The sequence below is a fragment of the Triticum aestivum genome, chromosome 2B, assembly GCF_018294505.1.
Source record: "Triticum aestivum cultivar Chinese Spring chromosome 2B, IWGSC CS RefSeq v2.1, whole genome shotgun sequence".
Lineage (NCBI taxonomy): Eukaryota > Viridiplantae > Streptophyta > Magnoliopsida > Poales > Poaceae > Triticum > Triticum aestivum.
The window spans coordinates 730,718,445-730,789,897 of NC_057798.1; the positions used below are offsets into that span (position 1 = coordinate 730,718,445).

Sequence of the window (71,453 nt, forward strand, 5' to 3'; positions counted from 1 at the left end):
TTGCGTAGATTCTTTGCATGAGTAGAACACAAAGTAGTTGTGGGCATTGATCTTGTTCAATATGCTTACCATTACTAGTCCAATCTTGATTCGGCGGCATTGTGGGATGAAGCGGCCCGGACCGACCTTACACATACTCTTACGTGAGACAGGTTCCACCGACTAACATGCACTTGTTGCATAAGGTGGCTAGCGGGTGCCAGTCTCTCCCACTTTAGTCGGATCGGATTCGATGAAAAGGGTCCTTATGAAGGGTAAATAGCAGTTGACATATCACGTTGTGGTTTTTGCGTAGGTAAGAAACATTCTTGCTAGAAACCCATAGCAGGAACGTAAAACATGCAAACAACAATTAGAGGACGTCTAACTTGTTTTTGCAGGGTATGCTATGTGATGTGATATGGCCAAGAAGAATGTAATGAATGATATGTGATGTATGAGATTGATCATGTTCTTGTAATAGGAATCACGACTTGCATGTCGATGAGTATGACAACCGGCAGGAGCCATAGGAGTTGTCTTTATTTATTGTATGACCTGCGTGTCATTGAACAACGCCATGTAATTACTTTACTTTATGCTAACCGGTAGCCATAGTAGTAGAAGTAATAAGTTGGCGAGACAACTTCATGGAGACACGATGATGGAGATCATGATGATGGAGATCATGGTGTCATGCCAGTGACGATGATGATCATGGAGCCCCGAAGATGGAGATCAAAAGGAGCAAAATGATATTGGCCATATCATGTCACTTTTTGATTGCATGTGATGTTTATCATGTTTATGCATCTTATTTGCTTAGAACGACGGTAGTAAATAAGATGATCCCTCATTAAAATTTCAAGAAAGTGTTCCCCCTAACTGTGCACCATTGCGAAAGTTCGTCGTTTCGAAGCACCACGTGATGATCGGGTGTGATAGATTCTTACGTTCACATACAACGGGTGTAAGCCAGATTTACACATGCAAAACACTTAGGTTAACTTGACGAGCCTAGCATGTACAGACATGGCCTCGGAACACAAGAGACCAAAAGGTCGAGCATGAGTCGTATGGTGGATACGATCAACATGAAGATGTTCACCGATGATGACTAGTCCGTCTCACGTGATGATCGGACACGACCTAGTTGACTCGGATCATGTAATCACTTGGATGACTAGAGGGATGTCTATCTGAGTGGGAGTTCATAAGATGAACTTAATTATCCTGAACATAGTCAAAAGATTTTTGCAAATTATGTCATAGCTCGCGCTTTAGTTCTACTGTTTTAGATATGTTCCTAGAGAAAATATAGTTGAAAGTTGATAGTAGCAATTGTGCGGACAGTAGAAGGCTTATGTCCTTAATGCACCGCTCGGTGTGCTAGACCTCGAACGTGGTCTGTGGATGTTGCGAGCATCTAACATACACGTTTTGATGACTACATGATAGTTTGGTAATGTTAAATGGTTTAGAGTTGAGGCACCAAAGACATTTCTTGAAATGTCGCGGAACATATGAGATGTTTCGAGGGCTGAAATTGGGATTTCAGGCTCATGCCCACGTCAAGAGGTATGAGACCTCCGACGAGTTTTCTAGCCTACAAACTAAGGGAGAAGATCTCAATCGTTGAGCTTGTACTCAGATTGTCTGGGTACAACAATCACTTGAATCGAGTGGGAGTTAATCTTCCAGATGTGATAGTGATGTTTCTCCAAAGTCATTGCCACCAAGCTACTAGAGCTTCGTGATGAACTATAAAAAATCAGGGATAGATATGATGATCCTTGAAGTATTCGCGATGTTTGACACCGCGAAAGTAGAAGTCAAGTAGGAGCATCAATTGTTGATGGTTAGTAAAACCACTAGTTTCAAGAAGGGCAAGGGCAAGAAGGGATACTTCATGAAACGGCAAAACAGTTGCTGCTCTAGTGAAAACCCAAAGTTGAACCCAAACCTGAGACTAAGTGCTTCTGTAATAAGGGGAACAACCACTGGAGTAGAATTACCCTAGATACTTGGTAGATAAGAAGGCTGGCAAGGTCGATAGAAGTATATTGGATATACATTATGTTAATGTGTACTTTACTAGTACTCCTAGTAGCACCAGGGTATTAGATACCGGTTCGGTTGCTAAGTGTTAGTAACTCAAAATAAAAGCTATGAAATAAACGGAGACTAGCTAAAGGTGAGCTGACGATATGTGTTGGAAGTGTTTCCAAGGTTGATGTGATCAAGCATCGCATGCTCCCTCTACCATCGACATTGGTGCTAAACCTGAATAGTGTTATTTGGTGTTTGCGTTGAGCATAGACATGATTGGATTATGTCTATCGCAATGCGGTTATTCATTTAAGGAGAATAATGGTTACTCTATTTATTTGAATAATACCTTCAATGGTCTTACACCTAAAAGAATGGTTTATTGAATCTCGATCGTAGTGATACACATTTTCATGCCAAAAGATATAAGATAGTAATGATAGTACCACTTACTTGTGGCACTGCCATGTAAGTCATATTGGTATAAAACGCATGAAGAAGCTCCATATTGAAGGATCTTTGGACTCACTCATTTTTGAAAAGTTTGAGACATGCGAACCATGTGTATTGGTGTATACGCATGAAGAAACTCCATGCAGATGGATCGTTTGGACTCACTTGATTTTGAATCACTTGAGATATGCAAATCGTACCACATGGGCAAGATGACTGAAAAGCCTCGTTTTCAGTAAGATGGAACAAGATAGCAACTTGTTGGAAGTAACACATTTTGATGTGTGCAGTCCAATGAGTGCTGAGGCATGCAGTGAATATCGTTATGTTCTTACTTCACGGATGATTTGAGTAGATACTGAGTATATTTACTTGATGAAACACAAGTCTGAATTATTGAATGGTTCAAGTAATTTAGAGTGAAGTTGAAGATCATCGTGACAAGAGGATAAAATGTCTATGATATGATCATAGAGGTGAGTATCTGAGTTACGAGCTTTGGCACGCAATTAAGACATTGTGGAAATTGTTTCACAATTAATACCGCCTGGAACACCATAGTGTGATGGTGTGTCCGAACATCATAGTTGCACCCTATTGGATATGGTGCGTACCATGATGTCTCTTATCGAATTATCACTATCGTTCATGGGTTAGGCATTAGAGACAACCGCACTCACTTTAATAGGGCACCACGTAATTCTGTTGAGACGACACCGTTTGAACTATGGTTTGGAGAAACCTAAGTTGTCGTTTCTTAAAAGTTTGGGGCTGCGACGCTTATGTGAAAACGTTTCAGGTTGATGAGCTCGAACCCAAAGCGGATGAAAATGCATCTTCATAGGACACCCAAAACAGTTGGGTATACCTCCTATCTCAGATCCGGAAGCAAAACTAATTGTTTCTAGAAACGGGTCCTTTCTCGAGGAAAAGTTTCTCTCGAAAGAATTGAGTGGGAGGATGGTGGAAACTTGATGAGGTTATTTGAACCATTACTTCAACTGGTGTGTAGCAGGGCACAGGAAGTTGTTCCTGTGACACCTACACCAATTGAAGTAGAAGCTTATGATAGTGATCATGAAACTTCGGATCAAGTCACTACCAAACCTCGTAGGTCGACGAGGATGCGTACTGCTTTAGAGTAGTACGTAATCCTATCTTGGAGGTCATGTTGCTAGACAACAATGAACCTACAAACTATGGAGAAGCAATGGTGGGCCCGGATTCCGACGCATGGCTCGAGGCCATAAAATCCGAGAGAGCCATAAAATCCGAGAGAGCATCCATGACTTTGGAAGAAATACTTGATGGTCGTAAGGCCGTTGGGTACAGATGGATTTTAAAAGGAAGACAGACAATGATGGTAAGTATTGCCATTAAGAAAGCTCGACTTGTCGTTAAGATGTTTTCCGACAAGTTCAAGGAGTTGACTACGATGAGACTTTCTCACTCGTAGCGATGCTAATAGTCTGTTGGAATTATATTAGCAATTACTGCATGATTTATGAAATCTTGCAGATAAGATGTCAAAACATTGTTTCCTCGACAATATCCTTGAGGAAAGGTTGTATGTGATACAACCAGAAGGTTTTTGACAATCCTGAAAGACGCTAACAAGTATGCTGGCTCCAGCGATCCTTCTAAGGACTGGAGTAAGCATCTCAGAGTTGGAATGTACGCTTTGATGAGATGATCAAAGATTTTGGGTTTATACAAAGTTTATGAGAAACTTGTATTTCCAAAGAAGTGAGTGGGAGCACTATAGAATTTCTGATGAGTATATGTTGACATATTGTTGATCAGAAATGATGTAGAATTTCTGGAAAGTATATAGGGTTATTTGAAAGGTGTTTTTCAATAGAAAACCTGGAATAAGCTGCTTGAACAATAAGAATCAAGATCTATAAGATAGATCAAAATGTTTAATAATACTTTCAAATGAGCACATACCTTGACATGATCTTGAAGGTGTTCAAGATGGATCAGTTAAAGAAGGAGTTCTTGCCTGAGTTGTAAGGTATGAAGTTAAGAGTTAAAGCTCGACCATGGCAGAAGAGAGAGAAAGGACAAAGGTCATCCCCTATGCTTCAGACATAGGCTCTATAGTATGATATGCTGTGTACCGCACCGAAAGTGTGCCTTGCCATGAGTCAGTCAAGGGGTACAAGAATGATCCAGGAATGGATCAGTGGACAGCGGTCAAATTTGTCCTTGGAGTAAATAAAGGACATGTTTCTTGATTATGGAGCTGATAAAGAGTTTGGCGTAAAGGGTTACGTCGATGCAAGCTTTAACACCTATCCGAATGACTCTGAGTAGCAAACCGGATACGTATAGTAGAGCAACCATTTGGAATAGCTCCAATTGGAGCGTGGAAGCAGCATTTACAATATGACATAGAGAATTGCGAAGTACTACGGATCTGAATGTTGCAGGCCCGTTGACTAAAACCTCTCTCACAAGCAAAACATGATCAAACCCTAGAACTCATTGAGTCGTAATCACATGATGATGTGAACTAGTTTAGTGACACTAGTAAACTCTTTGGATGTTGGTCACATGGCGATGTGACCTGTGAGTGTTAATCACATGGCGATGTGAACTAGATTATTGACTCTAGTGCAAGTGGGAGACTGTTGGAAATATGCCCTAGAGGCAATAATAAATTAGTTATTACTATTATATTTCCTTGTTCATGTTAATCGTTTATTATCCATGCTATAATTGTATTGATAGGAAACTCAGATGCATGTGTGGGTACATAGACAACACCATGTCCCTAGTAAGCCTCTAATTGACTAGCTCGTTGATCAATAGATGGTTACGGTTTCCTGACCATGGACATTGGATGTCGTTGATAATGGGATCACATCATTAGGAGAATGATGTGATGGACAAGACCCAATCCTAAGCCTAGCACAAAGATCGTGTAGTTCGTATGCTAAAGCTTTTCTAATGTCAAGTATCATTTCCTTAGACCATGAGATTGTGCAACTCCCGGATACCGTAGGAATGCTTTGGGTGTACCAAATGTCAGAACGTAACTGGGTGGCTATAAAGGTGCACTATAGGTATCTCCGAAAGTGTCTGTTGGGTTGGCACGAATCGAGACTAAGATTTGTCACTCTGGTTGACGGAGAGGTATCTCTGGGCCCACTCGGTAGGACATCATCATAATGTGCACAATGTGACCAAGGGGTTGATCACAGGATGATGTGTGTTACGGAACGAGTAAAGAGACTTGCCGGTAACGAGATTGAACAAGGTATCGGCATACCGATGATCGAATCTCGGGCAAGTACAATACCGCTAGACAAAGGGAATTTTATACGGGATTGATTGAGTCCTTGACATCGTGGTTCATCCGATGAGATCATCGTGGAACATGTGGGAGCCAACATGGGTATCCATATCCTGCTGTTGGTTATTGACCAGAGAATGTCTCAGTCATGTCTGCATGGTTCCCGAACCCGTAGGGTCTACACACTTAAGGTTCGATGACGCTAGGGTTATAAAGGAAGTTTGTATGTGGTTACCGAATGTTGTTCGGAGTCCCGGATGAGATCCCAGACGTCATGAGGAGTTCCGGAATGGTCCGGAGGTAAATATTTATATATGGGAAGTCCTGTTTTGGTCACCGGAAAAGTTTCGGGTTTTATCAGTAACGTACTGGGACCACTGGGAGGGTCCCGGGGGTCTACCAAGTGGGGCCACCATCCCCGGAGGGCTGCATGGGCCAAGTGTGGGAGGGCACCAGCCCTAGGTGGGCTGGTGCGCCCCCCCCCCCCACAAGGTCCCAAGGCGCCTAGGGTTTGGGGAGGGGGCGCACCCACCTAACTTGGGGGGCAAGTTTCCCCTCCCCCCTGGCCGCCACCCTAGATGGGATTGGGGCTGCCGCACCCCTTGGGGTGGAAACCCTAGAGGGGGCGCACCCCCTTCCCTCTCCCCTATATATAGTTGAGGTCTTGAGGGCTGCCAACACATGAGTTTTGACCTCTCCCTAGCGCAGCCCTACCTCTCTCCCTCCTCTCCCGCGGTGCTAGGCGAAGCCCTGCAGGATTGCCACACTCCTCCACCACCACCACGCCGTTGTGCTGCTGCTGGACGGAGTCTTCCTCAACCTCTCCCTCTCTCCTTGCTGGATCAAGGCGTGGGAGACATCACCGGGTTGTACGTGTGTTGAACGCGGAGGTGCCATCCGTTCGGCACTAGGATCTCCGGTTATTTGGATCACGACGAGTACGACTCCTTCAACCCCGTTCTCTTGAACGCTTCCGCTTAGCGATCTACAAGGGTATGTAGATGCACTCTCCTTCCCCTCGTTGCTGGTTTCTCCATAGATAGATCTTGGTGACACGTAGGAAAATTTTTGAATTTCTGCTACGTTCCCCAACAGCTTGGGCCATGGTAAAGACGTGGTATACCAAGCTTGATCCAAATCATATGGCCCGGGTCGGACCTATAGGGTTAGATGGGAAAGAAATTCCTGTTAGTCTGGTATATGACCAGGTAGGATTAGCCACAAAATATTCCCAACAGGATTGTAGACTAGACAGCTTGTTGGATTGCATAGAACAAGAAGTTTTTGAGTCGAAGTGACTATGTACTTCAATGGACATATTTTGTCCCTAGCCAGATTGTAAATCATTTGTCATGGTGGAACTTTTCGCTTCAACCTCCGGACCCAACAGTCCGGAGTGTTTTCGAATACCCGCTCAGTTATATAAACCGGGGTACGCATGGAAACCAGGCGTAGGTGTCATAATTGCTTGAACAGACAAGTACCCAACTAGCTATGTTATATTACATGGATAGTAAGAAACATCTTCTAGAGAGAATAGTTCCGTTAAGGGTTCCTTTCCCTGGGTACGCATGCATTAGTGTGCATGTCCAAACTGCGAAGCGCGTCATATGAAACATCTGGGGGTTTGTAGTGTGATAGGTAAAAGACATCTTTAGTTCACCAACCGAATATTCCCTTAAGAAAGCTAGCTTTCGGCTTCACCCAGTCTGAGCTACACGTCTGAAGTACTCGGCAGTAACAATCATAGAGTTGCTCCCCTTATGCCCTAGCCAAACTAACGGGAACGTAGGGCATAAACATAGGAGCCAAGCAACCCAGCTTGGCCAAAACTTAAGTCATATCGATGCATATAATGGTGAAGAAAAGGTACATATGGAAAAGAGACACATATGCAATGGGGTGATGCCCGGAAGATAATTATATTTAAGCTTTTATATAAGAAGCCCCCAGGTATAATGAGCGCACATTAGTCCGTCACAAGTGTGTAGTCGAGTCACACTAAAGCTTTAGAGCTATAAAAGGGAAGGGAGAGGATATAACTAAAAATTAAAAAAAAAAGGAACAGAGGGAAGTAGACGAACAAAGAGTTCGGTGTTAGGCGTAGAATCTTCAGAGTCTGGCCCCATTCCATGGGTCTGGCTCGAGTCGATTATCTGATGCATCACACAGGCGGTACGCTCCTCTGGTGAGAACTTTATCAATGATGAAGGGACCCTCCCACTTGGGCTTGAGCTTGTCCTTTTTCTTCTCCGGTAGGCGTAGAACAAGTTCACCAATATTATAAGTTTTGGCCCATACTTCTGTGCTTTGATACCTGCGAGCCTGTTGTTGATAAAGTGCGGAACATGCTTTTTCAACATCGCACTCCTCCTCCAGGGCATGTAAGTTGTCCCGCCGATCGAGCTTGGCCTCTCTCTCTCTTCGTACATGCGCACTCGAGGTGAGTCATGAATAATATCACAGGACAATACCGCCTCTGCGTCGTACAGCATGAAAAAGGGTGTGTATCTGGTAGTGCGATTTGGCGTGGTACGCAGCCCCCCATAGTACGGAGTCAAGCTCCTCGACCCAGTGCGTGTCTGACTCTTTTAGAGATCACACTAGTCTGGGTTTGATGCTGCTCATGATAAGACCGTTCGCTTGTTCGACTTGACCATTTGTTTGAGGATGATAGACGAAGGTGTAATCGAGCTTCATGTCCATGTTGCCGCACCAAGTTTTCACCTCATCGGCTGTGAAATTAGAGCCATTATCGGTGATGATGCTGTGGGGGACGCCAATAACGGTGCACAACCCCCGATATAGAGTATATCACTGGTCTAGATTCGGCCGTTTTAACTGGTTTGGCCTCTATCCATTTGGTGAATTTATCTACCATGACCAACAAGTATTTTTTTTCTTATGGCTTCCTCCTTTAAGGGGTCCGACTGTATCGAGCCCCCAGACCGCAAAAGGCCAAGTTATAGGGATTGTTTGGAGGGCGGTGGGCGGCATGTGGCTTTGGTTGGCGAAGAGCTGGCAACGGGCGCAATGTTGGACGAGGTCCTGTGCGTCTGCTCGAGCTGTTGGACAGTAGAAACCTGTACGGAAGGCCTTGCTTACAAGGGCCCGAGCTGCGGTGTGGTGGCCGCCGAGACCAGCATGAATTTCGGCCAAGAGTTGTCGCCCTTCCTCTTCGGAGATACATCTTTGAAGTACTCCGGTAGCGATTTTCTTATAAAGCTCTCCCTCGTGGACCTTGTAGGCTTTAGAGCGCCGCACAATGCAGCGTGCCTCATTTTGATCCTCGGGGAGTTCTTACCTATTAAGGTAGGCTAAAAAGGGTTTGGTCCATGAGGCGATGACAGCCATAACGAGATGGGCCGAAGGTGTTATTTCGGTGGCAGAGCCCCCGATTATGTCTATGTGTTTAGAATCTGGGGTTGTGGTCGGATCCGGACTAGTATTGCCAATCTCCCCTTGCGACACCACAGATGACTTGAAAAGCCTTTCCAGGAAAATTTTAGGTGGGACAGGGTCCCGCTTAGCGCCGACGCGGGCAAGGATATATGCCGCTTCATTATTTTCTGGAACCACATGATAAAATTCAAGCCCCTAGAATTGAGCTAACATTTGAAGGAAGACATTGCAATAAGCCGCCATTTTCGGATCCTTAGCGTCGAAGTCTCCATTTATTTGAGATATTGCGAGGTTTGAATCCCCATGCACTTCCAGGCGCTAAATGCCCATGGAGACAGCCATCCAAAGACCATGCAACAGAGCCTCGTATTCGGCTGCATTGTTGGAGTCTGTGTATAGTATTTGGAGTATGTATTGGACTGTATCTCCAGTGGGGGATGTCAAGACAACACCCACTCCCAGACCAGCCAGCATTTTAGAGTCGTCAAAGTGCATGATCCAATTGGAGTATGCGCCGTACTCTTTAGGGAGTTCGGCTTCTGTCCATTCGACGACAAAGTCAGCCAGGACTTGTGATTTAATGGCCCGCCGTGGTTTATATGTAATGTCGAACGGGAGGAGCTCGATGGCCACTTAGCATCCGGCCCGTTGCATCACGGTTATTTATTATGTCATTGAGTGTACTTCAAAGGCCACCGTGATTGAACACTCTTGAAAGTAGTGTCGCATGAAGACCGCGTATGCTATCTTTTGATAATGGGGGTACCGTGACTTGCATGGTGTGAGGATAGTGGACGCGTAGTATACCGGCTTTTGAAGCGGGAACTTGTGTCTGTCCTCCTCTCGTTCGACGACAAGCACTGTGCTTACAACTTGGTGTGTTGCTGCTATGTATAATAACATCGGTTCGCCAACATTTGGTGCAGCCAAGATTGGGTTGCTTGCTAGGAGAAATTTTATTTTGTCCAGTCCGGCCATCGCTGCGTCCATCCACTCGAAGTGTTCAGTTCATCGAAGAAGGCGATAGAGTGGCAATGCCTTTTCTCCCAATCTAGAGATAAAGTGGCTTAAGGCTGCCACACATCCAGTTAATTTCTGGATTTTTTAGGTCTGTTGGGGTAGCCAACTGTGACAAAGCTCGGATTTTAGCCGGGTTTGCTTCAATTCCTCTATTGGAAACGATGAAGCCTAGCAGCTTTCCGGCAGGAACGCCGAAAACACATTTTTCCGGATTGAGCTTGATGTCATATGTTCGGAGGTTATCAAATGTGAGCCTCAGATCGTCTATTAAAGACTCGACGTGTCAGGTCTTGATGACCACGTCGTCCACGTATGCTTCAACTATTTTACTGATTTGTTTCTCCAAGCTTGTTTGAATCATGCATTGGTAGGTAGCACCGGCGTTTTTGAGCTCAAAAGGCATAGTGTTGAAGCAAAAGGGGCCGTATGGGGTGAGAAATGCCGTTGCGGCTTGATCCGACTCCGTCATCTTGATTTGATGGTATCCGGAGTATGCATCGAGGAAACACAGTGCATCGTGTCCTGCGGTAGCATCAATGATCTGATCAATGTGGGGGAGAGGGAAGGGGTCCTTAAGGCAAGCCTTGTTGAGGTCTTTGAAATCAACACACAGGCACCATGATATATCCTTCTTTGGTACCATCACCAGGTTTGGTACCCAATCCGGGTGTTTTATTTCTCTGATGAATCCGGCTTCGAGTAACTTGGCTAGCTCCTCTCAAATGGCTTGTCGTTTAGGTTCTCAAAAGCACCGTAGTGTCTGCTTGACCTACTTGTATCCCTTCAATATGTTGAGGCTATCCTCGGCCAGCCTGCATGGGATCCCTGGCATATCTGAAGGGTGCCAGGTGAAGATATCCCAATTTTCGCGTAAGAAACGCCCACAGTGCAGTGTCGATTGTGGGGTTTAGCTATGCCCCGATGGATGTTGTCTTTGTGGAGTCCGTTGGGTGGACTTGGAATTTGACAATTTCGTCTGCTGGTTTGAAAGAGGTGGACTTGGATCTTTTATCGAGTATCACGTCGTCCCTGTCCACTGTGGAGCATAATGCAGTTAATTCTTCGGTCGCGAGGGCTTCGGATAGTGCCTCAAGGGCTAGGGCGGCGGTTTTCTTTTCGGCTGGAGTGCTATGTCCGGATCACTGGCAAGAGTGATGACCCCATTGGGCCCGGGCATCTTGAGCTTCATGTACTCACCAAGATGCTCTTCGGACCTGTAATTCTCCGGTGTGCTGAATACCACATCGAGTGTGATTTTTCCCGCACATCGTGCTTCCTGACTGGGAATAATTCCTCGAAAGGTCGTGCTGCTTTGCTCAATGCGGCTCCTGTCTATTTCCATTTTGATGAGGGTTTCCTCGTAGATGAGGTTTAATCCGCTGCCGCTGTCCATGAGCACTTTGGTAAGCTGGAAGCCGTCCACAATTGGACTAATGACCAAAGCAGCTGGTGGTCGGACTGTTCGGAACTGAGGTTCGTCACTGGAATTGAAGGTTATAGCCGTGTCGTTCCAGGGATTTATTGCTGCAATGTGGCAGACTTCGGCGAGGTCGCAGAGTGCTCTCTTACGCCTGTTATTCGAGGTGAAAGTCTCAAAGACTGTCAACACTGCATTGTTGTTTTCTACGGGGTTATGCTCTGCAGTATTGTTGATGAGGAGATCCTTGCCGCTCTTGGCCACCTGCCGAAGTATCCAACATGCTCTAAAGTTGTGTGTTGCTACGGTATCCGGTGTGGTGTGAATTTTGCATGGCCTATTGAGCCATCCTTCCAATATGGTTCCACGCCTTCTAGTGGGCTTCGGCTTCTTCGTGATTGGATCAGGTGACCTGCGAGGGTACACCCTTTTTGTTCGGAACAGGGGTTTAGTGAGAGCCAGTGAGTTCCAAAAGGCTGCCTGGGTTTTCTAGGCGCTTTCCATTGCGCAGTTTTTCTGTACTATGGCCACCAAGTTAGTGAAGTGTGATATGCGACGGTGTTTTATGGCGTTAAGGATTCCCTTGTCTGTGCAATTTTTGCAAAAGAATGAGATTGCGTCTTCATCGCGACAGTCATTAACCTTGTTCATTACAAGGAGGAATCTGGCCCAAAAGTGATATACTGTCTCTTGGGATTGTTGTCTGATGTGGGAAAGGTCGCTTGTATCTGGGTGGGTGGGTGGACTTGAATCCGAACCATGACCCGATCCGGGATCTAGAGCTTGAAGAGCTTCCGAACTTAATAGTTCGGGTTCTGGGATGTTACCCAATTTTTCTGGCCCATAGTCCGATTCTAAGTCCGGGGTTCGGGGCATTTCTTCCCTTGAATGGGTATCCGGCTCAGTGAGCTCGGTAATCCAGACATAGTCCATCCTCAATATGGGAGGAGAGTTGTTGCGTTGCTCCTCCACCACCGCTATCTGATGGGTGACCGACGGAGAGTTAATCTCTCTCTGATCGGGTTTAAGCGCAATCCGATCATAGTCCGCATAGTCCGTAGTGACTCCCAGGGCGGTGATGCGATTGAAGAGCTTGTTCAAAGACGATAGATCCATCGAATCCATCTGCTCGGCATATTCCGAGCTGACGTGGAGACGATTCTCGATGACCCGAGAGGTCATCGTTGGCTCGACGGCCGAACGGGCGGTCATAACGAAACCTCCCAGCCGGAGGGTTTGGCCTGAGGCCAAGGCTCCCCTGGAGGTGATGTTGTTCTTGATAACAAGGAGAGCCATCAACCATATCTTCGGTGTCACAGTGGAACTCTCCATGAAAGCACCAATGTCGGTGTCAAAACCAGCGGATCTCGGGTAGGGGGTCCCGAACTGTGCGTCTAAGGCTGATGGTAACAGGAGGCGGAGGACATGATGTTTACCAAGGTTCGGGCCCTCTCTATGGAGGTAATACCCTACTTCCTGCTTGATTGATCTTGATGATATGAGTGTTACAAGAGTTGATCTACCACGAGATCGTAGAGGCTAACCCTAGAAGCTAGCCTATGATTATGATTGTTGTTGTCCTATGGACTAAACCCTCCGGTTTATATAGACACCGAAGGGGGTTAGGGTTACATCAGGTCAGTTACAGAGAAGGGAATCTACATCATCTGAATCGCCAAGCTTGCCTTCCATGCAAAGGAGAGTCCCACCCGGAGACGGGACGAAGTCTTCTATCTTGTATCTTCATAGTCCAACAGTTCGGCATACACATATAGTCCGGTTGTCCGACGACCCCCTAATCCAGGACTCCCTCACCCCCCCCCCCTCCGGTAGAGTACCAGAAAAGGCCTCCAGATGGGATTGCGGAAAAACAGAAGCTTGCGGCGACGGAAAAAGTGTTTTAGGTGGCTCTCTATTGGTTTCGGAATATTTATGAATTTATAGAGTTAAGGTTAGGTCAAACGCAGCTACGAGGGTCCGACGAGCTCAGCAGCACGCCCTGTGAGCTTGTGGCTCTCCCATAGATCTTTTGGCATGACCTGTTAGTTCTAGGAATTGAACTCGGGTTGTTCAGCGGCACAATCGCATGCCCAACCACTGAGCCAAACTCTCCTTGCAAGTGGGATAAATGGAGTAGTGGGATTTAGTTGTGGTATGTGATGTCTTTGTTTCTAGCCTTTTTGTTGGGTGGGCTTGACTGTTTTGGTTGGGCTTGTCTCTCATTCTACCTTTCAACACTTTCCCCTTTTCTTTTATTTCTTAAAGGATGCGGGTTTGCTAAGTTGAAGAGGCTAGCTGTCAAGCTGACATAACCAAAACGGGCGTCCTGTTTTGCGATATTACATTGTGTTAACTGAACAGTGCTCAGATCTTACTAGCTACAAGGGTGCACAAAAATCTGAAGTGAAAACTACTAGGACAAGTCATAAGTACACCCGCAAAAAAAAGACAAGTCATGGGTACAAAATATAGAAAACCTTTTCATGTGAGTATGACCCAGCTCATTGAACATTCACAAAAAAATATGTTTAACTAAAAACTTGTGGCATTAAAAATGCCTCACAAAGTTACTCAAAAGAATTTCTCAGTCACATGCATGCACTTGGCACCTTGAGAAAAAAGGTACAACATAAAATGTCCTCCGTATACACACTCTATTTAAGAATTCCAAGAATAAACAATGTATACACTCTACAAAAAAGTTTCAATCCCTAAATGATGCAACCTCCTATAAACCAGTTGCCGAACAATTCTCTTATTTGCAAAAAAACAAGTTATGCTATAGCCATTAAAGAAGGTTTTTGACAAAAATAACGTCAGCAAACTGACTACCACTGAAGTAGTTTACACAACAGTTGCTGGTAAAATCCAAAAGTTACAGGCAAGAAAGAGCAGTTTGTTATAGTACTGGTGACCACAGTCGGGAAAAATGATACATGAGGGATTGGGTATTGTCAGGACCCCGATCCTAAGTCACACCGATCCAGCATGTAAAACATCATATCACCTTGCAGCCTCACGCACGGTATTCCCACGGGTGCCACCTTACCTGGCCCGGGACCATTTGCGCCTTTTGGCTCATGTATATGATAGTGCCGCTAGCATCCATATGGCAAAGAACCCGAGCCGACATGATTAGTCGTAAACCCAAGGTGGCGCTAACTTACAGGGACAGGCATACATGACCCAGCAATGAACGTGTCGATCAACAACGTATGAACCCAAGTCGTAGCAAGCTACATGGACTTAACGGAACACCGCGTGATATTTCCCCGAAGGGACAGATACAAGAACGAAGAAGGACACATGTTGGGGAACCTAAGTGTTCCGGAGCAGTAGCAAGCTACCATGGCTCAGTGGAAGCACTAGGAGACATTTCCCGGTAAGAGAGGCTACCAAGAATAAACAACTAGGTTGTCGGATCCCACACATACCAAGCATTTCAATAATCATACACACAATATGCTCGATATGTGCAAATACAACATGGCATCACAACATGACTCTACAACTTAAGTATTTATTCAATAGGCTCTGAGGAGCCAAGTATTACAATCATTGGTATCATGACCCAACATTCAGAGCATACAACCAATAAGCACATGCGGAAGCTTAACTTGTCAGAGTACATACAACTACAAATGAAAAGGGCTGAGAAGCCTGACTATCTACCAGATCCTGCCGAGGGCACAAGATCGTAGCTGAGGTAGCAAGCTAAACGTCAAAGTCCAAGCAGAACTACTAGCGAGGCTGAAGTCTCTCTGCAAAAACATAAATTAAGCACACCTGAGTACAAATGTACCCAGCAAGACTTACATCAGAACTAACTACATATGCATCATTATCAACAAAGGGATGGTGGGCTTTAACTGCAGCAATCCATCTTTGACTCGGTGGCTATCCTGAACTATGACTGCAAGTAACTCTTTTGAGGTGGCGCACACGAGTCCACATATTCACCATATCAATACACCACTATGGGTCCGGTCCCGTCTCCCTAAAAGAACGACATTCATAGCACCCACGCTTATCTTGCGCATTTTAGAGTATCCACTTTCACTTTTCTATGAACTGTATAGGCAACCCAGAGGTCCTTTACCACGGACGCGTCTATTCGAATAGATGATGTTAACCCTGCAGGGGTGTACTTCTTCACACACGCTCTCACCACTTATCACCGTTTACACGACATGTACTCGGAAACCTTCAAGCGGAAGCCCAACGAGGGTGTCGGCCACGGCCTACCTAAACACTCAAGTCTCTAGTCCAGGTTTATCGCCTATTTAGGTTCCATCCACAGGGAGTCCGGCCGAGGTTTCCACATACGGGCCCGAACGATGTGTGCAGGGTTCCACGACACCAAACGGGTGCCCGACATACCCGGCTATGTGCCTACCGCATCACACCCCACTCCTCGGGTCAGCACTGCACACGGCCTCCAGCATACTACAAACATCAGAAACTACTTGCAACTCCTGGGCAGAGGACTAGGGTGGTTAAGAAGCCGAGAGGGTCAATTATGGATCCCAATGCATGGCAGTAACTGATCATGGATCACAAACACAGAACTCAGTTCCTGAGGACGACTTCAATGAGACAACCCACCATGTACTCCTACATGGCCTCTCACCGCTACGTTTACCAAATCGTGTTCACACACTTAGCTCACACATAGTAGGACATGTTCATCACTGTTCCAATTCATCCCCGGTGAATCAGACTTGACACAACTCTAAGCATAGCAGGCATGACAAACAAGCACGAATAAGTAGGAACATCAGGGCTCAAACAACTCCTACTCATGCTAGTGGGTTTCATCTATTTACGGTGGCAATGACAGGTCATGCAAAGGAAAGGGGTTCAACTACCACAGCATGTAACAATTGGATCGTTGTTGTATTAATGCAGTAAAAGAGAGCAGGAGCGAGAGAGTGGGATTGTATCGGAATGGACAAGGGGGTTTTGCTTGCCTGGCACTTCTAAAGATAGTAATAGCTCTTCATCGGTGTCATCGAACTCATCGTCGGAACCACGTCTACTGAGAGGGGACAATTACCGGCAAACAAGGAAGAACACAATCAATGCAATGCACAATATGATGCATGATCATGGCATGTCAATATGCTATGATTAGAGCTAATGCAACTAGCAACAGGTTAAATGAAGTTGGTTTGAATCAAAGATTCAAATTCAAACTCCATATGTGGATATTCAAATGGCATTTATATGATTTGTCCTAAACAGCAGCTATAAGTTGTTCTAACATACATGAAAATGGTACATATGGATAGATTGAATTTTTCTGATCATTTTTCATATATAATTTATCTTATTTGGAGTTATAGATAATTTTCTATGAATTTTAGAAGTTTTGGACATATCTGTAATTTCCTGAATTAGCATGACGTCCACATATGGAGTTATCTGTAATTTCCTGAATTAGCATGACGTCCACAGAAATTCAAACTCCATATTGGATTATATATATATGAAGGTTGGGACCCACAGTTAGTGTCTAACTTAATTAACCTAAGTTAATTAGCTCTAAACTAATACTAAACTAGACTAGTTAAGGCCCTGGGACCACATGTCAGTATTAACAAGGCTAATTAAGTTTAGTTAGCTATTAACCTAAATTAGCAGGGGCCTGGCCCACTTGTCGGCAACCTTGGGGAAGTTAAACAGGGTCAAACCCCGGGTCAGCGGGGTCAAACCCGCCGGCGACTCGACACCGGTGAGGCCGAATGCGTCGGAGGGCTGCGGGAAACAGCCATAGGCGACCAAACGGCTAGCGGAGGAGCTCTACGCGGAGCTGGGAGCGAGCCACTTTGAGTGGTGGTGGTGGTTGGGCTCGGGGTGGCCGGAGCTGATGGCGGCGAGCTCTAAGGCGGCGGCTGGAGTTCGGGTGAGCTCGGGTTCGGTGTTAGGGAGCACGGCAGGTGGCACAGAGGGTTGCTACAGCCTCTAGGGGGTGCACTGAGCATGGTTGTGTGCTCGGTTGCAGCTGTGGGTGATGGTGGCCACAACGGCGACATGGACGGCGATGGGGACCTCACGGCTCCGACGGCTCGGGCGGTTAGAGGGTGCGTACGGGCACGGGGAGCAGGGGAGAAGAAGGCGGACCTCACAGCGGGGTTGGAGACGGTCTCGGCGGGCTCGGGGAGAGGCGGGTGGTAGCGGAAGGTCACCGGCGATCTCGACGACCGAGAGGTTGAAGACGACCAGATGGCGGTGATGCAGGGCCTCCGGCGAGGCATGGCTCAGCGAGGAGGTCGAGGGCATCGCGGCGGAGGTCTTGGACAACACGTGGGGGCGAGGGGAGCACGGCGGCTGCATCTACGATGAGCGGCGGCGACGAGCTCCGCTCGGGTGAGTCACGGGAGAGAGCAGAGGAGGGAGAGGAGCACGAGAGAGGAGTGAGAGGTACGAGGGGGTTCCAGGGAGGTTGCTGGCGTCATCCGAAGAGGCCAGGGCGAAGCGGCAAGCAAGAGGTGGACGGGCGTGCGCCGGCGTGCGTCGGCCACGCGCTCGTCCTCCTGGCAAGGAGGAAGACGATAGGGCAGGGGGCCAGGTGGGCTGGGCCGCACAGTGTTGGGCCGGCTAGGGGTGCCAGGTAAGCCAGGTAAGTTTCTCTCTCTCCTTTATTTTCTGTTTTTCTATTATTTTGTAGCTTGATGGCTTTATTAAAAATACTTAGGCACACTAAAAAATCGTGAAACTTGCTCAAGCCCACTGTTTGGAATATATCCAACAATAAACATTTAAGTTTATGATTATTTGGACATTTAAAGTATTTTATAGCATTTAAATGTCCAAATGCAACTAACATATGATTTGATTCAAAAATCCAGAATGGCCTAGAAAAATGTGCACCATTTTTGAGAGAGGTTCTAGACCAATTTAAAAATGATGAACTTTTGTGAAGGGCATTTTGGGTTCATTGAAATGTTTTTCAGTTGAACCTGGTATTTTCAGGGGGGGTGCTGGGGTTTGTTGATCCCCCATTTCAGGTTTGAGAGAAATTTAAACATGATGCAACTCCACATGCTGGCACTAGGCAGAGCAGAACTAGGGATGTGACAGGTAGCATACTGAAGAACCGTGCATGTATCTACTCTCTTCAAAAGTTATTACAGTCTTTACCACCCTGTAACATATGTGTATCAGTGTATGTGCACGACTACAAGGCTGGCCCAATTGCTCCTTTCAGTAGGTGGCAGGTGAATGTGCGCTAATTTGGGCGTCGTCAGTTACAGGAGGTGTGTTGAGCTCTTCCGCGGAAAACAATCAAAATTCAGAGGGGCGTCAGTTTCAAAACCACAGCGCATGAGGTTTGGTGGAACCACACACGCAATAGGGATTTCGGGAGGGCACGTCAGTTTGCCTCATACAGTCGTTTCGAGCATGAGCGATGATCCACGATTTAGCAAAGAAGTTGGGGTCGTGTCGGTGACTGACTTACCAGCTCCGCGGGGCGCGAAGAAGCTGGAGCCGTGTCGCCGTCGCCGTGGATCTCGACGCCGACGAGTTGCGTCGCATACTCGCAGTCGCCCTCGAGCTTCCCGTCCCCGTGATTCGGATTCTCCTACTCTCTTTCTCTCCCACTCTGCCTGTCTCTGTTTCAAAACAGTGGCATCTTCGCGTATTGTGTCCATTTTGTATCACTGGAGAATGGATACAAAATGGGGCCACGTTCCAGTGATAAGAATAAAAACAAATAGGGAAGTAAAAAAGTTAAAAAAAAGAAGAGAAAGAGGTAAATGGTAAAAAGCACTAATTAAAAAATGAAACCTTTCCCTGTGCCTGAACTGGCCATGATTGTTTAGTAAAAAAGGAAAACAAATCAAACTAGGATGTTGTTTTCAACTTTAAAATAAATTTAGAAAAGAAAATGAGAAAAGCAAGACTTACGATCCACTCTTCACTATTCTGACATGTCAGTATTCGATATACATGAAAATGTATAAGTGATTTTCATGAGTATTTCCCTAAGCACGTTCATCTTTACAAGGTTACTTTAAAAAAAATTGCCTTTTATGTATATAATAGATAATGGAAGACACCCTTGTTTCCGCCCTCCACAACCGTGGCACACGAACAAACCGCAAAGAAATCTCAGAGCCCCTTTCCCCTGTCTTGTTGCGGTACCGCTTTGCAGTTGTGTGTGTATGTGTGTGTTAGAGAGTGCGGTTGGAGTCGGGCACTAATCAATGTTTGATATACAACCTCAAAAGGTTTTATCTCCTAATTCAACTTACATTAATAGAAACAAAGAAATTGAATGTGAATAGTGTCAAAGTACTGTAGTTGGAGTTGACTGGTTCTCTGACACATTTAGTCGTTGTTTGCATAGGGGTCTGTTTGCATAGGGGTCACGTGTGCCGTTCGTTCTGAGGGCTTAAGTTTGAGTAATACAAGTATTATGCCACAAAAAAATTGACTGGTTTCTTGCGGGCATGTGTTGGATGGTAGCCCTAGGTTGCGAAGCCAAATAATTGGTGAGTGATTGGGCATTTCTTGGGTTGGATCCCATCATTTGGCATTCACAGGATTTTTAATTCAATTCTACAAGATAGCGAGATGTGTGTAGCAAAAACTTTGTCAATTTTTTTTGGATGGCATGACTTGTTTGTCTTTGCATATTGACTATGTTGTACTCCCTCCGTTTCTAAATGTAAGTCTTTGTAGAGATTTCACTAGATGGATTACATACGGAGCAAAATGAATGATTCCACACTTAAAATGCATCTATATACATCTGTATCTAGTTCATAGTGGAATCTCTACAAAGTCTTATATTTAGGAACGGAGGGAGTGCTGCACAACGAGGCCCTGCCCGATTCTAGCCTCCGCTTACATGGTTAATGTCGAACCAACATTTATACTTCTATTATAACATATAGACAGATAGCTACTACTCCCTCCGTTCCTAAATATAAATCTTTCTAGAGATTTCAATAAGTGACTACATACGGAGCAAAATAAGTGAATCTATACTCTAAAATATGTCTTCTTGACGATGCTTTATATATAAAGCGGGGCGAAAGCCTTTTTCGGTAATATGTCTACATACATTCATATGGTAATTCATTTGAAATGTTTAAAAAGACTTATATTTAGGAACGGAGGGAGTGTTCCTCCGTTCCTAAATATAAGTCTTTTAGACATTTTAAATGGACTACAACATACGGATGCATGTAGACATATTTCAGAGTGTGGATTCACTCATATTGCTCCGTATATAGTCACTTGTTGGAACCTCTAAAAAGACTTATATTATGGAATGGAGGGAGTATGTTTTTTTGACACTAATACATTATGAGACGGAGTGAGTAGTTTTTTTTTCAAAGATTAGTATAACAGACACAAGTGCTCACATATACGCGTATACACTCACCCCTATGAACGCACACATGCACACCCTACCACTATATGACCCTCGTAATCGAGAGACGTCTCTTCCCACTAAACGTGTATCGTCGAAAATCCTGAAATAAATCCAGATGAACGAGACCACTATCCACATAACCATCCAACTATAAATTAGTTCGCGACGGAGTGAGTAGTTTTGAGAAAAGACAAATGGAAAATTCTTGGGCAGTGCTAGCCCGAGGAGACCGCGTGCCATATATGCATGCCAGGCGCCATGGAGATTGGTTGAGCCATGGTGATGGCGTGAGTACGTATATTTTTACTTTGTATATTAGATTTGTCTCAAGTCAAATATTACAAAATTTGATCAAATTTATATTAAAAAATATCAACATCTACAACAAATATATACTATGAAACTACATTTCATAATGAATCTAACAAGATTGATTTGGCATTGTAATTGTTGATATATTTTTCTATAAGTTTGATCAAAGTTGTAAAATCCACCCAAAAGTACGGCCTAGGAGGAAGGAACCCAACAATTTTCGTACAACTGGACAGCTTCAAAAGGCGCTAGCTATTGGAATGAACGACATGTACAACAACAAACATTGGTCTCTGGCGGTCTGACAATGGCCTAGCTAGGACTAGCCCAGCCTCTTTTGGACGACGCCCTGGACGCAGCCGACGAAGGCGAAGGTGCCGACGGCGAAGCAGGCGACGCTGAATGCCTGGAGCGCGACCCACGTCGGCGTCCAGGCCCGGACCCGGCGCTGCACGCAGTACATCTCGACGGGGAGGTAGATGATGAGCGGCCAGAAGATGAGCGCGCCGAGCAGGCCCAGCACCTCGTTGAAGTAGGGGAACACGACGGCCAGCGCGGTGGTGCTCGCCACGTACGCCGTCCGGAAGCACACCCGCTGCAGGTTCAGCCCGTAGCGCGGCAGGCCCGGCACGAGCCTCACGGCGTAGGTCCGGCACACGAACGCGCTCTCCGGGAACCGCGCCGCCAGCCACCTATCCCACACCGTGAATATCTGCTGGCTGAAGAACTGGTAGCCGCCGAGGATGTGGAGCACGATGCAGGCGTTGGCGAAGTCGACGAGCCAGTAGGGCTCGTAGAAGCCGAAGCCGGTGAGCAGGTTCCCCGGCGCGGCGTTGCCGAAGGCGGCGTAGCCGAAGCAGCCCACACAGAGGTAGAAGAAGGTGGTGGCGAGCATCGCGATCACGTTACCCTTCCTCAGCGTCTCCCCCTCCGGCGGCGACGACCGCAGCGTGTCCTGTATCTCCAGCAGCACGATGGAGTACGGGTAGGCGAACGCGATGTCGCCGATGGCCTGGGACACCCGCCAGACCTTCTGCATCGGGGTGTGCATCGGCACGCCGGCGACGCTCCCTCGGATCCCGCCGTCGCCTGAGCAGCAGAGTTTCAGTTTCAGTGTCAGATTCAGACTTCAGAGCATAAAAATCAGGTGATTAACTGAATTATTTCTTTCTAATGTACTGTATATACCTATGGTCTTGGAGAGGCCGAGGCCGAGGCCAATGGTGGAGTAGGTGAAGGACATGACGGCCGCCACGACGGAGAGCCACGCCATGCTGTGGAAGTTGGGGATGAAGGAGAGCACCAGCTGCGCGATGCCGAAGAGCAGCATGAAGAGGTGCTGCTCGCGGTCGTCCGAGGTGCAGCGGGCGGCGCCGCGCCCGTGGTCGTGGTAGCAGTTGGCCTTCTTGATCGCGCTGCCGGCCACCGCGATAGACCCCATCAGCAACGACGAGGAAGGAACGAAGGAACAAAGAGAATCGATGGAGCTCTGGTTTCTGAAGTGTTTACCCGAGGCAGGTGGCGGTAGTGATGGTGTAGGCGACGCCGATCCCGTAGAGGTAGAGGTACTGGAGGGAGCCGCAGACGTAGGTGTGCTTCCTGCCGAGCAGCGCCCGGACGGCGCCCATGTAGGTGTAGTTCCGCCGCGTCTTGTCCCCCTCGGACGACGGCAGGTCCGAGCCACCGGGGGCGGCTGGGGCGGGGGAGCGGTAGCAGTGGGAGAGCAGGACGGCGGAGACGTAGGTGACGGCGGCGAAGCAGACCATGGCGACGGGGCCGGCCACCCAGCCGAGCTGCGCGACGCTCCAGGAGAGCGCCAGCACGCCGGCCCCGATCACGCCGGTGATGATGTGCGCCACGCACGTCCACAGGTTCCCCGTGCGGGCGACGCGGCCGTCATCGTCGAGCACGGGAGCGGCGGGCGCGGCGTCGAGGTCGAGGGGCTGGCCGCCGCGGTGCGACGGCGCCATTGCTGCTGTTGACGGCGTCGATCCGGGGGACTCGGGAGTCCACGCAGGGGAGTCGAGAGTTTGACCAATCTGACGAGATGCGAGGTGATATACTCCTAACCAGCCGGTATACGTACGTGGCGTCACCTGATTGGTCCGTGCTTGGTTCCGAATCGAAATAGCCGGAGCGATAGAGCCGCGTCAGAGTCTTTGGACCTCTTCTCTCTCGCCAACGGCCGGTCATTTTCTTCTTCTGTTTTCTTGTGAAAGATGCGGCCAAGCCCAACAACCGCTCAACGGCCTGTACCAAATGGCCGATATATACCAAGAAAGTACATTTTATACAGTCATGTGCACGTCACATCGTAGAGATTTCTGGGATCATCGGATAAAATTTCCAGTTTTATAGGCGAGATGACGAGACATGGAGCGTGTCCTAGTGTACTAAATATCCACGGTCATATTTGCAAAAAAAATATAAAAAAAATCCACGGGCATTTTATCGGATTTGTATCTGAACAAAATTACAATGATATTTATACCTTCTTTTTGCGGATGATATTTATATTTCTTACGACATACTAAAACACATATATTGTTAATTAATTACTGAAACACGGACGACGTGTAAAAGAGAACAGAGAGAATAATGAATATACATGGTCTTTCGAGTTTCTACAGGTTTTCATTTGCATCGACGACTTTCTGTCAGCTGCTTCTATTCTACAAGCTCCTGTGTTTCAAAAAGTTTGCTCCCCCGAGGCGGAGGCGTAGAGGTGACATTGAGTTATGCTCACGAGGCACAAGGCTCCGCCGGTGGATGTGGGAGGAAGAGGACTTTGGCACCTCCAAAGATTTGATTGTTTTTTCTTTCTGTAAATGTGTTGGTAAAGACCCGCAATAGTCAATATGTGGCCTTGGGCACTTTCGCGGAAAGAAAATCCATGGTCATACCGGTCGACATATATAGTTCTACCCCCACAAAAGGACGAAATATCCGTAGTTCAAATGCAAAGGGAGAAAACCAATGTGTATCTCGTAACAACCCCCTGCAACTATGCTTTCCGGCCACGAAAGCTATGGTTTCGCAGGAATCTCATTTAGTAGATGTTTTGGTGCATTTTCAAACCCTTTTCAAGAAAAAAACAACAAGAGTTTAAACAAGTCGTGTTTGCAGTTAACAAAATCAGAGTGCCTAAATTTTTTTTGCGAGCGTTTTTATCTCTTCATGACAAAAGTTGACCAGCCCAAGCTTATTTGTCAATAAACTTTGAAAAGGCATGTTGCTCCAGTCCAGAGTCCAAGACAGACTCACTGCAGTAGCTGGGAGTTGACTGAACACTGAGCATGGGAAGAAAAATGATCTGGATGGATAGCTGGTGCCGCATTATTATTGCCACTTGATGATGAGTGTTGAGTGGGTGGGTGATCCGGACAAGCTCGATCGGGGAGAAGCTTTGTCTCGTCCGTGTCAAAGCCGGCTTGGTTTGCGCGCAAAACGCCGCGGTCGATCGAGTCGCCGGGCATGGCCCGTCTTCTCGCTCGACAGGGGTCGTCGTTTTCTCTTTCTTTACAGAAGAGAAGAAGTTGAGGGGAGCCCAACCACCACTGCACACTGCACAGGCTGTGGTGATCCTACACTTGTTCCATGGCGTGCACGTCGCGTTCGCGTCACGGGGGTTTCCGCGACCACCCGGGTTAAACAACGCTAGCGAGGGGCTCGCATGTCGCCCGCCGATTTGCCTCGACCCGGACTCAGGATTCAACAAGACTATCGGGTGACAGCGAGCTTTGCCTTTGCCGCACCATTCTTTCTGTGAAAGTGTGAATTAAGTGCTTTTTAAAATAAAAAAACTGAACATCAAACCTAGCTGGCCTAACCGAGTTGATGGATATTTCTGGTTTATTCGATCTATAGTTTTCGGTTCGGTATTTCCATCTAGTTGTTTGGTGTTCAGATGTATCGTCGGTTTTTATCCTACATAAACCGGACTGAGCACTACATTGAAATTGACCTCCGTTTTCTCTAACTTCCCTACTTTGTCTTCCGTCTGAAAAAGACCTTCCTACTTTTGTTGAATCGATTATGAGGTCATCTATTTTGAAACGGAGGGAGTATCAATCACCATAGGAGCGCCATGTTCATGTGTGAATAGGCCCAAACATAGCCCCACAGTCGATTCGATTCATTAGCAGCCTCATAGCCTCCTAGCTGTGCCGCGGCCCACTCCGGCCACGGCAGCCACCCACCCTCCAGCTGATGGCCACTCTGGTCACGGCGGCCACATCCTCTCAGCGTTGAACACCACTCCGGTGCCGGCGCCCACCAAACACCATGTACCATGTCTCTTGCAGATCTCCGTTTCGACAAGGGGCACGAGTTCGAGGAGCACATTTGGAAGCGACTTCATCTTCCTATCAAATTTGAAGCTGGCAAGGGTCTCCATGAGTTCTTCCTCGTGGCAGAATTTACCAGATCCAGAGTCAAGGTTACAGAAGATTTGGTGGGTGCAAATTCTCCTATCCTGCTTTGGTGGAAGAGCATCATTGTTCAAGGCCACCGAAGGTTCAGAACTCTCCCTTCAAATTCTCAATTTCTGTCATTCGATGTGGGTTTTGTGATACACAATGGAGGTAACATTTCCTCGTCTAAATTCAATTTGGGATTTCTTCTTTCGGATCCTGGTGGGGCAAAGCCCAGGATGTGGTACTGCTATGCTGAAGGTACAAGCAACCTTCTCTGGTTTCAGGAAACATGCATATATGCACCTGTGTAACGTACAACAATGCACCTGTGTTTTAGACAACCAGGTGGTGATCAAGGCCTTGAAATACCACTGAAACCAAAACAACCCTAGAAGCCAGAATTACATCCTGATATTAAGCTGCCTTTGAAATGCAAGCACGATGTTGAGAGAAGCCTCGGGGATGGCAGATATTGGCAAAAATACCACATAAAGTAAATTTTAGTACTTGTAAGAGATGATAACTTTATTCATGATAATTAGAGGAAGGTAAATTACACGAGTAACATGATATGTGACTTTTCTTGGAAGGACGAGGTAGAGCAGTAGTAGACATGGTGTACACTAGAAATAAACCGCATTTTGAAGTCAATATGCATGGTAGGATCCTACAGGCTGATAGCGGTTGTATTAGAAAGCATTACTCGAAACCATCTATGCTGCCAATTTCTTCACTGCAATGCAGCGATGCCTGAATTTTCCTTCTCACTTCAAGGTTTGGATATTTGTGTTCTTCTCTGGCAGGACATCATCCCTGTATTATAATAAAACAAAAAAAAAACAAATATTACTACCTCAATTTGAAAAGGATTCACAGCATGCAGTTAGACAGATAAAGGAGGATGTCATTCTCACCGTACGAGTTTCCTCAACTGCTCAATGTGGATTGCAAGTTCTTTCTGCTTACATATTAGTGTCTCTAGGGTCTGAAAGTACGAAGAAAATATCACTCAGCTGATGCTTAGGCTGCAATTTCTTAATTAAGTGTCTTTTCTCACCTCCTTGGTCTGAGCAGCACAGTCTTCAAGTTCTTGTATCTTCCCTGAGATCTGTTCGTTGGCTTGTTTCTGATGAGTATTTCCACTCATCTGATTAGCAACCTGTTCCATACAGATTTACAACAATTAGTAACTGGAGAATTCTCATTTCATGGGGAGTAGTTAGGCTATGAGGCAAAACCACTCATTCGAAAGACATACAAGTAATATCTGCTAATCTGAACTCCCGAAGTGCAACTGTACTACTGGTTCACAGTCAAACCATAGCACAAACCTTTTGAGATTTTTTTTTTTACTTTCTGTGCTATGTGCTATCAGATGTGCTGTTCCAGTTTTTTAAATGGAAGTATACAAGGACAGAAGCAGAATTTCAGTAACAGTATCAAGACCTGATTATCCTCTAACAACAACATGCCAAGAGTACGTTTCCTACCACACGTGGGATCTACATGTCTTGCTGAAGGCTCCTGCAAATAAAGTGTCAGAAATCCAAAATGCATTCTTTGCAAAGGAAAGGAGGGAGAAAACGAGAGAAGATAGGAGTATGTTTCTTCTATTCTAATATGACACTTGGTGATGAAATGGAGGTGGGAGGGTAAAAACAAGATGAAATGAGTAGATACAATGAAGGTGTGACACTTCTATTTTTCTCCAATAGATGTTTTCTTTTGATGGGGAAGCTCCCTGTGTTATGTCATAATATTTTTTTCCGAAAATCAGCCACTGAAGAAGACAGGAAACCTCAATGGAGAGATGAAGAGGGGGCAATCCAGGAAAGGAAGCTCACAGGTAGGAAATTGTGTTTTTTTTCTATTATGCAGAATGCCCGTGTGTTGCTATGAAACTAATTTAAGAAAATTAAAGTAATACGGCAAAAATAACCATACGACATATTATGCAAATCCAAGATGGTAGAAATTGTGGAGAGATTGCCCAACCAGTTATGAAGTTACTTTGGTGGAGGAGAGGAGGTGGCATGGCAGAAGGTCCATCGCCGCCACCAACTCAAATATTTGTGGGAGTATAAAGATAAAGATAAAATAGGGCAGTAGATATACTAAATCAAGATTAAAACTTGAACAACCATGAAGTATCTAGTCCATAACACTTGAAATTGAGAAGTATAATACCAACATATGAATGGCCACTGACCAAACAACACTATTGTAGCCTCCTACTGGGCAATCCAAGGATAGGTTTCACTCAGTCAAAGCTAAAGTTGCAAACAACTATACTAACAAAATAGCCTGCTGCCAGTTATAGAAGTCATCTTATTGAAAGATTTCCCATTCTCCAAAAACTTCCTAGGTACAAATATACTACTCCCAACAATTAGTTCAGCTTCCCAGCAAATTTCAAACAAACTTTAAAAGAAGCATCATACCTCACCTTAGAAGCACGGATAATTCCAGCATCAGTCCAAGGTCCTTTATCTTGGAGCAAGCACCCTCCAGTTGCAGAACAAGTACATGTTCCACCCAAAAATTCAGGTAAATTGCTGCAGGAAAGAGCAAACGGTCATTCTCCTAACAATGTAAAAGTAGCTTATAACTTGATGCACTTTACCTTGGTTCAACAGCTTCTAGTACGGTGCTAAGGTAATTGGTCCCCAAAACCTTGCAAGTGGCATGTGAGTAAGCAAAGTATTCAGTAATTCAATCTTTTGTCCAAGAACAATAATTGACACTTACGGAAAGAAAACATGCGCTACCTGAATCTTTTTTAAAGTTCTTGCCTCCATAAATGCTTTTAGTACTTTCCACAATGCTCTAAATCCAGAACCAGCGTTGATTATGTAAAGTTGATGTAATGTCTGTATCATAAATCAAGGCCATATGAATATATTGTTGAAACTATTTTCTGCTGAGATTGGAAGCAAAAAATCTAACTAGTTTTGTTTCCGAACAATAGGATATTAGCCATAACTGCCTCTGTTTTTATGAAGCTCCATAATTTCCCAGCAAGAAATTCCTAGGTGCTAATAAGTGATAGCAGAACTTAATGGACAATAAAATAAAATAGAAACTCATTCCTAACACACTGTCAACTAAACGGATCGTGTACAACTTAGCGTCATTTAGCATGCCATAGAGTCAATTTAGCTCCAAACGTAGAATGCCATAGCCTGCTATTTAAAACTATGTATTAGACATAGCAGGGATGAAGCTATCTATGTCTGAAATATTCTTTAGAAAACTGTACCTTTACGCTCATCATGGTATGGGTTGCCTAAATTTGAATTTCCTACATATCTACAATGGCAAATAGTCTAGCTCTTATTTATTTTTACTCTATATTCTGGCTCTTGTTATCAGATAAGTTCCATATCATCCCCAAACGGAAAACACATGAAAAGGAAGTAAATAGGAGCTCAGGCCTGATGGTACGATTGAAGAGAACAATGCTAGGCTTCTGGCCAAGGGTTATACCCAGAAAGAGGTGAAGATTTCTTCAATACTTACTCGCCTATGGCCAGACTGACCACCATTCGAGTGTTACTCTCATTGGGGGCCTCGCATGGTCTTCTCGTCCATCAGATGGACGTCAGGAAGGAAGGAAATGAGCTCCTAAGCAATGGCATGAGAAGTTTGAGAAAGCTTAACATCTGTCGGTTTTGTTCTTAATGAAGCTGACAAATGTGTATACTGTCGCCATGGGGAGGAGTTATGTTGTGCCTGTATGTCATACTGATATTTGGAACCAACCTCAAAGTCATTGAGGAGGTTAAGGCTTTTCTATCTCATAACTTTGAGATGAAAGATCTTGGTGTGCTGATGTTATCTTGAACATCAAGTTATTGAGAGATATTGAGGGTGGGATTACACTTCTGTAATTCCACTATGTTGAGAACATTCTGAGTCGCTTTGGTTATTCAGATTACAAATCTTTTCCAACACCATATGGTCCTAGTGTACAGATTCAAAGTTCGAAGGCACAACTATATATCAGTTGAGATACTCAAGTGATTGGTTCACTTATGTACCTAGCTTGCGCTACGACGCCTGACATCGCGTTTGCCGTGAGCAAACAAAGCCGGTTTGTTTCCAACAACATGTTATCCAGAAAGCATATAAGAAGATTGAGAGCTGAGACCTATCAAATATTTAAGAAACTCTGGAGTAATGGAGTTGGATTATACCAAGTTGGCTAAGAATCTGGCAGATCCATTCACAAAAGCTTTATCACGTGTTGTGATAGAAAATGCATCGAGGGAGATGAGTATGAGACCCACATGAGTTGCTATGGTGGTAAACCAACCTATGTGATTGGAGATCCCGTGAAGTATGACCTTGGAAAACAAACTACTAGTTAACTGGAGGAGAGTAACTTTACTAACCCACTCTGTTCGAGATGCACTACCCTCACAAATTTTATGGCGGGTTGACTTTCATCTTAATGCGTTCTAAGGCTTGTATAAGCAAGATGCTATCCTACCTAGCAATCTTTGGAAGAACACACCTATATAAGCCCGACTGCTGGTCAGAGTCTATGAGATAGGGTAATCTCTAGTAAGCACATTGGTAGGACTAGGGTTCCTACCGGCTCTACTGCGTAGGTTGTAGGGGCAAAGAGGAAGTGGGCGCGGCGAGGAGCGGGCGCGCCGGCGGCAGGGCGCCATCGCGGCTAGGGTTGAGGGCGGCGGCGGCTAGGTTGCGGCGGCTAGGGTTTCCGGCTCCTCTAGGAGCCGGGCAACAAAAGATAATAATAGTCTTTATTGCTTGCATCCAAAAGAGTCTTACAATCTATATTTATATCCTAGATAACTTGTAGAAGAATCAATCCTGAGATAACTTGCCTAATCTGAATAAAACTAAGGTAACTTGCGGGCCTAAGCCTGCCTGTTGGGCCTGCGGCGGCCATAGACCTGGCCGGTCATAACATCTCTCCCCGCCTGCGCAAACAGCTCGTCCTCGAGCTGAAAGTCTGGATAGTGTTGACGGAAATCCTCACGCTGCTCCCAAGTCGCCTCTTCCTCCGGAAGGCCCGCCCACTGAATTAGGATGAACCAGACGCCACGACGGAGCTGAGCCTGCAACACCTTTGCTGGCTCTGGAAGAATGCGACCATCGGCGGTTGGAGGAAGCGTCGGAGGAGCCGCCGGTGGCTCGCCACGGAAAGGTTTGAGCAGCCCCACATGGAACACGTCGTGGATGCGGGCGCGGGCTGGAAGCTGAAGACGATAGGCCACCTTCCCAATGCGCTCCACGACAGGGAAGGGCCCGGCGTAGCGAGGGCCAAGCTTGCGCTTTGCGCGCGGGTCCAGTGACTGCGTAGAGCGGTGGAGAAGACGCAGCCACACCCAGTCACCCACTGCGAACTCCGCCTCGCGATGATGATCGTCGTAGTAGTGCTTGGCCGTCTGCTGGGCCTGAAGGAGACGCTGACGGACCTCAGCCAGCATCTCATCACGGGTGCGGATAAGGTCACCCGCTACTGCTGTCCGAGCCGTCTCCGGGTCGACCGGAAGTATAGGCGGGGGTGGTCGACCATAGACCACCTCAAATGGCGTCGCGCGCAGGGCGGAGTGATAAGAAGTGTTGTAGCAGTACTCCGCCCAAGATAGCCAGTCCACCCAAGCGCGAGGTCGATCACCTGTCACACAACGCAAATACATGGCAATGACCTTGTTAACCACCTCAGACTGACCGTCCGTCTGAGGATGGAACGCCGTACTCAGGCGGAGCTGGACACCCGCCATCCTGAAGAGGTCGCGCCAGACATGGCCCGTGAAGACTGGGTCCCGATCACTGACGATCGACGTCGGGAACCCGTGTAGACGGACTATGCCGTCGAAGAAAGCCCGGGCCACGGATGCCGCTGTGTACGGATGGCCCAACGCGATGAAGTGGGCGTACTTAGAGAAGCGATCGACCACCGTGAGGATGACTGACTTGCCCCCTACCTTGGGAAGGCCCTCGATGAAGTCCAAGGAGATATCCGCCCAAACCTGAGACGGCACCTCCAAGGGCTGAAGGAGCCCCGCCGGTCTCAGGGTCTCTGTCTTGTTGCGCTGGCAAGTCTGACAAGACCGAACCCAGTCGCAGACCAGGGCACGATCGCCAGGGATGTAGAAGTCGGCGCGAAGACGATGGAGGGTTTTCTGCACACCCTCATGGCCCGCCGAGTGAGCGAGCTGCAACACCTGGTGACGGAGATCATCATGCGCCGGAACAAAGATCCGGCGTCCATGCAGGAGCAGTCCGTCAGAGAAGCGCCAGGGCTCCTCCAAGTCGCCGACCGCGAGCTGCTGCTGAAGAAGTGCGGCGTCATCGGCCGTCGCAGTGGCGCGTCGAATGTCGGTGAAGAGACCGAACGATGGCCCGGAGCGGATGCACAGGGCCGTCCCGGCGGACGCGTCGGCGGTTGGCGCGAGGTCGGAATCGCGACGGGATAGCGCGTCGGCCACGGTGTTAAGACGGCCCGGCCGATACTCGACGGAGAAGTCGAAGCCGAAGAGCTTGCTGATCCACTGGTGCTGCGGTACGGTCGACAGCCGTTGATCCAGCAAGAACTTCAGGCTGTAGTGGTCCGTGCGAATGTGGAAGGTCCGCCCCCACAAGTATGGCCGCCAATGACGCACGGCCTGGACGAGGCCAATGAGCTCCCGCTCGTAAGCGGCCAACTTAAGATGGCGCGGAGCGAAAGGCCGGCTGAAGAAGGCGAGGGGCCCATCGCCCTGATGAAGTACGGCGCCGAACCCGGCGCCCGAGGCGTCACAGTCCACCACGAACGGACGGTCGAAGTCGGGCATCTGGAGGACGGGGCCCGTCGTGAGGGCCCCCTTGAGGGCCTCGAATGCCGTCGTCGCCTCAGCGTCCCAGGCGAAGGCGTCGCGGCGAAGCAACCGCGTGAGGGGCGCCGCGATGAGTCCGAACTCCCGGATAAATTTCCGGTAGTAGCCAGCGAGTCCGAGGAACCCGCGGAGAGCCCGCGGTGAGTGAGGCGTCGGCCAGGCGGAGACGGCCGCCACCTTATCGGCGTCCATAGCCACTCCGTCGGCCGAGATGACATGGCCGAGGTAGGCGACGGTAGGTGTCCCGAACGAGCACTTTGAGCGCTTAAGGTGGAGGTGGTGCGCCCGAAGCTCGTTGAAGACGATGGCGACGTGCTGGAGATGTTCGGCCCAGGTGGCGCTGTAGATAAGAATGTCATCAAAGAAAACAAGCACAAACCGCCGTAAGTAGGGTCGAAGGACGTCGTTCATCAGGGCTTGGAAAGTCGCCGGGGCGTTGGCGAGGCCGAAAGGCATCACCAAGAACTCGAAGTGGCCATGGTGGGTGCGAAACGCCGTCTTGGCGATGTCGTCCGGATGCATGCGCACCTGATGATAGCCCGACCTAAGATCGAGCTTGGTGAAGAAGCGTGCCCCATGGAGCTCATCCAAGAGCTCGTCGACCACCGGTATAGGGAACTTGTCCTTGAGCGTGAGTGCGTTGAGGGCGCGGTAGTCGATGCAGAAGCGCCATGTGCCGTCGGACTTACGGACGAGAAGCACCGGCGCCGTGAAGGGTGACGTGGAGATCCGGATGATGCCTGCGGCGAGCATCAGGGCACACTGGCGCTCCAACTCATCCTTCTGCAGCTGGGGGTAGCGGTAGGGCCGTACCACCACCGGAGTGGAGCCTAGTACGAGGTGAATATGATGGTCGTACACCCGGGCAGGCGGAAGACCCCGCGGAGCGTCGAAGAGGTCGCTGTGCTGCTCCAGAAGAGAATCCAGCAGGGGGTGCTCAGCCTCCGAGGACGCGGCAGCCAGCTGGAGATGTGGCACGGCAGCCGCGGCGCCCCCAATGCCCTCCCACCGGATGCGGCGGCCCTGCCGCCAGAATGTCATCATGAGTGCGTCGAAATCCCATAGGATGGGGCCGAGGGTCCGGAGAAAGTCCACCCCGAGGATGAAGTCGAAGCAGCCGAGATCGATCCCTGCACAAGTGATGGAAAAGTGTTGGCCGCCGATGGAGATGGGAACGTCGCGGGCTAGCCCATGGCACCGGAGGCGATCACCGTTCGCCACTGTGATCCGCAGGCGCTCCCCGCCCGTCGTCGGGAGGGCTAGCCGACGCATGGTCGATTCGGGCAGAAAGTTGTGTGTGGAGCCCGTATCTAGCAGGGCCACCAGGCGCTCGCCATGGATCGTCACCGGCAGCAGCATGGTCTGCTCGCCCCGGATGCCGGCCAGGGCGTGAAGGGAGACGACGCACGCCGTCGCTGCGGAATCCGCGGCCGCGTCCTCGGGCGCCGCAGGCGGATGTAACGGGTCGGGCGAGTCGTTCTCCTCGGTGTAGTCGACCGTCTCTAAATAAAAGAGGCGGGGGCAGACATGGGTCGGCGTATAGGGCTCATCGCAGTTGAAGCAGAGACCCTGACGGCGACGCTCCTGCTGCTCGGCCGGTGACAGCCGACGGAAGGGCCGTGTGGCAGCCGGGGATGTGGCCGTCGCGGATGGGAGAGGCCGACCCGGGGCTGAGGAAGTCGGTGCTGGCCGACTGGGCTGGCGGCCACTCCGTCCGAGTGGCGGCTGCAGTGCCTGGGCCCGCTGCTCGAAGGCCCGGGCGTAGTACATGGCCGTCTGGAGATCGGGGGGATCCCGGAGCTCGACGTCCACGCGGATATGGTCCGGCAGACCGCCCACAAAGAGCTCGGCGCGCTGGGTCGCGGAGACGCCCGGCGCGTGGCATGCCAGGGCCTGGAAGCGATCGGCGTAGTCCTGCACCGTAGATGTGAATGGTAAACGGCCGAGGGCCGCCAGTCGGCTCCCGCGGATAGGAGGCCCAAAACGGAGAAGACAGAGCTCCCGGAAGCGCTCCCACGGTGGCATGCCGCCCTCGTCCTGCTCGAGGGCGTAGTACCAGGTCTGTGCTGCGCCTCGAAGATGATAGGACGCGAGCCAGGTACGATCTGAAGCGAGCGTCCGCTGCCCTCGAAAGAACTGTTCGCACTGGTTGAGCCAGTTGAGGGGGTCCTCCGTGCCCTCGTAGGTGGCGAAGTCGAGTTTGGCGAACCGCGGCGGTGTCTGCTGCGGCCCGCCGTGCTGAGCAGGCGCGGGGGCTCGGAAGAGTGAAGCCGGAGGTGCCTGATCGGAGTAGTCCGGGTACTGGCCGGCGGGGCCGGATGGCCCGCCGAACTGCGGAAACGGAGTCGGCTCAACCGGGGTCGTGGTGTAGACCGGTGAAGGCGAAGACCCCGCCGCCCATGCTGGCAGGGGGGACGGGGACGGGGGAAACCGGACCTGATGGATCGGTAACCCGGTAGTCGAGGCCGCGCCCGAGGTGGTCCCGGCTGATGAGGGCGCGGAGAACGGCGGTGGACGCAGGCCCTGGGACGCCGTCGGCGGCGGCTGCTGGGCCGGCCATGCGGGGAACGGCGTCTGCTGAACCGGCCAGACGGTGGGCGGCGGCTGCTGCAGCCAGGAGGCGGCCGAGGTGGCCGGCGGCAAAGGCCAGAGGGGCGTCGCGGCCGGCGCTGGCCCGGATGCCAATCCCACCTGGATCGGCCCGAACAGGGGCCCGCCGTACGCGGCCGCGCCCTGGTACGGTCCTGGTGGTGGCGCGAAGGGGCTCGCCCCGCCCCCGTACTGCGGCTGCTGCTGTAGGAGAAGACCAGGGGCGGCGATCGGGGCCGATGGCGGTTGAGCATAGGCCCCGGCCCCATATTGCTGGTGGAGCTGAAGCCCGTGGACGGCGGTGACGAGGTGATGTAGCGTGGCGGCGAGTTGCTCCGGAGACAAGGCGGCCAGCGGTGGTGGTGGAGATGCGCCCGGAGACGCCGGTGCAGGTGGTGCCGAGGAGGAGACGGGACACGCCAGCGAGGTCCCGGCGGATGCGGTCGGCGCGGTGATGCTTGGCGCCGTCGTCATGGGCGCGGTGGTGCCGACGGGCAGCGGCGGCGGTGATGGCGGCATCGACATGATCGCAACGTGGTCTCTGAATACCAAATTGGTAGGACTAGGGTTCCTACCGGCTCTACTGCGTAGGTTGTAGGGGCAAAGAGGAAGTGGGCGCGGCGAGGAGCGGGCGCGCCGGCGGCAGGGCGCCGTCGCCGCTAGGGTTGAGGGCGGCGGCGGCTAGGTTGCGGCGGCTAGGGTTTCCGGCTCCTCTAGAAGCCGGGCAACAAAAGATAATAATAGTCTTTATTGCTTGCATCCAAAAGAGTCTTACAATCTATATTTATATCCTAGATAATTTGTAGAAGAATCAATCCTTCAATCCTGAGATAACTTGCCTAATCTGAATAAAACTAAGGTAACTTGCGGGCCTAAGCCTGCCTGTTGGGCCTGCGGCGGCCATAGACCTGGCCGGTCATAACACACATGAATAGGCCCGGAGTGTGACTAATATGCTCCACATGCAGGGTTAGCCTTCAGTAGCCTAGTACCAGTAAGACAATTGGTGAAACTTCTTTAGGCCAAACTGACATTTCAAAGCATGGTCTGGTATATCAAAACAGTGTTTGAAACAGAGGACAACACAATGGGCCTCCAAGATCTGGTGGGGGATTGTTGAATTATAGATGGGCTTTAGGGCTTTAGGCCAATACAAACAATAATTCCTGCAAAATCTCAAAGGCTCATGTGGGTTGCCATGACATGGTGGGAAGTTTAGTACCACCCCGGTCTTGGAGGAGAGTTGAGACGAACATATAAGGGATTATCTTCTGAATAGGAAAGAGTCCAGTTAAATTAGATACTGTTGGCTCAATAGGAAAGAGTCCAGTTAAATTAGCAAGAGTCCAATTGAATAAGAAGGTAGACTTATGAAACGGTCTTGAGTTCGAAACTTTGAATCAAGCTTTTAGATCAAGCAAAGAAATCCCAAAGCCTAAGAGATTACTTCCACATTAGGAACAACCCCTGATGCGGCTATTGAGGGTGAGTGCCTGATCCCTGGTCTTCAGACCATTATCTTATCCAAGCTATTATAGATCAAGGTCCACAACAAAACAAATTTTTAGATAAATGATTTTAAACTTCGGGATTCTAGTCTTCTAGGGAACATAGTCAAGGGTCTAACATAGACATTTTCTAACTAGATTAGCTTACCTCTGGATAGTAATTGCTGTCAATCTTCTGAATTTCAATGAACATCTCTCGTGCAGCTTTTGAAAAATTGTTCATGCCCTGAAATAACAGGAGTATCCAAATGAATAGTTAGGTACATATTAAAATAGCCTAATCATGTGCTAGTGCGAGTGCTAAAAACTAATAGCTTAGACATATGATAGTTTATGAATGTACATTGCTATTGCAGCCACAAATTCCTAATATAAATACAACTTGACAGAGGAACGGCCTTAAGAATGAACCAAGTTACATGACAACAAAAACAAATTGAGTACCTGCTTCCAAGACAAAAGCTTGGCCTCAGTATCAGGCAATGAAGAAATGATCAAACAGCTATGCAACTACCCTCTTCAATGAAACAATGGAATTAATGTATAGCACTGATTAGAAGATTTCACAGACAGCAACGCACCAATCCTTTCACATCTAATATGGCTGTTGTAGACGATATGTGCTTCTTTGCGGCAAGAGAACATGCAGGATATCTCAAAGATAAAGTTTTCTCCTGTTCTGATATATGATATTTTATATATCGATCAATACTAGTCACTTGCATGAGCTTACTGAGATCCACTGAGCCAATCCGTTCAATGTATAGTGGCCTTCCAAATCTGTCAACTCCATGAAATCCATGAGGGTAGCAACGTTTTAATGCGTCAAATTCCTCAAATTTAAAATCCTGTAACATAGAAACACCATTTCCCCTTAATATTTCAACCAGATAACACTGATACTGTGGAACTACAAATGTAGAAGGATACAAGACAATTACGAGACTCTTTGGACAAATTACAAACAGGGGTATTTACAAATGACAGCCATGGCATACCTTTGCAATGGTATCAACAGCACAATCCTCACGCCATTTCAGCATGTTCAAGAACATCTCTTTTGCCTTTATTATGTTGAATCCTCGCATTCTCAGAAAGCTACATGATTAAGATTCAATCAGATCAAGTCCAACTTCAATACAAAATAAGAGTACGTCAGACCTCCTAACTGTTGAGGTGTAAAATATCTCCCATTATTTAGATGGATAATTTTGGTGATGTAACCGTGTATAAAAGTATACAACATAGTTTCTGGATAATGGATAAAACTTAGATACCGTAGTAAGACATGATGGTCATCAAACTTCTCTGGGAGCTGGTTGCTCGCAAGAAGTGACTCCCTCAAGGTTTGCACAGACTGCTCTTCCTTCTGGTCATGAATACCATTGGCAATACTCTGAGAAATTTTGATCTTGCTATTCCTTCTAAGTAATTGCTCAATAGATCTGAAGCTCATCTTTGATATGGAGCTGTTTTAGTTATCCACTTGCAGGATGTGCCAGTAAGCTTCAAGTGGAAATTTGGTAAATGGCGCTGTGGTATTGAACCCTTTGTAAAAAGAAGGCAGGCCATTAGAAGCAGGTTTTTCTTTTATTTGACCCAACAATGCAGGCAAGCATACACAAAGCAGAGAGTTTTAACTGTGCAAGTCCATGGGGAAACAATATGCTAGTTATGGTCATTAGTATTCTGTGTTACGGTTCTTTTTCCTGTAATACCATCAAAATCCCAACTTAAATTTTAGAGTTCAATTGTTTTATAAGTTAAGAAAAGTGGCATATTTAAGACCACCCATCCTATATAGCATAATATACTATCGTGAATTCCTGGCATCACCAAGAAAAGAAGATGAGGAAGGTATTCAATTGACAATCATGTGATTTATTTTCTGTTCATGGATGATGCTTTCCTTTTGCATAATATTAATCTGGTCCACACAGAAGATGGAAGAAACTCAAGTATTCCACTTCTGCACGGTCCAACTGGTGAACCAGTGCAGCTACAATTTAAAGCGGCACCGCAAGAATTAATAAAGAGAAAATGAAATAGTTTTTTTTTTTGAAGGTCACCGGGGGAGGGCAAAGCCCTCCACCTGAATTGTATTCATTTTTGCCTATAGACTTTGCAGCCTAATACAAGATAGGGTTCAAGTGAACCAGAAGAACAGGGGGGCACAAGAAGAGAGATAAAGTGAAAAAACACATGGTGGGGGGGGGGGGGGGGGGGGGCACCCCAAGCACTCAACTGCAACAGTCAGCCGAGACCATACCAAGACACTGTACCATCGACGCAATCGAAAGGCGCCGGCCAACCAGGACCGCACAACGCCGCGACACCACCGATGCCATGGGGTACAGACTGCACAACGCCGCGACACCACATGTGTCATGGGGTACAAAATGCACAACGCCGCGACAACACCATGTCATGGTGTACAGACTGCACAACGCCGCGACACCACCAGTGTCATGGGGTACAGTCAAAAGGTCACGCCAGGCCGAGACGGCGCCACGGCACCTATGTATCGTCGGCGTAGTGAAAATGAAATAGTGACTAGTGCAATAGGTCCACGGCATCGTCTGTGTGCTAATAACTGTGCGCAATTGTGCTAAATTCAAATGCATGTCATGTACGCACAAACATAAGGAATTTGCAGCTCTGCGATCTCAAGAACCAGCATAAAACTACTGGGGCAGGATCTTACCTAAGGTTGAAGCTCGGGGATGCTGCCAATTATTTCACGAATAAACCAGGAGTCCCCTCCGTCCTGGACTTGGAAGATATAAAATGGGGGCTGGGTCTCCCGGGCGTAGCATTACGTCGAACGCCTGGTGGGCATGCGGCGGGTGCCAGGCGGAAGGGAAAGGATGCTTCCGCGGGAGGCAAGAAGAGGAATCCGGCGTCTCCCTCATGGACACGGCGCGGGAGAAGCACGGAAGGGTTTGCAGCCGCATACTCCTCCTCGGGCAGGCCCATCACGTGTGACTGCCGACTGCTTCGCTCCGAGTGCGCGGAGAATCCATTGCCGTCGCTCGGAAGGTCTTAACGCCTTCCCGCGTTACTGACATGTGGGGGTGACATGTATCGCCCGTTGCAGCAAACCAGGCGCAGCCTCGCGTCGCTCGCTGCATGGGCCTGGCCCATCTCGCAACCATGAGCGAGCGCACGCACGCACGGCCGTGTTTAGTTCGTCTTTTTCTCTCTCTCATTAGTAGTACTGCCCCTCCTCTTTAATTGCTCAATTCCAATGAGCTAAGTGCATGTAAAAATTAAGAAAACAATGTGTAGAATGTTATTGATCTACCGTGTGATGAGATAAATATTTTTTCTACTTTAAAGTGCATAGAGAAAATAGAAGTACACTCTTTTGTGTATACATTTTAAAGTCAAGCGCACACTCTTCATTGGACGGAGGGAGTAGGGCCTAATGTGTTTTTCAAGGCAAACTTCGACCACGTGTTATAGCAATAATATATGACATGCAAGTTACATAAATCATACCGTCAAATACGTACATGAAAGGAGCTTTCAATGATATAATTTTCACATTATACATCTCATGTATTATTAATCTTATTAATGGTCAAAGATAGTCTAAAAACGTATTAAGCCCTATATATATGAATCGAGGGAGTATCTGTGAGCAACGCAAGCATCAACACAAAAATTTTAATGTGCATTTTTTGCTAATTAAACAACACAGGTTGCTTAATTAATAACTGCACATCTGGCTTTCACAGTATTTTTTCGATTTTTTTTTGTTTTTCCGCCGGCTTTTGAGAAAACATCACAAATTCAAGAATGTCAAGACTATGGAAAACAACATGGAAATTTAAAATTTCAAAAAATAAAAAAAATGTTCACAAATGGAAAACCAATGTTCACAAACTCGAAAAAAGTTCAGGAATTCAATTTTTTCGTGAAATTCAAAAACAAAATCATGAAAGCAAAAGAATGTGCACGAATTTAAAGAATGACCATCAATTTGAAAACCATTTAAGAAATTGAAAAATGTCCATGCATTTTAAATTTTCACATATTTCATAATGTTCATGAATTTGAATAATGTTAAAAATATTGTTTTTTTCATGAACTCAAATAAATTTTCATGAACTTATTTTTTTATGTATTTCGGAAAATGCTAATGAATTTGATTTTTTTGTGGATTTAACAAATTTAAAAAATCTTGTGAATTGGTATGAAGTTCACGTATTCATAAAAATACCATGGAATTAAAAAAGATCACAAAATTAAAATATTTTTGAATTCAAAAAACGTTTATTTAATTGAAAAATTTGTGAATTCAAAAAATTGCTCATGAATTCAAATAAAATTTACAAAATTGAATAATGTTCACGAATTCAAATAAAGTTTGTGAAATTCAAATGAAGTTTGTGAAATCCAAAAATATCATGAATTCAAAAAAAATATGATAACAAGAGGAGAGGCGCGTCCTTAGCGGCCGCAACAATTTGGGAGAAGAGCATCCATGGCGACAACGATAGCAAAAAGGTGAAGAAAGAAGCCTACATGGCAGCCTTCGAAAGAAAAAATGAAGCGAGAAAGAAGAGATAGGATCTGTTTAAAGAGATAAGGTTAAGGAGAAGCGGTAGCGTGGGCCACAACAATGCGTCGTGTTGCACGCAAGAGGCCAAAAGCCTAGCCAATCGGCGGTGGGTTGTTCATCTTCTACCTCGCGGCATACATAATGTCTTCTCTGCGCCCTCCTCTTCACATGCCTCGTCGGCGGCCGTGGCGTCGCCATGTCGATCTCAGACACTGTCTAATCCAAGGAGTTGAAATAAATAGCACCCCCTGCCCACCCGCACCTATGAAAAGCCTCGTCCTCGTCTATGTCGATGACACCATGGTCAGCTGCATCATCTCTATCTCCAGCGAGGTCTTGACTCGGCCTCGCAGGAGACACATAAGCTAGTGCTTCACCCCATCTCAGCCTCAGGACGCGTTGCGACTTTCACACAGAATTGACTTATCCAAATCTTATTTCCATCAAGTAACTGATAAATAGCTAAAGTGTACTCCCTTCATTCACAAATAGTCCCTCCGTCCCAAAATTCTTGTCTTAGATTTATCTAGGTACGGATGTATAAGATGTAAGTATAAGATGTTTTAGATATTTCTGTATAGACTACATATGAACTGGAATGAGTGAACAAACACACTAAAACGTTAGAACATCTTATACTTCTGAACCCCTCCCCCCCCACCCTCAGATAACCTATAAGCATGGGCAACATTAACAGTGCGATGGTTTTTTTGGATAGAAAACAGAGCAAGCTCACAGACTAACCAAATTACAAAATCCTATCCTATGTTTGCTTTGTAATCTCTGTCCCTTTGTCCATCTCTGTGTTTGCTTTGTAATCTCTGTCGCTTTAGCGAAAAATAGTGACAGGTTTTGAAAAGAACAATAGAGCAAGTTCATAAAAACACATCCACGAAATCCAAGAACATCAAAGCAAATTCTTACATATCATGGGTAGTGTAAAGTGCAAACTCAAGGCAATCAAATTGTGGATATGACCAATAGCCTAACTACAAGGTATCAAATTCTTTCTCACGACGATGACACGATAACAGAGGCAACTGTCATAAACTGGACTCTTGCTTAATATACTATGGAGTATGGAGTATGAACAGTACTTCAGCACACCAATAACCTAATTAACTATAAATTCGACCTTCCAACAGAAAACAAAACTAGCTATATCGATCAGCATTATACAACCCACGCTATAATATATGTAGTCCGATAGATTACCCTACTAAGTATACGTACCCCACATGCATGCATGCACGCACAAGAAAATTTCACTCAGCCGCTCGTCGACGGAGCCGGCACGTCCATGATCCTCCTCGTCGCCGGAGCAGCGCTGGACACTAATCTCCTCTTTATCGCTGCCAAACTCAGGCCCCTGCGCGCCGCGAAGTTCCGGCACGCCTGCGCGAGGTCCTTGCACGAGTAGTCCTCCGCGATCACCATGAGCGCGTCCACGGTGGAGTCCTTGATGAAGTCGCCCAGCCTGCACGCGCACATCAGCTTCAGCCTCTCGATGAGGTAGTAGTCGGCCGCCTCGAACAGCCGCAGCGTCAGGTCGTACGACCCCCTCCCCTTGGCGGCCTCTGGGGGCAGCTCGTCGGTGTAGATGAAGTGGAGCACGCCACGGAACGCCTCCGCGGTGACAATGCCGCCGCCGACTTCGAAGACGTCCTTCCCGGCCTCGCGGCCGTGGCCGTAGAGGAGGCTCTCGAACCACGCCGACTGCGCGGCCACCACCATCCGGTGCGCCTCGAAGATCTCGCCGTCCACGTCGAAGCGCACGTCAAAGGGGGCCTTCCCGCCGGCGAGGAACCTGAGGGAGTTCTCCCCGTGGTTCGACGGCGGTGGCGGCGGCATCTGGACGAGGCCCGGGCGGTTGATCGCGAGGCTCCTCCTCCGCGCTAGGTGGATCGTGACGGTGCAGCGCACGGTGATGGAGTCGGCGTGGATGGCGCCGAGCGCCGCGCTCTCGAGCTGCTCCCGGGTGATGTAGCGGCGGATGCCCCAGCTGTTGCAGAAGGTGTCGTACTTGCAGGCCCGATCGGATCGGCGCGTGTGGCGGACGTCGCCGTTGGGGCCGAGGAGCTGGAACGTGAACTCGGCGCGCACGGGGCGGAACTGCGGCTTGTAGAGCGTCTGCGCGTAGAAGGCGATCCAGGCGCCGTCGGCCGTGCTGTAGCCGTCCGGGTAGAAGCGGATGTACCACCGGCGGCCGTCGACGGAGAAGTACTGCGACAGGATCGACTTGCCCACGCCCATGCCCTTGGTGCGGCTGTACTCGCGGATCGTGAACTCGTGGGTGCCGGATATCTTGGGCACCTCGCTGATGGACCCCGTCACCGCCGTGGTGTCGCCGCCGTCGGCGACGGAAGGGCCGACGCCCATATCGAACGGATCTGTCTAGGGTTTAGAAAAGGCTGTTGAGGTTTTGATCAGATTAGATTAGGAGGTTGTTAACTAAGGGTTGAGTATATAAGAGGGCCCAGGTGATTAATCTAATTCGGGTGGGTCTCTAACTCGTACCGTACTACGCAATAATCACGTTACAATTTCTTTTAGTGGATAAATCACGTTACAACTTCGCTTGCGTTCGGTTGGTCTCCTACGTAAATCAGGAGCCGTGTATGCGATCGCCGTGTATGCATGTACCTGTTTTCCAGTTTAAATAAAAAATTATTAAAAGCCTATATCACATGCATCAAGTCTTTACTCTTTTTTTTTGTGTGCATCAAGTCTTTACGTGAATTATTATTTTTTAAAGTCTTTACGTGAATCTCCTAAAAAGAGTGTTTACGTGACTGAGGAAAAAGTCTAAAAAAACCTAAAACTTATAATCGAAAGCTAAATCAAACCCTGAACTTCTAATAATCCTTGAAATCAGCACATCGAATTCTCTAATCCCGATCTATTTTGAACCTTAGCCTGTTTTCAATGGGATTGTCGGCAGGTCCCGGTCTATTTTGAACCTTAGAGCATCTTCAATGGCTGCACAAAAATATTGCGCACAATAAAAGTTATAGCGCGGCACTGTAGCGCTTTTAATGCGCCGGGACCAACATTGCTTTAGTAGACGCCCAAAAACGCGCGCTCAAAAAGCACACTGTGCAAATTGTGAAGTGCACGCAATCCGAAGCCCAAAATATGCTGCACGCGATAGTGTTTTTCAGCGCGTGCCCAAAAACTTTTAGCCCTACAGTTTCTGCTAGAGTTGTGTGGCGCCTGAAAAAATGACTTTTTAATACGCGGAGCTTTTTTTGGGCGCCTATTGGAAATGCTTTTAGCCTGTTTTCAATGGGATTGTCGGCAGGTCTGGAGACTCAAGGGAGTGTCGAACTTGGGTGCTGGTGCATCAGAAACACTCCTGCTAGCCAACCTAACCAATGACATTTAGTGACAAATGAGAAGCACGAAATTATTTAATCACATACCATAACATTGACATCGGGTGAAAACATTTTTGAATTTTCTTTCCAAACTTTTTCTTGAAAATTGTCAAAGAAAACTGGAACGAACATTTTTTCAAAATACAATTTTTTTAAAAACAAGAACTATTTTCTAAAGCTGAACATTTTTGAAAGTGTGAACAGTTTTTGAAAAAAAAGAACATATTTTTAAAAGCTCCAAGAATTTTTGAAACCTGGGGAAAAAAATTAAAGTATGCTTTTTTTTCAAACAAGATTTTTTTTTGAAACGTACAAAATTTTATATAAAAATGGGAACAAATTTTGAAACCTTTAAAAATAAAGTGCGAGCACTCTCTATTTTGTTAAAAATTGGAAGAAATTTTCAAATATTTGTTCAGGTTTCAAAATTTTGTTCAGGTTTAAAAAAATCAGTTTTTTCAAAAATTTCTTTCACTTTCAATTTTTTTGGTTATTTAAAAAGGGTTCATGCTTTCAAAATTTGTTTATGTTTTTCAAAAAAATCGTAATACCCAAAAATCCTGAAAATGTTTGGATTTTAAAATATTGTTGACAATTTTCAAGAAAATGTTTCGTAAAATTTCCTAGGTGTTTCCATATCTCGACGCTGCGATGTGTTAAATAGAGTCGCTCTTCACTGTCATCTTAAGTACTCCCTCCGTCCCAAAATTCTTGACAAGAATTTTGGGATGGAGGGAGTAGCTTTTAGGGGGAGTGGCAAACAACATGAGAATTGCACCGCCAGGTCGCAAGTTCGACACAGTGTACCCTCTTTTTTTAGGCTTTTTATAAGTCGCATGTGACGGAGAAAAGGCCCAGTCGCATCCGGTCGCAGCCAAATCCCTGCCAGGTCCATGCTTCGCGCATTGTGGGCCGGCCCAGTTGCGTGCGATAGCAACCAAATCGCGGGTTTGAGCTGCCACTTTCACAATCCCTGTTTGACAATGCGCTCAAGGTTTAAAATAGATCGGGATCGACAAATTCGGTGTGCTGATTTCAGAGATTTCAGGGATTACAAGTTCAGGGTTCGATTTAGTTTTCGTCTACAAGTTTAAAGTTTATTTTAGACTTTTTCCTGTGACTGATCCCTCTACAGCCACGGTCACGCTCACGACGACCGTGCATCACGGAAGTACGAAATTGTAAGGTCGCCGCCGATCCCGCACTCGCCCAATAAGCACTCCAGTACATGTTCCAGCTGCTGTCGTGCGCCATCTTCTCCAACGAGAACCCTTGCCTTCACCTCCTCCATGTGAGCCAAGAACATGCATGCATGCTATAGGTGCCTGCGTTTCTAGCGTCCTCATGGCACAACCACGTCGATAGCACGCGTTCGACGCCACCGTGTTTGATCTGAGGTTGCATTGTTGGCTGCATGCACTCGAATGGCCTCGCTTGCCCGCGGTCCCGTCACCCAACAACCTCCGCTACCTCGCCGCCGCGCTCACGTCGTTGTAAACATCTTCCATACGCTGGCGTGTTTGCTGCCATGGTGCTGCTCTGCGCTCACGTCCTGATCCGGCAGCGTACGCACACTCCACGCTTTTCGGAACACCGTGTACACGCCAGAAAATCCCAGAAATCTTGGTATGAGTCCTAACGTATAGGTTTGGCCTAGTTACGTAGCTTTGCTGTTAGAAAGAGTCCTAGTTATGAAGATAAGGTCGCGTATGAATTTGGTATATAGATTCGATTTGGATGACACGGAATAAGCTGGTGATTCGAATAAGGCGATGTCTAACTGCTTGATTCGACTAGAATCCAGTCCGGCTGCACCCCCAGCCGTGCGATCGTGCGCTATTAAAGGCGAGGGCACAGCCGTGTCTCGGGGAGAGTCCAACTATTCACGACGAGTTGCTAGCAGAGATTGGGTTTGGATCTATCATCTGCGGATTCCATTACCTTGGTTTCTTGCGTATCACTTGATCCGAAGTACTTTGTTCGGCTACATCTACTTCTTCTACACCCAGTCCATCACAACTCCTGTTCGTTGTCCTTTCATCGAGTACTGTGAAAGCCTGGGCCGCCAACGCGTGCAAATTTATCTTCTTGTTATTTTGTGCTTCATTCATCAAGAAATCCATGAAGAACTTTTCGACGACGCCCCGGCCAAAGAGGAGGAGAGAAAAGTACTTCAATGAACTAGGTTTGCATTCCGATCCTTATCTTCTACTCCCTCCGTCCCGAAATATAAGACCTTTTTTGACACTAGAACTTGTGAACTACTCAACACTTGTCCGGTATTTTCGCATTGTCTAAGTACCGGCAAAACAGTACGCAAGGCTAAATTGTTAGGCATGTACTAACCTACGATCAAGAAGAGGAAAAGAGCAAAATTTGTGTACTATTATGTTTGAGGTGACACAAGTCCCAACATAATGGGCCAGCAAAATTCTGTCTTTTATTCTTTGTGTCTCAATGCAGATTCCCAAATGAAGCTTCCACAAATGAGCCTTCAATCTTTAGGCCTTGATCACAAGGAGTTTCTTCCGGTCCGTGCGCACGCAACTAAGATCATCCTCAAAGCGGCAAAGTCTGTAGTATTTATTTCATCATATATTGGTAATGTCACACTCTTGTTTTCTTTTTCTAAACATGTCTGATATTTGCTAACGCATGTGCAAGTGCAAATGCAGATAATAAGTTGTTGAGACAGTGCTCTGGCTTCCTGATCGAATGGGATGAGAATAGTAAAGATGCAGTGGTTTTGACATCCACACATCTTATCTGCTGCGAGGATTCCTTGAATGAGTGGTCAGGCGAACATAAGTATACGCCTGATGCAGAGGTTAGTTCTCAAATATAAAAGAACATTGTTGTGAAATGTCTTAATTGTTGTGAAATGAGTTAAGAGATGAATGGTTCTAGTTTGAGAAATAATCAAATAAGATCCTTATCTTGTACTCCCACTGTCCCATAATGTAAGACATTTTTTGACAGTAGGACGGAGGGAGTAGTACATTTTTGCGTGATAAGTATTCCATGCCTATTATATCACTTGTTCAGTCTATCTAGATCAGATGACTCCCTCTACTTCTGCAGACTTTTAGTTGTGTATTTAGTAGGCTACATTGAGAAAAAAAAACTAAACCTTTCTCAGGAAGACATAATACTATATCTTTTGCAACTGCCATTCCAGGTCTATATTCAGTTGGCGAATGATAGCATCAAGGGCCAATTATTGTATTACCATAAGCACTATGGTTTTGCTCTGATTCGTGTAACTATGGGTCGACCTGCCGAGTTGGCTCACTTTGGAAATGAAGTTAACTTGGCGCAACTTGTGTATGTTCTCGGGAGAGATGAAAACTTCAATATACAACTAAGCAATGGCAGAGTCCAGTATGAAGGCCCAACCATATATGAGTATCACCATCACATGCACGTGGAAGCTGTAGTCCAATATACAACTAAGCAATGGCAGAGTCCAGTATGAAGGCCCAACCATATATGAGTATCACCATCACATGCACGTGGAAGCCGTAGTCCGTGAAGTATACATAATATTCTGTCATGAGATCAAATTATGCATGTTTTTTTATTCATTTTAAGTTACATGCCTTCGTAAATTCTAGGTTAATAGTACGGATCTTGCATTTTGATATTGACCACACAAATGTTGTAGTGCACACTTGGAGGGCCAGTCATAGATGAAAATGGCAATGTTGTGGGAATGGCAAGTCTTTCTGCAAACATGGGTTTCATACCCTCTTCAGTCCTGCTCAAAGTGCTTGCACCTCTGGAGGGTACACGGGTAAGTTTTCATTCATTCATTTTTTTTATAACATTTCTCAATCCTTTTTGAACGGATTTCTTCTACTGTTTTATGGCATATTATTCGTAAAAGCTTAGCAGGCATTGTTCCATTGCAATACATTTTAAGCAATCTATTTGACCCCTAAAATGACAACCACTTGAACTTGCTAGGTGTTTATGTGAGATGGGAAATAGTTGAGATATGAATTGGGATACCGTAGAAGGGTTTTGTGTAGCGGCTTTTCATGTTTTGTATGGCTGGCTTGCTATTTCATTGGGACAGGGATACATCAATTTTTTTTTGCTAAAAGCGACCCTTTTTGGAATCATGGCAAGCATCAATAAAGTATGATTTGCACCAATGTAATGCAAAATACAAAGATCGTTCTCAACCAAACTATTCAAACCAGACATTTTAGACCCTAAACCCAATCAAAAGTAGATTTGGTCCAACATGGTGCTCATGTGGCAGTTGTTCTTCTGTGTGGCGTCCATGTGGACTTGGTTTTAATGTATGTCTCATATGGCGGCTTGCCAACAACGAGGCGGGCAAAGGGATGAATCTCCATGTCCCACAAAACTTGTTTAAGGTCACCAAGGTCTTAAAGATTGGGAGTGAAGGGACCTTATTGTGTTAGCTGCCAAAAGCAAGCTAGGATGAAACTATTTCATGCCATCACCTATTTTGTCAAAACCGATGCAAAATAACATTTGAATTGGTTGTAGAAATTGAGGGATAGCATTTCCAATTTATAAGTTCAAGGCTTAGAATGAAATATTTTATAAAAACATAGATGACATTTGATATTTTTTTGCCTTATTCAATATTACGTGTTTTAGACTAGTTTTGGTAGGCATGTAATTTTGTTGTAACTTTTAACCACCATGTCTAAAAGACTTTGTGGGACGAAGGGAGTACTTTCTTATATGAAATCTAACAAATACTTATTTCTAGATGCATCCCTCGGATTCAGCTTGGAATGAAGTTTTCACCCATTATCTTCCAAAACCTTATTTATATGGAGAAGATCTCTCGCAAGTGTAATACCGAGACAGGTCTTATTGTTGAAGAGGTATTTATTCTCTGCAGATACTTATTCTTGGAACCATCTCTCATTTCTGCATCTAGTTTTATTATAAATTGAATTGTAGGTGGCAAGAGGATCAGTTGCTGAGAAACTTGATATGAGAAATGGTGATATAATTTTACCGGTGAATGGAGAATGTATTGCCACTACAATTGAGGTTGGCGCATCATAGTTGTCACTTTCCCTATAAATACTATGGAAATAAATTATGTCATCTCATGTATTTTGTATAGCTTTACACATATTATCTATCACTTATTACTATTTTTAGCTGGAGCTTATGTTGCTACGCATATGTGAGGACAATTTAGTCAGAGGAAATGGGCCAGGTTCAAATGTGGATATACCGGTAAGTTTGCTCATGTTTAAATATTAGATTTTTGCCCTTTTGTCTTTATATCTAGGAAAATGATCGTTTGTACCTTGAACTATTACACGAGTTGGGTTTCCTCTTGGACTCTATAACTAGATAATTGACATATCCCAACTATAACTACCATACAAATATCAAATATCCATGGGATCCATCCAAAGGTAGGTTTGCTCCGAGGGTGTTGTTGATGTCGCATTATGGCTTAAGTGGCATTGGAAAGTGGTTGGATCCACATGTCCATTTACTAGAATATCTCTTCACTTGTTTCTGCATATATATGTTCTCGCATTGATGGATTCACTCATACTATTTTAAATAATTAAGTCTTGTCATGTAATATAGTGTCCCATTTGTTCTACTACCCCATGAGATGTCTCCTCACCGTCCTTGTTGCTCTCGGATCTCTGTGCTTCTCCATAGAAATGCCATCGCAATAGCTCTTCCATCAGCTTTCTAGAATGATGGTGTGAGGGGTTGCTGACAAAATCTGGTGTAGCAGTCGATCTCGGTAATGAGGCCTTGTTGCTGCCAAATCATTGGCCATTGTAGTTTGAGTTGCTCGTACGGTGTGACGTGTTTCCCTAGCCACCGCATACGCTTATCTACTGCTACTTTAAATTTGTTGACTTAACAACGTTTTCTAGAGTGGCCAAGAGAAGAGACAAGATGCGGCGAAGAGAGAAAGAAGATGAAAATGAAAGCTTGTAAAATGACCAATTTCCATTTTCTGAATTATTATGTTGGTGCACATAAATCGATGTTCTATCAAGCTCAAGAAACTCATTTTGATGAATGTATCATATATCTAATTAGATTGGGGGGGGGGGGGGTTGTGGGTACGTTCAGAAATACATTTGTTTGCAAAGTGCACTAGCAACGAAATCCGACCTTTGAAATATGAACGACAATGATGATATCTAATCTAAATATGTGACTCCATGTTGTAATCGTAGAGGTTTTGTTGTTAAAAAATTATAGTTGCTCCAAATGCTTTAAGCCGCATTGAAAACTTTGTGGGTATTGTACCGTTGCCACAAATCACATTCCAATTGATAGGGGCACTAACAAGTATTTGTTTCACTATATAGGTTGATGTATTCTACAGAATCAAAGGAAGAAAATGTAACCCCGACAGGATACATTTGACAACAATTATGTCTGATGATGTGGAAATCATCGAGGAAGGTATGCATCATTCCTTTTCACTCTGATATGATATTTGGCCTGAATTAAAGGAAGACCTTATTACTACTACATACAGCTAACCTTGTCCATCTAAATCCCCAAACGAAATACACTGAGTTTGCTACTACAAACAATCCAACATCGTTCAAAAGTACACCTATGTATGATGCCCAACAAATTGTTAATTATGTGAAGTTAAATTGCCATTCGAGAAGTTATGAATGATTTTTTTGCCAGACATGACCAAATGTCTCAAGTTATTATATAAGTTTAAGTTGGGTTTCTATTTTGATAAAGATAATTCTTATAGGATATTACTAGAACATTATGTGTGTTATGAAAAGTTTTTTGTACTATTTAGGTACGTATATATATGTCATTTCTTGAGAAGGGCTTTAGAGAAACATGGTAAACATGAATAGTGTAACGTTTTAGGGCCAAACATTGCCTGATTTGTTTTACTCACTACTTGGGTTTGTGGATGGACATGTTGGTAGGTTAGCATCTGTAGATGGACGTGGTTCGTACTGAAATGTCATACTAGGTAATCTTATATTCCACATGCAAGGTTAAGTTGACCCCAACTGATACTTTTTTTACTTAGGAGGCACCCCTTCAGATACGGAGACAAATGGTGACGAAGTTAGTGATAGCTGAAGTTTGTTTTGGGAAGAGATATCGATTGTACTTGTCTGCTTTCGGGATGAGTAAGGTTGCATTTATCAAAAGGACATTTCTTAGCTAATCTTGTAATCTCGTGATTTGAGTGTTGTGTGGACACAATTTCCTATTGTTAACTTTCTTTCTTTGTCATTGCCTATGTTGATCTCACCCTTGAGTAATCCATATCGCGAACCAGAAACATACAAACTTTGTGAAGCCAAGCTATGTTCGTCAAAATATAATTTGTATCCAATGACCATGAAGGCTGAGGGAGTCCTGGATTAGGGGGTGTCCGGATGACCGGACTATAACCTTTGGCCGGACTCCTGGACTATGAAGATACAAGATTGAAGACTTCGTCCCGTGTCCGGATGGGACTTTCCTTGGCGTGGAAGGCAAGCTTGGCAATACGGATATGTAGATCTCCTCCCATTGTAACCGACTCTGTGTAACCCTAGCCCTCTCTGGTGTCTATATAAACCGGAGGGTTTTAGTCCGTAGGACGAACAACAATCATACCATACGCTAGCTTCTAGGGTTTAGCCTCTCTGATCTCGTGGTAGATCTACTCTTGTACTACCCATATCATCAATATTAATCAAGCAGGAGTAGGGTTTTACCTCCATCGAGAGGGCCCGAACCTGGGTAAAAACATCGTGTCCCTCGTCTCCTGTTACCATCCGCCTAGACGCACAGTTCGGGACCCCCTACCCGAGATCCGCCGGTTTTGACACCGACATTGGTGCTTTCATTGAGAGTTCCTCTGTGTCGTCATCTTTAGGCCCGATGGCTCCTCCGATCATCAACAATGATGCGGTCTAGGGTGAGACTTTTCTCCCCGAACAGATCTTCGTATTCGGCGGCTTTGCACTGCGGGCCAATTCGCTTGACATCTGGAGCAGATCGAAAGCTACGCCCCTGGCCATCAAGTCAGATTTGGAAGTTTGAACTACACGGCTGACATTCGCGGAGACTTGATCTTCGATGGATTCGAGCCACAGCCGAGCGCGCCGCACTGTCACGATGGACATGATCTAGCTCTGCCGCCGAACAGTGCCCAGGAGGCCGCCCCAGTGTCCGCTCCGACCCTTTGCTCGGAGCCGACTGCGCCAATCAAGGACGGGTGGCTGGACGCCGCCTCGGGGGTTGCAATCTCTGCGGCGATCGAGCCGAACACCAGCCGTGTCCTTTGCGAAGCTCTATGACTCCAAGGTGCCGGACTCCCTTCCGAACTCCAAACCTTCCGCGCCCCTGCCGATCGAACCCGATTGGGCGCCGATCATGGAGTTCGCCGCTGCGGACATCTTTCAGCACTCACCCTTCGGCGACATTCTGAATTCACTAAAGTCTCTCTCTTTATCAGGAGAGCCCTGGCCGGACTATGGTCAGCAAGGTTGGGATGCGGACGATGAAGAAATTCAAAACCCACCCACCACCCACTTCGTAGCCACTGTCGATGATTTAACCGACATGCTCGACTTCGACTCCGAAGACATCGACGGTATGGACGCCGATGCAGGAGACGACCAAGAACCAGCGCCTATAGGGCACTAGAAGGCCACCTCGTCATACGATATATACATGGTGGACACCCCAAAAGAAGGTAATGGCGATGGAACAACGGAGGATGACCCCTCCAAGAAGCAGCCTAAGCGCCGGCGTCAGCGGCGCCGCTCTAAATTCCGCCAAAGCAAAAACGGCGATTCCGGCACGGGAGATAATAACACCCCGGACAGTGCCGAAGACAACCCCCTCCAGCATGATTCAGCACAGGAGGACGGAGAAGCCAGCCCTCATGAGAGAGCGGCAGGTAGAGAGGTAGAGGACGATAATTACATGCCTCCCTCCGAAGACGAGGCAAGCCTCGATGATGATGAATTTGTCGTTCCTGAGGATCCCGTCGAACAAGAGCGTTTCAAACGCAGGCTTATGGCCACGGCGAGCAGCCTCAAGAAAAAACAGCAGCAACTTCGAGCTGACCAAGACTTGCTAGCCGACAGATGGACTGAAGTCCTTGCGACCGAAGAGTACGAACTCGAACGCCCCTCCAAGAGCTACCCAAAGCGCAGGCTGCTACCCCGATTAGAGGAGGAAGCACTTAAACCTACATCACCAGCGCACAAGGTTGTCAAAATCGCGATTTTGAATCAGATCGGAGCTCTGATGGTAGGATTGCAAATTGTAGATTCTTAACTATCAGGATCGTAGAAACGTAGATCCTATGAACTAAAATCGTAGAATTAGAGGGCTTACTTTGGATCGTAAAGTCGTAGAATCGTATAGCAGAATCGCGATTCTGACAACCTTGCCAGCGCACGACGCGGCCGACCGGCCACCTCGTGGCCGCGACAGAGAGGCCTCTTGGCCATCCACTCAAGCCACACCCCGGCGTCGCTCAAAAAATACCAAGGCATGGGGAAATGCGCCAGACCTGCGAGACATATTGGAGGACAAGGCAAAGCAAACAAGATCGATCTACGGATCGCGTGGGCGCCCCACAACACGTGACTATAACCGTCATGCCGGATATGGAAAATACGGTCAGGTCGAACACAGCAGACAAAGCTCATTTGAGCTACTCGTGATATAGCCCAGTACAGAGGCGTCGCACACCCACTATGCTTCACAGATGAAGTAATGGATCATCAAATCCCCGAGGGTTTTAAACCCGTAAACATCGAATCATACGATGGCACAACAGATCCTGCGGTATGGATCGAGGATTATCTCCTTCATAACCACATGGCCCGCGGTGATGATCTACACGCTATCAAATATCTCCCACTCAAGCTTAAAGGACCAGCTCAGCATTGGCTTAACAGCTTGCCAGCAGAGTCAATTGGTTGCTGGGAGGACCTGGAAGCCGCATTCCTCGACAATTTCCAGGGCACCTATGTGCGACCACCAGACGTCGATGACCTAAGCCACATCATTCAACAGCCAGAGGAATCGACCAGACAATTCTGGACACGGTTCCTAACCAAGAAAAATCAAATAGTCGACTGTCCAGACGCAGAGGCCCTCGCCGCCTTCAAACACAACATCTGTGACGAATGGCTTGCCCAACACCTAGGACAGGAAAAGCCGAAATCCATGGCAGCCCTCACAACACTCATGACACGCTTTTGCGCGGGAGAAGACAGTTGGCTAGCTCGTAGTAATAACATGACCAAAAGCCCTGGTAATTCGGATACCAAGGACAACAATGGCAGGTCGCGTCGCAACAAGCACAAGCGCCGCATTAACGGTGACAATGCTGAGGATACGGCAGTTAATGCCGGATTCAGAGGCTCTAAACCCGGTCAGCGGAAAAAGCCATTCAAAAGAAATACTCCAGGCTCGTCCAGTTTGGACCGAATACTCGATCGCTCGTGCTAGATACATGACACCCCCGAACAGCCAGCCAATCACACCAACAGGATTGTTGGGTGTTCAAGCAGGCAGGCAAGTTAAGTGCCGAAAAAAGAAACAAGGGGTTGCACAACGATGACGAGGAGGAACCCCGGCCGTCGAACAATAGGGGACAGAAGGGCTTTCCCCCACAAGTGCGGACGGTGAACATGATATACGCAACCCACATCCCCAAAATAGAGCGGAAGCATGCACTCAGGGACGTATATGCGTTGGAGCCAGTCGCCCCAAAGTTCAACCCGTGGTCCTCCTGCCCGATCACTTTTGATCGAAGGGACCACCCCACTAGCATCCGCCACGGTGGATTCGCCGCATCGGTTCTGGACCCAATCATTGACGGATTTCACCTCACTAGAGTCCTTATGGACGGCGGCAGCAGCCTGAACCTGCTTTATCAGGATACAGTGCGAAAAATGGGCGTAGATCCCTCAAGGATTAAACCCACAAAGACGACCTTTAAAGGTGCCATACCAGGTGTAGAGGCCAACTGTACAGGCTCAGTTACACTCGAAGTGGTCTTCGGATCCCCGGATAATTTCCGAAGCGAGGAGTTAATCTTCGACATAGTCCCGTTCCGCAGTGGCTATCATGCCCTGCTCGGACGAACCGCATTTGCAAAGTTCAATGCGGTGCCGCACTACGCATACCTCAAGCTCAAGATGCCAGGCCCTCGAGGAGTCATTACGGGCAATGGAAACACCGAACGCTCTCTCCGAACGAAGGAACATACGGCGGCCCTCGCGGCGGAAGTACAAAGTAGCCTCTCAAGGCAATTCTCCAGTCCGGCTGTTAAACGTCCGGACACCGTCAAGCGTGCCCGGAGTAACCTACAACAAGACTGACTGGCATGTTCCGAGCAAGCGTAGTAGTGCGGCCCCAACCCCAGCCCTCGCGAAATTGCGAAACCAGTACCACGCATACATAATTACGCTCTGGAAATACCATGGGCATAAGGGGAGGGGCACAACCACGACACGCCCGAAATGCGGCTCAACCGCACTAGGGGCTCCCGATTTTGTCATTTCTTTTTTCTTACTTTCAGGACTCCACTCTCCGGAAGGCCTGTCTGGGAGTACAATTGCCGGACACACGATGGAACAGCCAGGGAGGCAGCAAGCTACATCGAATGTCCAGGTGGTCTCTATAACGAGCTAAATACATGTCTTACATAAAGTCTTGCAGCTTGCCCCTGGAGGGGGACATGTCAAATAATCCCATCTCTTGCTTATCGCACTATTTGCATCGTTCTGCTCTCACAGCAGCCTTTTAATAAACAATGCATAGCTCTTGTCTATTATTGCATTCATTTTTTATGTAAATATGTTCAGTTATGACATTATGCAACCGTACACTTTGATACGGTCAATACACCAGGGGCTTAAGTACCCCAGAATATGGTGTGAGAAGTCCGAACACTCTCACGAGTGCGGCACCCCGAACTTATAGCATTATATGCATCGGCTCCGAATCATGTCTTGGGTCAATAGTTGGGTTTGCCCGGCTCCCATGTTTTGGTACCTTATGTTCCGTTATATCGGCTAAGGTAGCACTGGGAGAACTACTGCGATTGTGCCCTAGTTGAGCTGGGTTAAGCACCTCAGTAGAGAAAGCTAAAATGGACCGTCATGATAGGGCGAGAGCCGGTCGCTGTTCGAGAGGTTTCGAGTCCCTAAAGACTTATGCCGCTTAGAGCGAGGAGCTGGCTTTGTCCGGCCTAGGCGTGGATAGCGCCCCGAACTCGATCTTCCGAATACTAGGGGCTTCGCCGAAATTTAAAATTGTAGAATTCTATGGCTAAGTGAGAGTGATAAAGCATTATAGTCCGATTGCCTTGTTCGTTGTGCTGAGCGCCTCCCTCAAAGGACCCAAGAATGGGAACAAGAGCCCTCAGGTTTATCCCGAACACCCCAGCACTCGTGGCATGGGGGTAGAAGCCGACGACTCGCCATCTCTCAGATTTAATAAACGGCCGCACAGAAGGTAATATTTTAAATTCAAAAAGCGTTGCTTAGCGCATATGAACAAGTTTTCAGCACACAGGATAAACACGAGCGAGTTTACTCAAAAATTACATCCTTGGAACACTCATTCCCCACAAGGCAGGCACCCTTCAGGACGCCCTCATAATACAACTCGGGCTTGCGATGCTCCTTCCCCTCCGGTGGCCCATCTGTCACCAGCTTCTCAACATCCATCTTGCCCCAGTGTACTTTAACACGGGCAAGGGCCCTACAGGCGCCTTCGATGCATACGAAGCGCTTGATGATTTCAAGCCATGGATAGGCATCCACCAGCCGCCTCACCAGCCCAAAGTAGCTCCCAGGCATGACCTCCCCAGGCCATAGCCGGCCTATAAGGCCCTTCATGGCCTGTTCGGCTTCCTTATGGAGCTCGGCCAGCTGCTTCAGCTAGTCGCTCAAGGGCACCGGGTGTCCGGCCTCAACATACTAGGACCAGAACACCTTCTCTGTCGAGCTCCCTTCCTCAGCTCAGTAGAATGCGGCAGCGTCAGACACACTGCGGGGCAGATCTGCGAATGCTCCTGGAGAGCTCCGGACTCGGGTAAGTAACAAGTAATTCACTTTCACGTGCTTGCTTTGCATAAAGAATGCCTTACCCGCCACTATCTTCTTCATAGCCTCAATTTCCTGGAGGGCTTTTTGGGCTTCGGCCTTGGCAGATTTGGCGCTCTCAAGGGCCGAGGCAAGCTCGGACTCTCGAGTCTTTGAGTCAAGCTCCAAACTCTCGTGTTTTTCACAAGAGCATGGAGCTCTTGCCGCACCTCCGCCACCTGCGCCTCCTGCTTTTCTCGCTCGGTGCGCTCCACGGCCGCATTGTCTTCGGCCTTGGACAGCGCTTCCTTCAGGGTCGTCACCTCGGTTGTGGCCCCTGTAATACCCATGTTGGTCCTGTCATTATTTGCAACCAGCTCTTTTTATATACTTACATAAGGTACTACTTACCTTCCTTGTCCTCGAGCTGCTTCTTGGCAAGGCCGAGCTCGTTCTCGGACCGCTCGAGGCTCCGCTTCAATGCATCGACCTCCGCAGTTAGTGCGGCAGATGTCAGCAGCGCAACCTGCATTCCCATATTGACATGCTTATGTTAGACACATGCGTATATCTTTTTAGATCCTCAGTCCGCCTTTTCTTTCCGAACACCAAACTGAGCATCAGGGGCTACTGTCTATGCGGTAATATTTTTACATATCTTAAATACATACCTCAAAGCCCGTTAGAAGGCTGGCACAGGCTTCCGTCAGCCCGCTCTTGGTGGACCGAACCTTCTGGATCACCGCACTCATAATAGTGCGGTGCTCCTCGTCGATGGAGGCGCTGTTAAGCACCTCCAGCAAATTATCCGGTGCCTCCGGTTGGACGGAGGTCACCGGCGTCGTAGGCTTGCCCTTCTTACTAGGGGGCCGCCTGCCGGACTCCGGAACCACTGAAGGTTCCGGTGCGGTGTCCAGCCCAGGGCCGGACTTAGAGCCCTTTGGGGTTTCATCCCCTTTGCGCCTGGAGTCTGAGAGGTCGCCTTGCGGCTCCTCCATGACCACCTCCTCCTGGCTTGGCCCCTTTGGGGACTCCACCTCGGCATCGTCCGTAGGGCGAGGGGAGGTGGCAGTCGGGAGTGAAAGACTATTCACATCCGACGAATCTAGGGAACCGCTCGATGAAGCGTCGAGCCGGGCCTTGGGCGGACTGCATGATTATATTTGGCGTCAGAAGATACTGTGCAATAAAGGAACGCCATGAGTTATTCTGGTATCCGGATACTTACAATTTTGCCAGGGGCTTGGCCCTGGATGGCCACTCCTCTTCGCCGTCCTCGACGTTGGTAGAGTAGTCCGGAGGAAGGGTCTTTCCCTTCTTGGACCCTCCTGCCCCCCTAGTTGGGGCGGCCTTCCTTTTCTTTCCTCCCCCCCCCATTGGAGGGGGAGAGGCCTCTTCTTCCTCCTCCTTGTCTCCGTGGGAGGAGTGCGCTTTGGAGTCGTCGGACGATGAATCCGACACCACCAGGCGCCGGGAACTCTTTCGAGTTCCCGTGGCCTTCTTCTTGGCCTTCTTCTCCGGCACCACGTGAGGTGCCGGGACCAGCAGCTTCGCCAAGCGGGCATCTGCTGGGCCTTCGGGCAAAGGAGCCGGACAGTCGATCTGTCTGAACTTCTTCTGCCAGTCCTGTCAAAGGAATGGGAGCTTAGATCCCACATAGAGTCAAACTATGAAAACAAGTATCCCGTAAAGGGTAAAACAAGCTTACTGCGCTGGCTTGGCTCTTTGGCGCAGAATCCGTGATCCTCGGTAATGGGAGGGGGAACCTCGGCACCCTTGAATAGCACCTTCCAGGCATCCTCGTGCGTTGTGTCAAAGAGCCTGGACAAAGTTTGGTGCCGGGCCGTGTCAAACTCCCACAAGTTAAAAGCCCGTCGTTGACACAGGAGGATCCGGCGGAGGAGCATGACCTGGACCACGTTGACAAGTTTAACCTTCTTGTCCATCAGGTTTTGGACGCAGGTTTGGAGTCCGGTCAGCTCTCCCGAATTACCCCACGACAGGCCCGTCTCTTTCCAGGAGGTGAGTCGTGTGGGGATACCAGATCAGAATTCGGGGGCTGCTGCCCATTCAGGGTCACGCGGCTCGGTGATGTAGAACCACCCCGATTGCCACCCTTTGATGGTTTCCACAAAGGAGCCCTCGAGCCATATGACATTGGGCATCTTGCCCACCATGGCGCCTTCGCACTCCGCTTGCTGGCCGCCCACTACCTTTGGTTTGACATTGAAGGTCTTCAGCCATAAGCCAAAGTGGGGCTTGATGCGGAGGAAGGCTTCGCACACGACGATAAACGTCAAGATGTTGAGGATGAAGTTCGGGGCTAGATCGTGGAAATTCAGGCCGTAGTAGAACATGAGCCCCCGGACAAATGGCTGGAGTGGAAAGCCCAGTCCGCGGAGGAAATGGGGGAGGAACACCACCCTCTCATGGGGCCTGGGGGTGGGGATGAGCTGCCCCTCGTCTGGGAGCCGGTGCGCAACGTCGTTGGACAAGTATCCGACTTTCCTCAACTTTTTGATGTGCCGCTCCGTGACGGAGGAGGCCATCCACTTGCCTCCCGCTCCGGACATGGCTGGAGAAGGTTGAGGTGGGAAGTGCGGACTTGGGCGCTGGAGCTCGAGTGCACGGAAATGGATAAGCGAAGGAGGAAGAAGGCGTAGATGAAAAGGTGGATACTTATCCCTTTATATGGGCAGACGAAATTATGTGCCCCCACCAGCCTGGTAAAACTCGCTTATCTCCCAAGCGCCGTGATTAATGGCACGGTTGGGTTACCCACGCCCGTATTGATGAGAATCTCGGAATAAGGGGACACGATCTCTGCTTCGACAAGACGTGCCAAGGAAACCACCTCGCTAAACACGCTGGGGTGGGACAGTAAAACAATTCGAATAAAGGCTTGGTCATGGCGTGATATCACGCTGCGGATTTATACAAATATTATTCTCTCTACGGTGGTATGTGGAACTTATTTTGCAGAGCCGGACACTATCCTTGTGTTCAAAATCTTCTATGAAGTATTCGGAGGTGGAACCCGCCTTAAAATGCCGAAAGACAATCTGCGCGCCGGACTCGTCATCATTGAAGCCTGGTTCAGGGGCTACTGAGGGAGTCCTGGATTAGGGGGTGTCCAGATGACCGGACTATAACCTTGGCCGGACTCCTGGACTATGAAGATACAAGATTGAAGACTTCGTCCCATGTACGGATGGGACTTTCCTTGGCGTGGAAGGAAAGCTTGGCAATACGAATATGTAGATCTCCTCCCATTCTAACCGACTCTGTGTAACCCTAGCCCTCTCCGGTTTCTATATAAACCGGAGGATTTTAGTCCGTAGGACGAACAACAATCATACCATAGACTAGCTTCTAGGGTTTAGCCTCTCTGATCTCGTGGTAGATCTACTCTTGTACTATCCATATCATCAATATTAATCAAGTAGGAGTAGGGTTTTACCTCCATCGAGAGGGCCCGAACCTGGGTAAAAACACCGTGTCCCTTGTCTCCTGTTACCATCCGCCTAGACGCACAGTTCGGGACCCCCTACCCGAGATCCGCCGGTTTTGACACCGACAAAGGCCCTTTCAACATAGATGAAATTGTAGATAAATGCTCCAGTATACTAAAATACCTACTGAAATATTCTTTTTTCCTATCCATACACCTAAATAATCTAGAAACACATGACTATATATATGAGTGTGTTAGCTTACTTGGATACCTTTTTGAGATGTTGGATACCCCTTTATTCCAGCATGAAACACCGGCTTTTGTGACATGATAGCATCAAGTAGTGCCTCCCAACAGTTGGTGCGTTGGGACAAGATCATTTTCGGCATCGTATTCTTGGGGCAGAACAAACTGGGGAGTATGGGCTGGCCACAAAAAAAATTCAATGTGGGCTTGTGGGGTTCCACAAGGAGTAGGAAAGGGTCGCAAGGCACAATTACAAATGACACTCCACTCAATCCACCTCAAGACTTCGGGTCGGCCTACGTAGGTCGGCCACTAGCTGAGTTGAACCTTACCGGGAAGTAGAACAGGGTTGGTGACTATAGGTGTTGAAATGCTATATCCACTCAAATAAATATTCCCATATCCCATCATGCTCATACTACAATCACCTTTTGATCTTCCATCCGATAGCAACCGATACCGGGTGGGCTCATATTGGCACAGAATGACAAATATTTTGAGGTAAAAACATGTCGGATGGATTGTTCATTTTTTTCGTGCGGCTAAATTCTACACGCACATATGATGCCCTTGCACTAGCAATAAAAAATATTTCACTCGATTGTGCGTCCTGTCCATTGAAGAGGCGATGATTCCCCTATGTATGAACTAGGGTCACTCAAAACTATGGTAAATGTTACGTATATAAAAAGTACTCTAATATACTTCTATCGCACAAAAGTTATGCGCCCTAGATTCAAGACATCTTAACTATACAAGGCTAATCTAGGTATAATCCACATAAGTTGTTGCCAGGTCAACCATTTATTGCAGTTTTGCCTAATGAACATGTAGCTTACCTTTCAGTTCCACAACCTCTATGACACAATCTCCATGCATCAACAACTCGGCCTCATGTGAGAGAAGCAAGTCAACCAATAGCATCTCACTTTCCAATTTCAACACTTGCAAAACTACCTAGTATATGAAAACCCATTGTTCCTACCTGCAGCTTATCGTTCTCAACCCACAATCATACCTCATATTAGGTCTTGGTGCTTTGATGTGTGCTCAAAGTTCCCATAGCTCGTTCCTCTAACTTGTGACACTTTCGAGTAAAGTGCATTGTGTGTCCTCAAACTATTTCAGATATGTCACATAGGTCCTTGAACTATGAAAAGTGTCATCCGAGTCCTCAAAATGCAATATGCCCGTTATCCAGATCCTCAAACTATTCTAGAGGTGTCATGTAGGTCCTCGAAATATTTCAGAGGTTCCACATATGTACACACTTCTTGCACTTTGAGGGCCCGGATGACACTTCTCATAGTTCAAGGATCTATGTGACACCTTTGAGATAGTTCGAGGACCTACAATGCACTTCACTCGACATGTTCACTAGTGGCAAGAAACCTTTAAGTAAAAGAAAAAAATGTTCATTCAAGCATCTCCGTTAAATGGGTTCAAATGTTATAACATGCATGTGGTAAACCTTCATAGATTCAAGTACAATATTTAGTTTACACACGGATAGAAGCATGTCATTGTCAGCGAGTAGTTCTTGCTTCATTATGATCATGACAAAGATACATATTCACGTCGCAACAGAATGATGGCATCTCGCCCCATAATTGTACTCTTCCGGATGGGTAAACTTTTCCACCCAAACATTCCTTCTTTTTCTAGCAAGGACCACATGAAATTTGCGCTCAGAAAAGAGTGAAAATGTTCGTTGGGCCCAGAAAATAGAACACCAGTTGTAGTTGTAAGTTGTCTAGCAATGGGCGCGTCTATATTATCGCTTCAAGCGAGCAGGAGATTTGTATCTATTTTACTCTGTTTATATTTCAAAATATTCTACATACATATATTATTAAAATTAATTTACTTAAACTTTTGAAAATGTTCACCGCGCATTTGAAAAATGTTAACACAGTGTAAAGATTTGTTCGTGCAATTTTTTAAAAACGTCCATACTATCATTTTAGTATGCACAAGCATGCATGTATCATGCATTAAAGAAGGATAGAGGAAAGAGTCCCAACCACCAGTGTCTTGCATGCGATTACACGTAGACACTCCACCACACGGTCACAACTAAAAAGAGCTAACAATTCACCATCCCCCATCTAGCTAGCGCGCCAAGAAACAAAGAAAAGTCTCCTTTGAGAAGGCCCGCAAGTTTCCATGCTCTACATCCACTCCTTATTTTGGCTATAACCATGCACGGTGATGGAGTTACGCCGTCAAAGACCACCGTGTTCCTATGTTTACAAAGCTCTCACATGCCTAGCGAGAGTGTCCATACGTCTTTGGTCTGGAGATCAGTCGCCCGACAGGAGTTGCACCAACCAATGAGCACGTCATCCGCCATTGGTGTCCACTCTGACTTTCTCAGAGCCGCAAACAATTGGGACCACACCGTTCTTGCAAGCACACCCATTAGCAGGATATGATTTATTGTCTTCTTGGCTTGATCACAGAACGGACACGCTACTTGGTGCGGCAGCCCCCTACGAGCCAAACGATCATAGGTCCAGCATATGTTTCTAGCCACAAGCCAAGAAAAGAAACGACACTGGAGAGTAGCTTTAGATTCCATGCAAGCTCTGCATAAGGGGCTACTTCCTTTCCCTAGAATTTTGCCACATAAGCCGAGCGAGCAGAATATTGCTCATTTTCCTCCCATGCCCAGCGAGTGAGGCCAACACCACCGCGCGACCCCAAACGGACGTTCGTTTTGTCCGGTTTTTGTCCGTTTGGGTAGGGATTTGGGGTCGTGTTCGGGCCTGTCCTGGGATGTGGTTGCCGTGCCCCCAGCGCGCGGCCGCATCCATTTGCATCATCCTGTCCGCGTATATTTCTTTGCAAGTCTTTAAAAAAAATTTATCATTCATTTTTGGTACATGACAATACATCATCACATTTTGACTAGTAAAGCAAGGCCAAAGAAAATAAGAACCACAAGAATACATTTGAGAAGATACCCAACTTCCATAACTGCTCCCTTGAGTTGGGTTAGCGCCTTCTCGATGCATTCATTGTTGATCTATGGAGGAGGCACGATGTTGCCTCCTCCTTTCTTCTTCAAGCCAGAAGTCGACGTTGCTTCCTCACACGTAGTATCGTGCCTTGTTGCTTCTTCGCACGTAGTATCGTGCCTAGACTCTAATCTAGCAACAAGTGCACTTGTCTCATCTAAAGCCTCTAGGCTAGCTAAAAATGCACGAACATGCACTACATTTCGCTCTATCAACATATCGATGTACTCTTCTTCCCAATACCAAAACTTGCATCCGTTCTACACAATAAAACTTAAAGTTAGCACCACTAGTCTAATCCAAGAGCACAAACCGAAGCTAAAAGAGCACATACCCCATTGTTTAAGCACTTGATGAACACCCATCCGGGATGCTCCGGCGTTGTAGACTCACGGCGCACGACCACCCTTGGGCAGTGGTCGCACTTGATGAGGGGCAACGGTGCGCCGACGAGCTTTTGGGCAAGCACCGAGCCCGGCCGACCGCCATTCGCGTATCTGCCGGCGGACCACCGACGGTGCAGATCCGAGAGGCTAGAGGACGAGCCACTGCCTGCATGTGGCCTTACGGCCTTGCCAGGGCCTTCCGGCAAGGTGCCCGGCCAGTCCATGGCGTGGCCCGGCCTCCCACAGCCGGGCGAGCTCAAGACCGACCGGATCCGCCCCAAATCCGGCCGGCGGGTGCGCAAACAAGGTGGCCGTGCTTGGGTAGCTCGGCGGCGACGAGAGGAAGGGGCTGGGCAAGCGCGCGTCCGAGTTGCACGGTTGCAATGGCAGCGGGCGGCCGGCGGTGGCGAGGGGGAGAGTGGGGAAGAGTGGAGTGGATGCGGCCGGAGGGAGGGAGGGGGCAGATAGAAAAAGACCCGTCCTATGCCACCGACGGGCGGGCCAGGGGAGGACACGCGCAGACGGCCCGCACGTCCGCGTGGTGTCCGTTTCACCCCAAAAGCGGCGCAAACTTGGGCCGCGGATGGGTCGAAAGCAGACACAAAACAGACAAAAGTCCGTTTGCGCCCGCGCGCTGGGCCGTCTCGTTTGTCCCTTTTACCCCAAACGGACGGGGGCGGACAGGATAGGGTCGCGCGGTGGAGTTGGCCTGAAGTCCCCTCTTGCTGGTAATAGTTGGACATCTAAAGTCCTGTCCCAGAGTGCAAATACCTCCAGCAGTCAGAGGCCCAGGCCCCTCCTTGGAGGGCCTCAAATACTATCTTGGAAGCACGCACGCGCTTGGGGCCAGTTCTTTTCGCTCTATTCTAAAGAATTACTGTCCGAGGAATCGAAATCACATAAGAACTCATCTCTGCCCCAGAAATCGTCCAAAATTATCCCCGAATTGCAATGCAATCTAGAATCACCGAAACTTGGCAATTCTCTTAATTCTAGCCAATCCCTCAAGACAAAATGTTTCGTTTTGAACTAGTACCCCTATTGGACACCTCATTTATGGGCAGAGTGCCACTCGGGCCTTCCCGACTGAGAGAGGCGTAGTTTAGCAGGATCTGACCCCTGTTCGAAATCTATTCGGGATCTGACACTATTTCCTACCGCCGGGGCCCATGCGGTAGGTAGAACTAGCTACTGCCGGAAGCCACGGCGGCAGCCCACTCATCCACGTCATCTGTGGTAAACGGCAACCGTCTCTTGCTGTCCACCCTACCGCCAGGCGACTCGGCGGTAGGCTATACAACCCTACCACCAAAGGCCTTGGCGGTAGGTGCTCAACCATTATAAGCACGTTGGGGCCCACCCACGAACCCAACCCTCATCTTCTTCTCCCCTTCTACCACCCGCAACAACAGAAGAGGTTCCCTCTCTCATCCCCTCCACTCCTCCTCCGATCTTCTTCGTTTCTCCACCATTTTTGCGTTGAGATGGCTTCGAAACGAGAAAAGTAAGCTCTCTCAGTCCCTCCAATTCGTTTTAGTTAAAAAGCTTTCGATTCGATGCATTATTTGGCACAAGATGAACCCTATTTCATCTAGTAGATTTTGATTTTTGTTGTTTTTAGGTTTGTTTAGTTAGGAGTAATATGATGTTTGATGTGGTTGAATATGGTAGAAGCATGTTTTATATAGTGGATGAACCATAGTTCATGTGTGTTAATTTTTTTGTGAATTATTTATTGATGTTTGATGTGGTTGTATATGATTGTGTAAGTGCATCAAGTGCCCCCTTAGTGGTTTTGGAGTATTGAAGACAAATAGGTTGAGGAACTAATGAGTTTGGGAGTATACACATGAGATAGAATCCCTGAAGATTTGGTTTAACACATGGAAAACGACCCCTAAAAATGGATTTCTTCCAGTGAAGAATTTGGTGATGAAATTGGTATGGCCTTTTAAGAAATTGACGTGAAGACTTTGAAGCTTGAAGAATTTGTTTTTGTAGTTTCTTTTCGTCATAGGAAAAATCGTACTATTAAAGGGGGTCTAGGTGAAACATATTTCACATTTCCAAAGTGATGCTCAAACTTACCCAAACATATATACACAAAAGCCGCTTCGAGTGAAGCCTTTGGAAATCTCCAGTGCAGCTAACGCATTTGCTAGCGACAGTGACGAAGTTCATCTGGTTGCTGATGAATTTGGTCACGCTGAGGAGTTAGGAGTTCGCCAGTGCGATCTGCCTAAAAGTGAGGAAATTGAGTGCCCCAACGAATTTGAGAGCTCAAATTCCGATCGTTGCTACGCCGCATGCCAGCTGTCGAGTGGATCCTTATCCTGACAATGGTCGAATCAGAGAAGGGCATTTATGATACTTCATGTCGGGTTGCCCCATGGCTATAAATACCCCCCCCCCCACACACACAACCACTTGTTGGTTGGCTGCTCTGAGGGAACTTGACACTTGTGAGAGCAACCCATCCTCTGACGACTTTGAGAGAATCCTAAGTGAGGAAAAACCCAGAGCCAAAGTGATTGAGCATCAATGAAGAGATTGATTTGTGTGATCCGACACACGTTACCTTTGAAGACTGTCATTCTTCCAAACGGTTAGGCATCAAGTTATAGTACACCAGGAGTCATTGTGGTGTGTCCGTGAATAAGTCTGTGAAGGTTTTGGAAGTCTACCTTGAAGACTTACCATGAGTGATTGGGCGAGGACTAAGTGACCTTAGCTCAAGAGAAATACGGTGAGGACTGTGTGTCCTCTGAGTTGCGACTCAGCCATCTCAACTAGACGTATAGTTGATGCAGCAATTGGAATTGGTTTCCCAAATTGCACTGTCTTCACCAAGCCTACCGGTTTAAAATTCCTCAACCCTCTCCTACATTATTCCGCCGCTGAAGAATTTGTGATCTATGCTCTGACGAATTTGAACTGAAGAATTTCGTCATGCTACCTTTTATTTCCTCAGTTCATATTCTTCATGCTTGTATGATTGTATGATTGCATGTTTTTCACTCCTACTTATCCTGATTGCATCTATTCTAATTCTATGATGCCTTAGTTTTCCTTGCATCTCTATTTCTTCACTCTGATCTTCGTCAAATTCTTCAAAGTTTGACGAATTTCTAAAAATCTCCCATTCACCCCCCTCTGGGAGATAACATGTGCTTTCAGATTGATGTGGTGATGTGGTTGAATATGATTGGTTAACTAGTTTGAAGATGAACATGGTTTGAAGATGAACCTAGTTTGAAGGTGAACCTAGTTAATGTTTATAGTATTCTTTTTACATTTATTGAATATGATATGATTGATGTTAGTTGAATGGTTGAATATGATTGGTTAATGTGATATGATGGATTGAAAGGATTGGTTAACTCATTTGAAGATGAACCTAGCTCATGTCTTTAGTAAAAAATTATAATTGTTGAATATGATATGATTGATGTTAGGTGAATGGTTGATGAAAGCACAAGTGCTCCCTGGGTGATTTTGGTAATTTATGTCACATATCTTTTGTTGGACTAACACTTTTACCTAGCATGTTGCAGATAAGTTAAACAATAAAGTGGCATGAACTAGATGATGTGGAACCCCTTCAAGATGCTAAGGACAAAGGATTGGCTCAAGCTCAAAGCTCAAGACTCTACATTTTATATTTTAGTGATCCAAGATCACATTGAGTCTATAGGAAAAGCCAATACTATCAAGGAGGGATGAGGTGTTGCTTAATGAGGTCCTTGCTCAAAGTGCTTAGTGATATGCTCCAAAGCCCTCAACTACTTTCTCACATCCACATATGACCTAAACCCAAAAGTCAAACTCGACCCCACCGATTCTTTCTATCCGGCGCCACCTAGTTCAGATGTCATAGCCACTGCCACAAACCCTAGGCAAATCGGTCTCACCGATAGGGATCTCGGTCTCACCGAGATGGGATTGTAATCTCTGTATGTATGTCCATTACCAAAGTCGGTCCCACCAAGTTTGTGTAATCGATCCCACTGAGATTGCAATGTAAACTCTCTATTTCCCTTTCGTAACATTTCGGTCTCACTGAAATGAGCGAACCGGTCCCACTGGGTTTACCTGACCAACTCTCTGGTTAGCTTATTACCAAAATCGGTCTCACCAACTTTGTGTAGTCGGTCTCACCGAGTTTGTGTAGTCGGTCTCACCGAGATTACGTTATGCCCTAACCCTAACCATATCGGTCCTACTGAGTTGCATGTCGGTCCCACCGAAAACCCTAACGGTCACTAGATTTTTTGAATCGGTCCGACCGAGTTTCACAATTCGGTCCCACCGAGATTGGCAAGTTGTGTGTAACGGTTAGATTTTGTGTGGAGGCTATATATACCCCTCAACCTCCTCTTCATTCGTGGAGAGAGCCATCATGACGAACCTACACTTCCAACTTACATTTTCTGAGAGAGAACCACCTACACTTGTGTTGAGGCCAAGATATTCCATTCCTACATACGAATCTTGATCTCTAGCCTTCCCCAAGTTGCTTTCCACTCAAATCTTCTTTCCACCAAATCCAAATCCTGTGAGAGAGAGTTGAGTTTTGGGAGACTATCATTTGAAGCACAAGAGCAAGGAGTTCATCATCAACACACCATTTGTTACTTCTTGGAGAGTGGTGTCTCCTAGATTGGCTAGGTGTCACTTGGGAGCCTCCGACAAGATTGTGGAGTTGAACCAAGGAGTTTGTAAGGGCAAGGAGATCGCCTACTTCATGAAGATCTACCGCTAGTGAGGCAAGTCCTTCATGGGCGACGGCCATGGTGGGATAGACAAGGTTGCTTCGTTGTGGACCCTTCTAGGGTGGAGCCCTCCGTGGACTCGCGCAGCCGTTACCCTTCGTGGGTTGAAGTCTCCATCAACATGGATGTATGATAGCACCACCTATCGGAACCACGACAAAAACATCTGTGTCTCCAATTGCGTTTGCACACTCCAATCCCATCCCTTTACATTTTTGCAAGTTGCATGCTTTACTTTCTGCTGCTCATATACTCTTTGCATGCTTGCTTGAGATGTATTGTGATTGTTAAACTTATGCCAAAACTCCACTTAAACTTAAAGAAATTAAAAACTGCAACTTTTGGCACTTAGTGTCTAATCACCCCCCTCTAGACACCTCTTCTCGATCCTTTCAATTGGTATCAGAGCCAGGTCTCGATTGCTTTGGTTTAATCACTATTGGAGGAAGATGGATGAGTCTACTTTGGGGAGTCTTAGACATAGAGTACCTATACTTGATGGAGAGTATTTTCATGAGTGGAAAAATGAGATGCTTGTGATTTTCAATCAATATCATTTGAACAAGTACATTGCTAGCCCTTGTGCACCTCATGTTGATCCTATGCATCCCACCCTTGATGAGTCCATTGACATGATCAGAAATCTTAGAATTGTTAATCTTATCACTAGAGGCTTGCCTAGAAACTTGATTGGAAACTTGCCTACTCTTGAGTGTGCCTATACTATATGGAAATTTCTTAAGAAACGATTTCCTGACTATTCCTTGAAAAATATAGATGAAATTCTCCATAAGTCTATTGCATTGAGTAAGATGAATTCCAATGATCCTATGTTTGGTGATTATCTATTTGAACTTACAAATCTTATGCGTGCCAAAGGAAATGTTGGAATCATTAGCGATATTATTTCCGAAGATATTAAAATTCATAAAGAAGATCATTGTCAAACTCACTCTAACGAATCACCCTCTCTAGGATTTGATCCACCACATGACAATGTTGAACATGGATACTATGACGAGGATGATGATAGTGACTTTGATCTTGATGATGCAATGAGACACTTTGGTCTTATGGCAAATCTTTGGGTATATATGGCAGGAGGAAAGGAATGTGTTCTTGATAGTGGGTGTACCGATCACATGACCGGAGATAAAGATATCTTTCGTGAGCTTGCTAAAAACGATGGTCCTCAAAAGTATGTCACTTTCGGTGACAACTCAAAGGGTAAGGTGGTTGGCCTCGGTAAGGTGGCCATATCACATGATAGCTCCATACAAAATGTTATGCTCGTTGAATCTCTTGGCTACAACTTACTTTCAGTATCTAGACTTGCTGATTTCGGTTTCAATGTCCTATTTATTGAAGTAGATTGCCAAGTGTTTCGTAGAGATAATCATAAAATGGTCTTTATCAGTATACGTAGAGGAGATCTTTACATTGTTGATTTCACTAAAAAGGCTCAACCTAGAACTTGCTTTATTGCTAAATCCTCTAAAGGTTAGTTATGGCATAGACGATTAGGTCATGTTGGCATGCGAAACCTTGACAAGCTTATTAAAGGAAATCATATCCTTGGCATTAACGATGTCATATTTGATAAGGATAGACTTTGCAGCGCTTGTCAAGCAGGTAAACAGGTTGGAGGAAGGCATCCCGTGAAGAACATCATGACCACAAGGAGGGCACTCGAGCTACTTCACATGGATCATTTTGGTCCTAACGCCTACAAAAGTCTCGGTGGAAATTCTTTTGGTCTAGTTATAGTTGATGATTTTTCAAGATTTACGTGGGTGCTCTTTCTTGATGATAAATCGCAGGTCCAAAAGATCTTCAAAAACTTCGCTAGGAAGGCCCAAAATCAGTTTGAAGTGAAGATC

The 71,453-nt window shown here is 47.0% G+C and overlaps 3 protein-coding genes and 1 long non-coding RNA gene across 6 annotated transcripts; 1 reads left to right on the forward strand and 3 right to left on the reverse strand.

Moving 5' to 3' along the window:
- Positions 1-21,425: 21,425 nt before the first annotated feature.
- On the reverse strand, positions 21,426-23,410 carry LOC123047006 (probable amino acid permease 7). The gene is made up of 3 exons (XM_044470485.1): positions 22,831-23,410; positions 22,510-22,736; positions 21,426-22,410 (listed from the first exon to the last, which is right to left on the reverse strand). Exons 1-3 carry the CDS (start codon positions 23,289-23,291, stop codon positions 21,644-21,646), a joined length of 1,455 nt encoding a protein of 484 aa, XP_044326420.1. The 5' UTR covers positions 23,292-23,410; the 3' UTR covers positions 21,426-21,643.
- Positions 23,411-26,253: 2,843 nt separating this feature from the next.
- LOC123047007 (phosphatidylinositol/phosphatidylcholine transfer protein SFH11) lies at positions 26,254-39,740 on the reverse strand. Of its 2 annotated transcripts, XM_044470487.1 has the most exons (12): positions 39,389-39,740; positions 37,962-38,232; positions 37,683-37,782; positions 37,266-37,532; positions 36,833-36,910; positions 28,505-28,606; positions 28,360-28,409; positions 28,183-28,291; positions 27,183-27,260; positions 26,794-26,895; positions 26,651-26,721; positions 26,254-26,549 (listed from the first exon to the last, which is right to left on the reverse strand). In XM_044470487.1, the coding sequence occupies exons 2-12, from the start codon at positions 38,138-38,140 to the stop codon at positions 26,501-26,503; spliced, it is 1,185 nt and encodes a 394-aa protein (XP_044326422.1). In that variant the 5' UTR covers positions 38,141-38,232; positions 39,389-39,740; the 3' UTR covers positions 26,254-26,500. The 2 variants fall into 2 exon arrangements, with proteins under 2 accessions (XP_044326422.1, XP_044326423.1); XM_044470488.1 differs by lacking the exon at positions 27,183-27,260.
- LOC123047008 (uncharacterized) lies at positions 26,548-29,687 on the forward strand. 2 transcript variants are annotated; one of them, XR_006422719.1, is made up of 3 exons: positions 26,548-27,423; positions 27,514-27,582; positions 29,109-29,687. It is a non-coding gene; the product is annotated as an uncharacterized lncRNA (long non-coding RNA). The 2 variants fall into 2 exon arrangements; XR_006422718.1 differs by having other exon boundaries at positions 26,548-27,582.
- A 2,408-nt stretch (positions 39,741-42,148) lies between the features above and the next one.
- On the reverse strand, positions 42,149-43,672 carry LOC123042338 (BTB/POZ and MATH domain-containing protein 2-like). Its single transcript, XM_044464811.1, has one exon. It carries the CDS (start codon positions 43,628-43,630, stop codon positions 42,521-42,523), a length of 1,110 nt encoding a protein of 369 aa, XP_044320746.1. The 5' UTR covers positions 43,631-43,672; the 3' UTR covers positions 42,149-42,520.
- Between the last annotated feature and the right edge of the window lie 27,781 nt (positions 43,673-71,453).

Excerpts from the sequence above, each read along its gene's own strand:
- LOC123047006 (XM_044470485.1), bottom strand. The coding sequence starts at position 23,291 with ATGGCGCCGTCGCACCGCGGCGGCCAGCCCCTCGACCTCGACGCCGCG. Across the intron at positions 22,737-22,830 it reads ACTACCGCCACCTGCCTCGG|CGCGATCAAGAAGGCCAACT; the intron begins GTAAACACTTCA and ends GGTGGCCGGCAG. Across the intron at positions 22,411-22,509 it reads CGGCCTCTCCAAGACCATAG|GCGACGGCGGGATCCGAGGG; the intron begins GTATATACAGTA and ends TCTGCTGCTCAG.
- LOC123047007 (XM_044470487.1), bottom strand. The coding sequence starts at position 38,140 with ATGAGCTTCAGATCTATTGAGCAATTACTTAGAAGGAATAGCAAGATC. Across the intron at positions 28,410-28,504 it reads GAACTTTAAAAAAGATTCAG|GTTTTGGGGACCAATTACCT; the intron begins GTAGCGCATGTT and ends GCCACTTGCAAG. Across the intron at positions 26,550-26,650 it reads CAGTTGAGGAAACTCGTACG|GGATGATGTCCTGCCAGAGA; the intron begins GTGAGAATGACA and ends ATTATAATACAG.
- LOC123042338 (XM_044464811.1), bottom strand. The coding sequence starts at position 43,630 with ATGGGCGTCGGCCCTTCCGTCGCCGACGGCGGCGACACCACGGCGGTG.